This window comes from Miniopterus schreibersii (genome assembly GCF_964146895.1).
Source record: "Miniopterus schreibersii genome assembly, chromosome: X".
NCBI classification, from domain to species: Eukaryota; Metazoa; Chordata; class Mammalia; order Chiroptera; family Miniopteridae; genus Miniopterus; species Miniopterus schreibersii.
The window spans coordinates 77,186,725-77,258,813 of record NC_138104.1 but is presented as its reverse complement, the minus strand read 5'-3'; the positions used below and the strand labels follow the sequence as shown (position 1 = coordinate 77,258,813).

The following is a 72,089-nucleotide window of genomic DNA, read 5'->3' as shown; positions in this document are numbered from 1 at the left end:
CCCAGCCAGCCCTCTCATGCCTCCACACTTCCTACTAGTCTCTATGTGGTCTCCACTTTAGGTGCCTGGTTTTGAGGATGCTCTCTAGCTATTGTTCAGTTGATTATTCACATGCTTTTTCTATATTTTAGTTATAATTCCAGTTTGGTTCTGGAAGAGTATCAGTGTAGCTTGCTACCACCTTGGAATCCTCTTTTTTCTGTTTTTAAGCAATTTGATGATAATGTGTCTTGGTTTAACTTTCTTCATGTATTTTTGGCTTGGCATACTTTGATTTTCCTGAATCTGTGGAACTATAGTTTTCATCAAATTTGGAAAATTTTGGCCATTACTTCTTAAAATATTGCTTTTTGGGTTCTTGTTCAAGGACTTTAATTATGAGTATGTTAGACTGCTTGAAATTGTTCCATAGCTCACTGATCATCTGTTGTTGTTTTTTCAAGTCCTTTTTTTCTTTCTGGTTTACGTATTGGATTGTTTTTCTTGCTCTGGCTTTGATTTCACTAACCTTTACCTCCATGGTGTTTAATTTGCTCTTAATCCATTTAGTGTATTATTTACATCTCAGACACTGTAATATTTCTCTCTAGAAATTTTACTTGGATTTTCTTCCTGTCTTCTATGTCTCCTGCTTTCCTCTCCCTTCTTGAACATATAAATATAGTTTAATAACTCTTTTAATGTCCTTGTCTACTAATTTTATCATCTGTATCACTTCTAGGTTTATTTTGTTTGATTTTTATTGTAATTATGGTCATATTTTCGTGTTTCTTTGCATGCCTGATAGCTTTTTATTTAATGCTAGACAGTGTGAATTTTATCTTTTTGGGTTCTAGATATAGTTTTATTTCTATAAATATTCTTGGGCTTGCTCTGAGTTGCAGTTAAGTTACTTGGAAACACTTTAAACTTTTCAGGTCTCACTTTTAAGCTTTATTAAGTGAGACAAGAGCAGTGTTCAATCTAGTTCTAATTTTGTCCCACTACTGAGGCAGAAGCATTCAGTGTACTCTACCTGATGCCATGTGATTTATGATGTTTTTCCAATACAGTTGGTGGGAACAGGAACTATTATAGCCTAAGTTAGCTGCAGGTACTCTTCCTTCTAATCTTTTTGGGTTATTCTCCTCTCCCTTACTCCTTCTGGCCTCAAGTACTTTCTTTACATCCATGCTGATCCTTTCCGTTGAAGACTTAAAAGGAATCCTAGGTAAATCTCCAGAGATAATATTCTGTGTATTTCCATCTTCCGCAGTACTCTGGATTTTTAGCTATCTTGGTCTCCTTGAATTTTCAACACTGTTTCTTCAACTCAGGGAAAGCACTGGGCTCTGGGTTCCCTCTCTCTGGACTACAGCCTGAAAACTCTCTCCAAGAAGAAGCTGGGACAGTTGTAAGGATCACTTTAGTTGTTTCCCCTTTCTCAGCAATTACTGTCATTGATGCCTGGTGTCCAAGGTCTGAAACATTGCTTCATATATTTTGTCTAGTTATTTCCTTGTGTAAGGCAAGAGGGTAAATCCTGATACTCTGTGTTAGTTGGAAGCAGATGTCTCTGCCAGGGGTGGGAGGAAGACTTTTCTCAGTCTACCCTTTAGTTGTGTGCCTTTTGAGTTTTGTATTCTCAGTAGCCATACTGCTTCTATTAGCTAGGTTCTCAAGAGAAACAGAACCAATAGAAAATTTTATCTATGTCTATGTCATCTATATTTCTAATCTATATCTTTAACTATATCCATATAGAGAGATTCATTTTAAGGAACTGGTTCATGCGATTGCAGAGGCTTGGCAAATCCAAAATCTGCAAGGTAGATTGGCAGGTGTTGCATTTCAAGTCCAAAGACAGTTTGCTGACAGAATTCCTTCTTGCTTGGGGAGGTGAATCTTTGTTCTATTGAGACCTTCAACTGATTAGATAAGGTCCACAGACATTATGGAGAGTAATCTACTTAAAGTCCAACAATTTAAATGTTAATCTAACCTAAGTACACCTTTACAGAAAACATCCAGAATTATGTTTGATCAAATATCTGGGCACCATGGCCTAGTCAAATTGACACATAAAATTAACCATCACATTGCTTATTTTTAAAAATTAAATTATTTATTTAAAAAAATACATTTGAAGAATACTGATCAGGTATTTTATAGACTATCTTTCAATTTAGGTTTATCTGTTTTCTCACGATTGGACTTGAATTGTGGATGTTGAGGAAGAATAATACATAAGTAAAGTATTCTACTCACCACATCATATTGGGGGTCCATGATAATCACAAAACTTTATAACTGGTGATTTTGACCTTGACCATTTGGTTAAGGTGGTATCCATATGTTTCTTTTACTGTAAAGTTACTAGTCTCCGTTTCCATATTCAATTCTTTCTAGGTGAGACACTAAGTCTGGACCACACTGAAGAAGAGGGAATTAAGCTCCATCTTTTAGAGGGGATAGTATCAATGTGTATATTACTTGGAATTCTTCTGTAAGGAATATTTTTTCCTTTCCCCTCATTTATTTATTTATTCAATTATTTATATCAGCATTGACTCATGGTTATCTTAGTTTTGGAGTTATAACCCAATACTATTGTTTTTCATTTTGTTGCTCAAACTGTTCTAGCCTTGGCCATTGGGAGCTCTTTCATGTTGGTTCTTGTGTACTTTTGACAAGCTCCCTTGCATTTTTAAAAATCACTTCCAAATTTTCTGGTACCACAAAATGCTCTAGGTTCATCTTGTATTTCCTCTGCCCCATCCCTAACCTTCATCATTTCTCTTATTTTCCTGGTTCCTTTTTATTGAAGAATGGTATTAGAAACCAAGATCTGGATAGTGGGTGTGATCATTGCTATTGGGATGTCACTGCTTTGAGACCCTCTAAAAGGACAGAACTAGAAAATATATGTATTGTACTATCACATGTATACACTTATATCCATGTCTCTGTTTCTATCTTCATATTTATTAAAATAAACATGAGTTTACCCACATTTAAAAGGTACAAGGAAATTGATGCAAAAAATTAAAGTCATGCATTGCCTTTCCTATCTTCCAAAATTGTTTCATCTATAACAAAAATAAATGTGATGTAATTGCATACATACATAAACATCAGTTCATACATAAACATCAGTTCATACTGATATCTGTGACTTGAATCCAGCACCACAGGGTTCAGTCTCGCCTTCTGCCCTCCCCTTTGTTTATTTGTAACTATTTACTCTGGTGCCATGGCTCCTATTATCTACAATTTACTTACTTATTTGTTCAACCCTATAATATATTCATGTACAGTAGTTTCAGAATTACTATCTTGTTGCCCTGTGATTAAAAAAACTTTATAAACTAGAGTACAATATTTATACATTATTCTTTTCATCTTTAGTCTTTGAGTATCTAATTAAGACACTTTTCCAAAGTGACTTTGGTCAGCTTCTTTTATCCCCACCCACTTCAACAAGATTTTGCCATACATTTGTAATACAGTTACATTCATTTGTCATTCCATCCATCCTGGGCTCCCCTGACACCTTTGTTGATTTTAAAAAAAATTATATATATAAAAATTATATAAAAAAAATATTACTATATTATATATATAGTAAAGTTCACTCTGTATGGGTAGAGTCCTTTATCTACCACCCCAGGGCAGTTCAATCGCCCTAAAAATTTCCCTTTGTGTCCTTCACCTTCTCCCAACTCCTAGGGCCAGAGCCATTTTGAAGGTCTGGTTCCCAAGTCTGCAGAAACCTTAACACTGACCCACTGAAACGGCTGAGGTCAGAGACAATTGGGTTACAACAGAATAGAATGTGACATTTTTTCTGGCTGCCTTCTAAAGGCTGAATGAGAAGCCTGCAACAACTCTCAGAAGGAACAGAAAAGAAGATCCATAACCTTCAGTTGGATTTTCTCATATACTATGAGAAAATCTAAGTATCAAATGGTTGAGATTATATGTCTTCCTTATGGAGAACCAAAAAGAGGGAAAGCCTATTTACACAGTCTGTTGTGGAATAAATATCTTAATATTAATGACATTAATATTATGACCTAATCTTTAAGCAGCCCTGTGAGAGACCAGAGAAACCTACACTTTCTAATAGAGACCTTGCAATTGGCAATAAAGTAAGTGTAGCATTTTTTTATGCCAGTGAATTCAATTGAAAATATTTCATTTAGTATTTTTGCATCTCTAGTTATTAGGAAGATTGGTTTATAGTTTTCTCTTTCTTTTGCTATCTTTGGGCAGATTTTCACATAAGGATTTTGCTCCTTTTCAAAAATACATTGAAGTTTGAATTCTGTAAAGATGACAAACTGAATATGGTATCAGCCCAAATCTGGTCTGCTTCTGAAACTGATGGTTGGGGCAAGTGAGGCTGTGAGTCTCATGGGAGTCCTAGCAGGGAGAACATGGGTGGGGCTTTTTCTTGGGTAGACTGATCAAGCTTGGTAATCAGGGTGGGATAGCCCCAGGGAGAGGATTAGAATGAAGTGGCTACTAGGAAAAGCTCAGGCCACCAAGGCATGGATCTCAAGGTGTAAAGGAGAGAGACTGATATTGGATCCCCTCAGGTGGATTTGATTGTTTGGGCTTGCAAGAGACCAAAGGAAGCTAAAAGGTAAACTGTGTCTTCTGCAGGCCTGAATCTAGGGAGGCGGGAGGAGACCTGGGAGCAGAAAGGTTTTTTTTTCTGGGGCCTCCACGGAGTATTAGTAGCCTGCCTGTTGTGGTGGGGAGCTAACTCATTAAGGGGTGAGACCACTCTGTCTCCCACCACTTTGGGACCTATTGTCCCTGTACTTTAAAAACTGGCTTTCAGCCCCAAGTAGAACTAATTCATCTAAAGGATCACAGAGGCTAGAGAAAGAAGATTAGTCAAAACAAGGATAACACATGTCCAACAAAACTTGTTCAAGTTAACCACTTGAGTTAAAAAATATGAATACAGAAAGAGTCACGTGTAGTGCAAAATATTTTCTGAGTCAGCATGACTTTTCAACTGCTCAATTCAGTAGCTGATTAAAAGAAAAACATAGTCATTGTTGGTAAACAACATGGTAGCCTGCAAACTGAAGTGGACTACTTCAAAGCATAGAGAAAAATACAAAGACGTGAACCATGAGGAACTTGTCATGAGTTGGGGTAAGTAATGCTTGAGTTTCTTTAATATATACCTAACAGTAAAAGTACTAGGTCATAGGGTATGTGTATCTTTTATCAGTACATACTAAACCATTTTCTAAAGAGATGGTACCTGTTTGCATACCCATCAGCAGTTATGAGTTACTTCTGTTGCACATCTTTTCCAACATTTGGTATTATCAAACTTTTAAATGTTTGCCAATATGATATATGTATAGTGGAATATCTTCATGATAGTAATTTGTATTCCCTCTTTAACAGTAAGGTTAAATAGTTCTTTATATGTTTATTGGCTATTTAAGTTTACTCTTTTTTGAAATGACTATTTCAATGTTTTGCAAATTTTAATATTGAGTTGCCTTTCCCCTTCATTTATATGTAGGTATTCTTTATATATTCTGAATGTGAGTCATCTATCAATGAATGTGTTGCAAATATCTTCTACTCTGTGGATTGTCTTTTAATGGAGTCTTCTGATGAATAAAAATTGTTAATTTTAATGTAGTCAAATGTGTCAATATTTTGCTGTATGGTTACTAGTTTTTAAAAAAATCTTATTTAAGAAAGCTTTTCTTTATTTCATGAAGATATTCTTCCATATTATAGTCTAAAGGCTTCAAAGTTTTATCCACATTTAGCTTTATAATCCACCAGTGTGTATCTAATGCACGAAGTAGGGATCCAGGTTGCTAGTCTCTTTCAAGCTGCCAAATCTCCCCATATGAACAATGATCTTTTATTACATTCCCCTTGTTCTAATCCAGGACCTCAAATGAGCACTCTCTGGCACTTCTCCCCTCTCATGCATGCTCATTAAAATCAGCATAGTTCAGATCTTTCCTCTCACTTGGAATGGAGGTTTCTTTGCCTCACTCTAACACCCATCATATATCATACCACTGCTCATCTCTTCCTAAAAGTCTGAATTTATTACAGTATCTCTCTTACTGACCCTAATAATATTTCCCATGGCATTAAGGATATAATTTTAGCACATCAGTGTGTCATCAAAGCTCTTGTCAGGCTGTGCTCCTTCCACATTTCATGCCTTATCTTTCCCCCTGTCCCTTCACAAACTTTGACCTTTCTATTCTATTGAATGCCTTTGATTTTTATTTTGCCATATTCATCTTTGAATTCCTGGTGCTTGGCACTTAGTAGGTACTCAACAAATGTCTATTAAAATACAATTAAATCCAACCCACACAAAGCACATGTTTTGGTCAGTGGCACATTATAAGTGCCTAATAAGTGTTTGTTTGTTGGATGAACAAATGGCCATTTCTGCACTCTATTATCTATATTACTCATTTTGGTATCTAATATACCAAAGCAAACTGTATCATAGTAAAGCTACTATGATTTACATATCTCATGTAAGTATATGATCTACTCCTTGGAGAAATGAAACAATAAGTTAATGACAGTCATATATGATACAGCAAGATGTTTCAGAGAGATAATGAACAAGGAAGTGAACATGGAGCTGATTGTATAATCTGTATAATTAATATAAGAAATGCTTAATAAGAGAGACACTACTGAAGGATAGTGTCAACAGGAAAGGCCTCCAGGAGGAGGTAAGTTTCAGCTGGATTTTGAAGGATGATTAGGTCTAAAGAATCCCAAGTGAAGAAAGGGCAAATGCAAGGGTGGGGCTGGGCTTTTAGTCTGTTGGGATTTTGGTTTGGTGGTCACAGCCCCTACAATCTGACCTCATGGCCTGGCATACAGGATCTGCCTGGCTGAAACCCAAATTGAGGGTTGATGGTGGGATATGAGTGTGAGCAAAGGCCCTGGTGTCATCAAGCAATATAGCATGGTGGTTAAGCAATGGATTCTAGAGTCAGACCTGGGCTCAAATCCTATGTGCACTGCTTACTAATGTGTGTCCCTGGGCACTTTATGAGTATTCACATGTTGAAGCTCTCACCCATAATCTGTTGGTATTTGGAGATGGACCTCTGGGAGTGATTGGATTAGATGAGGGTGGAGCCATTATGATAGAATTAGTGCCCTTATAAAAAGAGACATCAGAGAACAATGTGAGAAGTAAATGCTAGCAAAAAACAAACAAGCAAGCAAACAGAAGTCAGAAAGGTTCCTAGCACAGAGTAAGCACTCAACAAATCTGCTATAGGAGGCAAAATAAACTTATTCTTAGGGACTGGAAATGGGGGCAGGGCAAACACCCAGCCATCGTTGCAACTGCAGAGAAACCTCTTAGCACCATAGATTCTGCGGTCTCTGTGGCATGGGGTGGAATCAGTAGCCTTTATTCCACAGCCATCACTGAGTGCCATAGGACAGCTAAGGCATGAAATGGATAAGACAGGGACATCCACTAAAAGGTTGGTTCAAACCCCACAGGTGGTGTCCAAGTTAGATTTCTCAAACCAGACATAAAATTTTAATTAAAAATAAAAACTTGAGCCCACTCACAGCTCCCATTGCTATTACATTTCATTGCCATCAGACACAGCTGCCTTTGGACTGTTAGAAGTATTGGACGGCTTCCTTGACTGGGCAAAATTGGCGTAGCTCCTTTGATGCTCTAAATCTATCAGTGAATTGGGCCTCTGGAGATGAGGCCATTGCTCTAATGTCCTGTTGCTCTCAATGAAGGCTTTGGACCCAGACTTAACTGCTTTGGTCTTCACTAGGAGAAATTGATTTTTCAGGAAAACAGGAGTTTGCATATGTCATACAAAGACATATGCAAGAATATTCATAGCAACTTTATTTATAATAGCTCCAAACTGGCAGCAACCCAATGTCCCTCAATGGAGAGTGAATAAAAAACATGATTGAATTTTACTCAGCAGTGGAAAGGAAGTACAGATACACATGACATGGATAAACCTCAAAAACATGTTGAGTGAAAGAAACCAGATGCAAAAGTACATACTGTGTGATTCCACTTATGTGAAGTTAAAGAACAAGCAAAACGAACCTATTGTAAGAAAATCTAGAATTATGGTTACTGTTGTTGCCAGTGGGAGGGGCACAGTAGTGGACGGGAAGTTGCACGGAAGACGTTTCTTGGGGAATAAAACCTTCTATACCTTCATGGTGCTCACATGGGTGTATATATCTGAGAACTGATCAAACTGTACACTGAAGATGCCTTTTTGGTGTCTAAGTTATACCTCAATTAAAAGAAGAAGAAAAGAAAGAATGGAGGTGGGAAGCAGGAAATGAAGTCATCAATAAACCAAAGCAAAGCACAAAAGGAGGCTAGTAGGCAATGCCATGTAGGCATGTCCTCTGTAGAGAGAAGGTAGACAGCTATGACAGCTGTGGCCTTGAAAGGAGCCAATGTTTTGGATTGCTTCCCAGGGGCGCCTCTTCAGAGTTGGCCCAAGGGGAAGGCTTGACTTGATCTTGGGGCAGGGATTGGCTCTATCGGACTGGGAGACCCTTAGCCTCTAGAAATGGTTATGGCTCAGTCTCTCTGAGAAGACATAATTTTGTAAAAATTACAGGAGCTTTTGCTAACTCCATTCAGCCTCTTAACCTTTAGGCAGCTGCTTCAAAGCATCACAAACCCAGCTGAGACAGTTCCGAGCGTGACAAAGTGAGCATTAATCTACGGATTTGCTGCCAAACAGGAAGAAAAATGGCAACTATTTAAAGGGCAAAGGAGTAGTAACTGGTGGCCAAGGCACTTGACTGAAGGGCCAGAGTGCCTCTCAAAGCCACAGCCAAGTTCTGTGCTGGACTGGACAGTTTTCTCACAGGGCTGCCTCTTCTGAATTTCTACACTATAGAGGAGGAAGAAATTATTGTGAACACAGCTCCCAGTCTTTCTCCCCTTCCCCTGCCTCCATCCCTCCACATTCCTAGCTCCCACCAACATTGTTGTGCTACATGCTTGTTTCATCTACACTGACTAAGCTGCATTCTCAATGAGCAGAGGTCAGTTGTCCCCTTTCACTCAACCTAGAGTCGCCCCTGCTTTCGTTTCTTTCCTCCTGTAGGTCCTAACTGTGATAGCAAGTTGCATTTCTCTCTCTTTCTCCATCTTTCCCTCCTTCTCTCTTATTTTGTGCATTCAACATATAATTTACATGCATCTATCATGAAAAGTTCTATTATGGACACTTGGCTAAACAACTCTTAATATAACAGTAGCCAAAAATTATTTATGTATAAGCATTACTCTCCTTTTCTGTGAGTACATGAAGGTGGTATAAACTATGATTCCCGCACAACTCATGATTCTAAGAAGCAGCACACAACTCAAATGGAAACGGAGAGAAAGCGGGCTGCAACCTACAACTGAAGCAAATAAAACAAAAAGAATGATAAATGTGAAAATTATTTGTTCTAACTTTCATTGTTAGTCACCCAGTTTATGAAACTGTGTTGATTTGTTTTTAAGTTCTTGACACATAACTTGAAAATAAACATCAAAACTGGTTCAGAGTTTTAAAAATAGGGTTTTAGCTCAGTTAAAAAAAAAAAGGTGATCTCGGTAACTCAGATGAAGTCTGTCTCAAAGTCAAGGACAAGACCCAGAAGCCTTGGTCAAGTCCCAGTCAGGAAGACCATACTATCATGGGCTTGGCTGTTCCCAGGCCCCTGGGCACACACAAGGGAGAAATCCTTACACCTTAAATATTATCTGCATTTTTTCATAATGAAAGCAATACATTTGATGACTTTTATTTTCTTCTGGGTTCATGTTAATATTTTAAATTTTTTATAACAAATATATTTAATATTATTAAAAATATTTTTTACAAGATCTCCCAAAATATTTGTTAAATACAAAAAAGTAGAAATGCTTTTTAAAGAATCTAAAGCCCCTTATCTAAATACAACCGCTGTTAGCATAGATCAGACTGACGAATGTCAGGATGGAGGAGGGTAGGTGGGTGGAGGGGGAGAGAGTAACCAAAGGATTTATATGCATATATGCACAGCCCAAGGACACGGACAATGGTGGGGAGACAGACTGGGGAGGGGGATGGGAAGGGGTGGAACGGTCATTGGGGAGAAAAAGGGACATCTGTAATATTTTAAACAAAAATAAAATTTAAAAATAAATTAAATACAACCGCTGTTAATATTTTATCTTTACTTCCAGTTTTATTTCTATGTAAAACTTTATTTATTAAAAAAACCCAAGAAACAAAACCAAAAAAACAAAATCAGAAAAAGCTCAACGCGTACAGAACATTTTGTGACACTTAACATTGGTCAATAGGCATTTTCTCATGACATTACAACTTCTCTGTAAATAGTATTTTAATTTAGTTCCATTTATAATTGTGTGGGTGTAAACCAAATTACTTAGCCATTTCTCCACTTTAGGGAATTTAAATTATATACAATGCTCTGCTAATTAAAATAATAGCATGATTATAACTTCAATGCATCAAATCTTCTGTTTCTTTTATTTAAATTTCTTTAGCGTTGCATTAAAATTACCCCCCCACTTCTTCCCCTCTATTTGCCTTGCCACATGCCAACAACATCTTTTAGATATTTTTTTTGTCTACTTACTACCACTTCACTAAACAATAAGTCTGAATGGAGACTTCTTGATTTTTCTGTTGTAGGTATTATCTATTGAATCTCCACTATGGAAGATGAAGATTTGTTTTGCTTTATTTTTCTTCTCCCTGGCCTTCTTCTCCCATGTACACTCTTCCCATACTCCCAATATAGATATATCATCATTCTGGTTAAATCAATATTTAGCGCTGTTAAAAGAAAAATTTCCAGACAATTTACTGATCTAGTAGACTTTTATCAGTGATTCATGAATTAGGCAGTATCCAATCTAGCAGATAGAAAGGGGTTCCAAATTGCTGTACAAGGTGAGAGATTTTTATAGACCAAAGAAAGCAGGAACAAAGAAGTTATACTAGGAATTTCCTGTTTGGTTATGTGACACAAAGGAAAGTCCTGGAGCAGGGTCTGGTACCTTGTGCTGAGTAGGCAAGCATTGATTGGTTTACTTAGGCCTTTTTTTGGGAGAGCCAAGCATAGAAATTTAAGTTTTGGTTTGCTGACGGGCTTAGCATAAGGAACTCCATCTTGAGCCTAATCTTGTTACTTTAACAGGGTTTTGATCACTATGTTTATGTAAATGCCCATTTTACTTTTCCTGTGTAACTTTTTGTTTTCTCTGAAGTTCTTAATTGTGTTGTTAACTCCTTTGCTTGGTTTTCTATGTCTTTATTGTTAATGCAAATACCAATTCTTTATGAATATTCTAAATCTTTTTTCAAAACATCAGACTCATCAGATTTGTATGAGTTGCATCTTCCTGAAGGAATGGCTCTTGACGCCTTCTGACCTGCTCCCTTGTGGATTGAGTGGCCCCATGCCTGGTACACAGCTGTCTCCTGGCACCACACTTTGCCATCACACAAGGACCCCTTTTGTCTTTCTCCTGTGCTGGATCCCTTGTTCCTATATCTCAGGTTTTCTTTATTTTGGTTTACTGCACCCTTTTGGTAGGACACTCCTTCAAAATCTTCCTAAGACAGGCTTCTTAAAAATAAAAACTTTTGAGAACTTGAATGAATAAAATTGCTATAGTTTGAATAAATATAGGACTGATTGATTGCTTGGGTAGAAAATTGAAGGTGGGAAATAATTTTCTTTCTGAATTTTGAAGTCATGTCTTCTGGCTTTTAGTTGTTAAGTATGAAGCTGTTCTGACTCCTGACTCTTTGTATGTGACCATCTGGCCCACCGTCCAGCCTCTAGTAACTTGTAGGGTCTTTTCTTTGTCCCTAGGGCTTTGAACATTCATTCATGGTAATGGGCACTCCAAAAGTCTTTTCCATGTAGACACTGATGGCCTTTCATTCTGGGAAATTTAATTTTCTTGTTGATGATTTCCTCCTGTGTGTGTGTCTGCTTCTGTGTGTTTTTGTTTGTGCATCTCTGTATAATTGTGTACATGTGTGTCTCTATGTTTGTGGCTGTATCTGTGTTCAGGTAAGTGTGTCTGTGTATCTGTATGTGCCATTGTGGGTGTGCCTATGTCACTATGTGGTGCCTGTGTTTATGTATGCATCTTCATCTGTGTGTCTGTCTGTGTTCACTCTCTTTGGAACTCCTATTATTGGATATTGAGACTCCTGGATTAATTCTGTAATTAAATTTTTTCTCTTATTTTTAGTCTGAATTTTTACTCTACCTCTTGGGAGTTTTTCCACTGGCCAAACCTGGGAAAATTTAGAACATCAAAATAAATGATAATAATAAATTATAACCCATTGAACAAAATAAGAATCCATGAGTTCATATTTATATAAATGTATTAAGTAAGGGGAAATAAAATTTCTTCTTTTTTACAATAAAATACCAATTAACAAATGTTAAAAGAATTTAAAAGATCACCATTTGACAACAATTGATTCAGGCAAGAATCACCAATGGATGCTAAAACAAATGGATGGAAGTTTGATAAATACAGGATATTTACAGCCTCAGAGTATTTCCTCTCCGATTACATATTAAATTTATAGTGGAGAAACCAAATTAATATAACCAATAATGGGATAAAGTGACCTCATGTGTCTTCTGGTAGGATGCAATGAAGGGAGTATAACATTCCTTTGGAGGCATTCCTAGCAAAAATGAAAAACCTAAACTGAATCCAAATTGAGGAAAATTCTATAAAATAACCAGCTTTCTTCTTCAAATATGCCAAGGTAATCACACACACACACACACACACACACACACACACACACACACACACCTGTTCCAGATTAAAGGAGACTAGAGAGACATGCCAACTAAATGCAATATATGATCCTGAATTGGATCCTGGGTCAGAAATTTTTTTCTATGAAGGACCTTATTGGAGAAATTGGCAAAAGTTTAATAAGTGCTATAGTTTACATAGTAGTGTTGTATCAATGTTAACCTCCTGATTTTGAGAATTGTACTGTGGTTATGTAAGCCTTTAATTTTTTTTATGAAATGAACACTGAAGTATTTGGGGGCACATCTGCAACTTACTCTAAAATGGCTCAGAAAAATAGCAGGGGGAAGGGAAAAAGAGAGAAGAGAAGAGACGAGGAGGGAGAGAGACAGACGAAGAGGGGGAATATCAAGCAAATGGGGAAAAAACAAACAATTAGGAATATGGATACAGGGTACATGGAAGTTATTTGTACTTTTCTTTCAACTTTTCTGAAAGTATGAAATTGTTTGAAAATAATATTAGAAAAGAAAGAAAAAGAGTGGGGAGTTAAAAAGATGACAGTCAGTGGGGTTTGCCAGCTGTGACTTTCACTGTAGAGACCTGACTGGGTGAGATGATTGAGGGGCTTCTGGTGTCAGGATCTTTTGGTCTCTTTCCTAGAGGTTTACTTGTCAGTTCTAGTTGCAGGGAGCAGGTTGCCAGTGCAGGGGAGGGTAGGAAGTGACAGCCACTGTGCGTGCATGCCCTCAATTCCCCAGTTTTTGGTGTGACCTGCTGTCCTAATCTTTGTGCTGTTTCTGAAGAACCCTTTGACTTTCTCCGAAGCCTCCAATATTTTGTTGGGTTTTGGAAGGCCATCACCTGGCTGTGAAGGGGGGAGGGGGCATCTTGGATCCAATTGCTTCTTAAAAGGACCTTTTAGGACTCATCTTTTATGTATGTGCACCATATAGACACTTAAGAAAGAGTTGCTGTATGACTCATAACACAACCACTCTAGTAGACAGAGTAAAATTTTAAGGATTTTCGTTGTGGAAAAAAACTGCTAGTAAACTATAAATTTATAAATGTTTGTAATAATCTTCCAAATAAATGTCTCTCTATAGGAATACATCACTGTAGGCTAAAATTTGCAGGAATAAATTTTTTAGTTTTGGTGGAGATGATTTTATCTTGACAATAAAGAGCTATCACATTAAAAAAAAAAAAAAAAAAAGACTCATCATTGAATAGAAGTGGTGAGAGCAAACATCCTTGTCTTATTCCTGATCTTAAGGGGGGAAAGGCATCAAATCTTTTAACATTAAGTATGATGTTAGTTGTGGAGTTTTTCATAGATGTCCTTTATCAGATTGATTTAGTTTCCTTCTATTTCTAGCTTTCTGAGTATCATGAATAGGTATTGGATTTTGTCAAATACTTTTCTTTATGAATTGAGATAATCATGTTTTCCCTCTTCATTCTATTAATATGATGTATTACATTCACTGATTTTTGTATATTAAACTACCTTGCATTCCTAAATAAATCCAACTTGCTAATGGTGTATAATTCTTTAACATGCTGCTTAATTTTGTTGGTTAGTATTTTGTTGAGAATGTTTTAAAATATTTATTTATTTATTTTTCTCTCACCACTTCTATTCAATACAGTACTAAATGTTCTAGCCAGGAAAATTTGGTAAGGAAAATAAATAAAAGACATCCAAATTGGAAAAGAGAAATTAAAATGATCTCTGTTCATAGATGACATGATCTTATGCATAGAAAATCCTGAAGAATCCACAAAAAATATCAATAAATTATTTTAGCAAAGTTGCAGAATACATGATCAACATATAAATATCAATTGTATTTGGATACTCTAGCAATGAAAAATTTGAAAATGAAATTAAGCAAACAATTCCATTTGCAAGAGCATAAAAAATAAAATACTTGGAAATAAATTTAATCAAGGTGAAAGGCTTGTACACCAAAAACTATAAAACATCCTTAAAAATTTTTTAAAAGACCTACATAAATTGAGATATCTTGTGTTTACCAATTTGAAGACTTAATATTTTTCAGATGGTAATACTCTTCAAATTGATCTACAGATTCAATGCAATCTCTATCAAAATTTCAACCTTTTTTTTTTTTTTTTTCAGAAATGGACAAACTAATTCTGAAATTCATATGGAATTGCAAGGGACCCAGAATAACCAAAGCAATCTTGAAAAAGAAAAACAAAATTGGAGGACTCCCATTTCCCAATTTCAGAACTTTGATCAAAACTACAATAATCTCCCTGGTCAGTGTGGCTCAGTTGGTTGGAGCATTGTCCTCTACACGGAAAGGTTTGATCCCTGGTTGGGGTGCATATGGGAGGCAACCAATTGATGTTTTTCCCTCACATTGATGTTTCTCTCCCTCTCTCTCTCTCTCTCTCTCTCTCTCTCTCTCTCTCTCCCTTCCTCGTTCTCTCAAATCAATTAAAAAACTACAGTAATCACAAAGCATATGGCACTGGTGTAAGGATAGACATATAGATCAGCACAATATAATTGAGATAAAATAAACCCATACATCTATGGTCAATTTATTTTTGAAAGGGTGCCAAGTTTATTCAATGGGAAACAGGTAGTCTTTTCACCAAATGGTGCTAGTAAAACTGGATAACCATATACAAAGGAATGCATTTAGACCCTTCCCTCATACCCTATACAAAAATTAACTCAAAATGGACAAAAATCCAAATGGTAGAGCTAAAATTCTTAAAAGAACGCATAGTGGTAAATCTTTATGACTTTAGATCTGGCAATGAATTCTTAGATATGACATCAAAATCATAGGGAACAGGAGATCCAAGATGGTCATAGAGTAGATGGAAGTTATACTCACCTCCTCCTAGGACCAAATAGGAATTAGAACTAATTATAGAACATCAAACTGAACAACGAACTGAAGACTAGCTGAACAAAAGTCTTATGATCAAGGATTTATGGAAGAAGCCACCTTGAGATGGAAAGGAAGGGAGGAGCCATGAAAAGGGCTGGCCCTGCTTCCAAGGGTGGTGGTTGAGGTTCTGCAGGGATATCACAGTTGCAAAGGTTCCCCTTGAGGAGTGCAGGGTCTCAACCCATCCTAGGCCCCCAGACTGGAGCACCAGAGCCTAGAAGAGGAGCTTACATTACATCTGCCTGTGAAAATCAGTGGGAATTCTGTCTGCAGGGTGAGACAGGATACTGCTAGAAACCTAAGAGCCTTTTTAAAGGGCCAGCACACAAAATCTCTTTCACGGCCACTCACCCTGGGCTCCAGAGGAGAGAGGGCAACTCAGAGTGAACTGGAGTTGCACAAAGACAGACAAGTTACCATCCCAAAGCCATCTGAGATAAGAAACTCACTAGTCAAGAAGATCCCCACCCTATCCAAGGTGCCCATTATCCAAAGGACCTGCCGGAAACCAATCTTCATTCTTCATCCCACTCAACCTTAAGTTCTGTCCTCCCTCACCTCATATTTTTTACTTTGGAATATTCACTTTGCTCCTTGAAATGCTTTACCCCAATTCATTCTGTTGAGCATAACACCATGCACTGATTACCAGTGACAGGAGAGAACTACATGGAAGATAGCAAAGACCATAACAATACCAATCATCAGGCATAGAAATCCAATGACTTCTGCCCACTGCATCTTGGTATCAGAGTCACAACACAGTCAAGCACTTGATAGAACAATGACTGCTTTTATTCACATAGAAAAGAGACAGAGCAAGTTCAGCTCCAACAGTGGATATCTGTCTCCCATGGCCAGTGAGTGCAATTGGCCTGCATGCACTCCTCTTGTGCCACAGCAGAAGGACCATGATCCCTTTCTCATGGAGTTTGAAAATGCTAAAATCTGGGCGTGTGCCTGAGGGCTATTGACACATACACTTAAGCAGAACAAAGGAATGTACATTGAGCCCGAAACAGGGGAAAGATATTCCCACACAAGGCAATAAGCCTTGCACAGGCTGTGTAGGCTTTTTATCTTTTGGTAAGGAAGTGTTCCAGGCCTGTTCTTAAGTGGCAAACAGAGGTTGAAAAACTGTACACATGAGACTGCTTTTCCCTACACATGCCATGAAGAATTTCCTGACTTCTGGGCTGTAAGTATTGTTGCTGTCTTTGTTTGTGCTTAAATACAGTTGTATTTTTTTTAGGGGGGAGGGGCGGGGGAGAAAGGACTTATCCTGATTTCAGTCACCTCTTCTCTCTCACTTCCTGAGGGACCTAGTGCCACAAATTCCTCAAACTTTTTAGAGATTTTGTGGTGTAAATCGGGACGGTTTCCAGCATACTTTGCTGCCAGCTTAGGATTCAGTTCTTGTGGTCCTGGTGTTATTTGCTTTCCAGCTTTCAAAATTTGATTCTATTTTTCTCCTCTCTCATTTCCCCCTGTGTGGCAGTTTAAGCCTATTAAAAATTCCACTGACTCTCTTTTCAGTAGAGGTTACAAGTGTTCAATCCATGTTTTTTAACAGTCTATGAATAAATTTCTCTGCATTCTTGATTACTTCCTTTGGATAGAATCCCAGAAGTGAAATTATTGGGTAGAGTGTGCAATCCTTTTTGAGGCTCTTGATAAACTTTGCCAATTTTTTTCAATCGGATTATGTTCTCATCAAGTTTCTATGACTTGCCTCTTTTGCTTTTCCTTCCTCCCTCCCTCCCTCCCTCCCTCCCTCCCTCCCTCCCTCCCTCCCTCTCTCTCTCTCTCTCTCTCTCTCTCTCTCTCTTTCTTTCTTTCTTTTTTTTCTTTTTTTTTTTTAATATATCTTTATTGATTTCAGAGAGAGGAAGTGAGAGGGAGGGAGAGAGACAGAAACATCAATGATGAGAGAGTCATTGATCGGCTGCAGCCTGCAACCCGGGCATGTACCCTGACCGGGAATCAACCCGGATCTTCTGGATCCTAGGTCGATGCTCAACCGCTGAGCCACGCCCGGCTGGGCTCTTCCTCCCTCCCTCCCTCCCTCCCTCCCTCCCTCCCTCCCTCCCTCCCTCCCTCCCTCCCTCCCTCCCTCCCTCCCTCCCTCCCTTCCTTCCTTCCTTCCTTCCTTCCTTCCTTCCTTCCTTCCTTCCTTCCTTCCTTCCTTCTCTCTCTCTCTCTCTCTCTCTCTCCCCGCCCCCTCCTTCCTTTCTTCTTTCTTTCCTGCCTTGGGTGGGATCATTTAAAAAATAAAATACTAAAATATGTGTTATTTTGACAAGGGGAATATTAACTCACTTTTGGCACAATTCCTCCTAAATAATTATTTTTTTCAGAGAGAAGCTCCACATAAGGGCATAGGGCAGAAAGGAGGATTCAGCGGGGGTGTGGGAGTGTAAAGGGGTTTTCAACTTGCGCTAGATGCTCTTTCTTTTTTTTTTTTTTTCTTAAAAATATATCTTTATTGATTTCAGAGAGAGGAAAGGAGAGGGAGAGAGAGAGATAGAAACATCAATGATGACAGAGTCATTGATCGAGCTCACAACCCAGGCATGTGCCCTGACCGGGAATCGAACCCCAACCGCCTGGATCCTAGGTAGATGCTCAACGGTTGAGCCACGCCCAGCCGGGTGCTAGATGTTCTTTCTACAAGAGGCACTATGGTTTGTGTGTAGAAAGGAAGGAATCAGAAATGAGTGTGTGAGCCCCAGGTGTTTACTGCTTTCCAGAATGGTAGGAACTGCCCTGGTTCTAGTACAGGTACATTCACTTGGGCAAATTGAATAGAGAGAAGGAGGAAAAAAAGAGCAGTAATCATCAAAATGGTACACTGGTGCTTCTACTCAATGACCATCACCCTAGAGTATGCTCCAAATGAGAGACCTAAATCTTCCTTTTAATCCAACTCAGTTACACATGTTTCTCGTAGTAGGAACCATTTTGTCACACAGGTAATGCTCTCACGTTTTGAGATATGTCTTTTTTATATATAGCACAACCCCAATATTCAAGCCAGCTCCTTCACCTGGTGCAGAACCAATTTCTGCTTCATGCATTGAGTTGCCTTGTTAAAAAAATATGTTTGTGGATTTTTTAAATTGATTTCAGAGAGAGGAAGGCAGAGGGAGAGAGAGACAGAAATATCAATGATGAAAGTCATTGATCAGCTGTTTCCTGCAAGCCCTGTACTGGGGTGGAGCCCGAAATCCTGGCATGTGCCCGACTGGGAATTGAACAGTGACCTCCTTGTTCATAGGTCAATGCTCAACCACTGACCATGCCAGCCATGCCTGAGTTGCCTTTTTAACTTTTTATTTTGGAATAATTTTAGACTTATAAAAAGTTCCAAAATAGTATACAGAGTTCTTCACCCAACTTCCCCTAATGTTAACATCTTACATAAACATAGTACAATTATTGAAATTAAGAAATTAGCATTGATAAAATACTATATACTAATCTAATAGACCTTATTGGAGTTTCAATTGTCCCACTGAGAAAGAAAAAAGCTGCCCATGGTAGCTGCTATTGCTCAGATCTGGCCAGGCCCTCACAGATGGGCCTTCATGTTCTTCTTGAATACAAACAATTTCTCAGATCACTAACATCAAATTGATGCCAGAGAAATAAATGGGCCAGACTTCTCAGACATGAGTGGGAATGAGACTCTTGGGGTGCTGCTGAAAGAAGCATTTTCAGAAGCTCCCACGGGAGGATGGGATGTGGAAACAGACTTTATTTGCATGGAGTTACATTTCTCCAGTTCCAAAGTCTCCTTCCCTTTAAGCTAGTCCTGGAAAAGGTGCAGCTTGGAGTTCAGCAAAGCCAGAAGTAAGGCCAGTGTCCAGAGCTTTCCTTTCCATGTTGCAGCTGGGTGTGGTTCAATATTCAGGCCAGACTAAAGTCCATTAGTCCATGTGTGGAGCCCAACATGGCAGTGCACCATGTGCTCAGGAGAGTGCAGCCCCTTGCAGCAGGAGTCCCAAGAGGGCCTGGCACCCAGGAGCCAAGAGAGAGTGGCTCCTTTGTCTAGAAGTTTATATATTTAGATTTTGAAATATTACCGTGGCCATGCCCATCCGGGCCAATTACTTGTTTCCTGATGTGACTGACCCGGCAAGCATTTTCCCATGTCACTCAGACCTTACTGGGCATGCATCTAAACTGCCTTTTTCCAGTCCCTTCCCCCATTGATCAGTGGGGAATAAACTTGGAGAATGTTAAATGCAGCTTTTTGGCAAAGCTGTGTAAATGGCATACCTCTTCCCTTTCCTCCTTTTCTGTTAAATAATAACCAGGTTATTATAACAGTATCAAAATGAGGCCACACATGGCCACAATGAATCAAGACAAAACAAGGCCACCCCATATTTATGTCTAAATACAATAACAACATGAACATGGTTTAAACAAAAATGACCAAACATCCCCCTATGCTGACTAATATGAGTGACTGTTGCTTTGCTATTTACGGTGTTAGCTGGCTTCATCACTCCTGCCCTATAGGTAAGACTCATTGAGATGTGTAATCATGGATTTACTACCACTTCCTGAAGATATCTAATTGCGAGCAAAGCCCTGTTTCCTTGAACTCTTCCCTAAATCACGTAATGAACCCCAATCCTCTAAGAAGTCCTTTCTAACCCCCTCTTACTGAGACCCCTCATGTTGCTCCATAGTGTGCTTTATCCCTTCTTGCGATGAGCAATAAACTCAACTTGTTCAACTATAGGTGTGTTCCTGGTGGCTTTGACTGGTGAATACTGACACCACTAATGTCCTTTTTCTGGTCCAAGATCCAATTAAGGACCTCACATTGCATGTAGTTCTTTTGTCTTCTTAGTCTTCTCCAATTTGTGATGATATCTTAGTCTTTCTTTGTTTTTCATGGCCAGTTGTAAGATGTCCCTCAATTTATCTGATGTTATCTCATGATTCAGTTGAGGTTCTGCATTTTCAGCAAGAATAACACAGAAGATGCTGTACCCTTCTGAGTGCTGATATGATATCAGGGGGTATGCAATGTCTATGACTTATTACTGGTGATGTTGACCTTGATCACTTGGTTAAGCTCTTGTCTGCCAGGCTTTTCCCCCATAAAGTTACTATTTTCCCTTTTGTGATTAATAAGTATATTGTGGCAAGATAACTTTGAGACTATGCAAACATCCTGTTTCTCATACTTTCATCTATTTGTTTTAACTCCCACTGATGATTCTTGCCTGCAACAGTTATTACTGCGGTGTTTGTTAAGTGGTGATTTTTCACTTTGATCATTCCATCTATATTTATTTATTGGAATTCTACTGTAGGAAAGAGCTCTTGATTTCCCCATTTATTTATTTATTCATTCAGTATTTATTTAAGTCAGCATGATCTCATAAGAATTTATTCTATTTTATGGGTTATAATCCATTACTATCATTATTTATTTTGTAGTTCAAATTGTCCCACATTTGGCTTTGGGGTGTCTCTTCAAGTTGGCTCCCATGTCCTTTTGACATGCTCCCAAAGTTTTTTGAGCAGTTCCTTTTTTTCTTGAAACAAGATTATTCCAGGCTCGTCTTGTACTTTCTCTGTCCTAGTCTTGGAGTCAGCTATTTTCCCAAAAAGTTCTGGTTTCTTTTATCGAAGAAACCAAGAACTGGGCACTAGGTATTGAAGTGTCACTGCTTGCAGACTCTCTTAGAGACAGAGATAAGAAATATATCTCTATACACTCATATCTATTTCTATATCATCTATCTATCTATCTATATCTATCTATCTATCTATCATCTATCTATCTATCTATCTATCATCTATCTATCTATCTATCTATCTATCTATCTATCTATCTATCTATCATCTATCTATCATCTATCATCATCTATCATCTATCTATCTATCATCTATCTCTATCTATCTATCTATCTATCTATCTATCTATCTATCTATCTATCTATCTATCATCTATCTATCTATCTATATCATCATCTATCTATCTATATCTATCTATCATCTATCTATCTATCTATCTATCTATCTATCTATCTATCTATCTATCATCTATCTATCTATCTATCTATCTATCTATCTATCTATCTATCTATCATCTATCTATCATCTATCTATATCTATCTATCATCTATCTCTATCTATCATCTATCTATCTATCTATCTATCTATCTATCTATCTATCTATCTATCTATCTATCTATCATCTATCTATCTATCTATCATCTATCTATCTATCTATCATCTATCTATCATCTATCTATCTATCTATCTATCTATCTATCTATCTATCTATCTATCATCTATCATCTATCTATCTATCTATCTATCATCTATCTATCTATCTATCATCTATCTATCTATCATCTATCTATCATCTATCTATCTATCTATCTATCTATCTATCTATCTATCTATCTATCTATCTATCTATCTATCTATCATCTATCTATCTATCATCTATCTATCTATCTATCTATCATCTATCTATCTATCTATCTATCTATCTATCTATCTATCTATCATCTATCTATCATCTATCTCTATCATCTATCTATCTATCTATCTATCTATCTATCTATCTATCTATCATCTATCATCATCTATCTATCATCTATCTATCTATCTATCTATCTATCTATCTATCTATCTATCTATCTATCTATCTATCTATCATCTATCTATCTATCTATCTATCTATCTATCTATCTATCTATCTATCTCTATCTATCTATCTATCTATCTATCTATCTATCTATCTATCTATCTATCTATCATCTATCTATCTATCTATCATCTATCTATCTATCATCATCTATCTATCATCTATCTATCTAATCATCTATCTATCTATCATCTAACCTATCATCATCATCATCTATCTATCTATCTAAAATCCTAAGTGCAGAGTGATACCTCCAATACAGGGTTCAATTTTGCCTTCCCTCTTTCCTTACTTGTAACTTCTTTCTCCAAGAGTGAGAAGCCCATCTCTCATTCTCCACAATATATTTACTTACTTGCTCAACACTTAAAGTAGTTTTGGAATTGCTAACCAAGATCCCCAAGGGAAAAATACTAACTAGAACACAATTTTTGTCTATAGTTCTTTTTTAATTGAGGTAAAATTTATATAACACAAAATTATCCATTTTAAAGTGTGTATACAGTTCATTTTCTCTTTAGCCTAATACTATATAGTCAAAATGCTTCCTTTCCAAGTTACTTCAGTTAGTTCTTCAGTGTAGTTATCTTATTCATTTGTAATCCAATTAGATCCATTTGTTATTGTTTGTATTTCATTTTAGTTTGACCCATAACCTGGTTGATATTAATTATTTATTTGTGGCTATGTGAGACATTCCCATTGTTCTAAGAGTCAGATTTATACTAAAGGTATACTCAAGCAAGTGTCACTCCTCATCCTTACTACCCCATTCCCATTTCTTCCTTTTTCCACCCATTCTTACACACCCCATATAGGTAATCAATCTAATTCACTTCTTGCTTATTCTTTCTCTCTATCTCTCTCCCTTCCTCTCTCTGAAGTCAATAAAAACATATTTTAAAAAGTTTTCTTATATTGCTTTCTTTCTTACATGAAAGGTGGTATCTTATAAATACCCTTGTGTGCTTTGCTCTTTTTTTTCTCACTTAGTAGTATATTCCACAAATCATTCCATGTCAGTTCATAGAAATCTTCCTCATTCATTTGTAAAGTTGCATAGCACTCTATTGTATGAATGTACCACAGTTTATTCAGCCACTCTCCCATGTATGGGCATTTAAGTTGTTTCCAGTATTCACAATTGCAAACAATGCTATGATGAACAAACTTTGATGCACTGGCCTTTGTGAGAGGGACTAGCATAGGATATGAAGGCAGATGTGTCTGATTCCACAACCACTGCTCCCTCTGCACTGCCACACTGCCTCTACAGTTACAGCACAGGCCTGAGACAATGCCCTGGTCATTCTTACCTACTTCCACAAAGAACTCCAATGGGCAGGCTGCTTGAACTGGGAAAGCAAGAGACCTAAAAATTGTTGCTTTGAGATAACTACTTGAACCAGATTCCTCATTTGAAAAGAAGGACTTACCCATAGAGCTGTGGTTATGCCTACCTGGTACCTGCAGTTGATGGGGCCTATTCTCATAAGTCAACTTCTTGGCCATGGCACTTGTTAAATATTTCATATATCACATCTGGTCCCACACCTACAGCCCTTAGTTGTGGACATCAAGTGAGACCTCGGTAAACTCCAAGAACACTCTACGCTGAGGTTAAGGAGAATTAGTATTCTCAGGCACCCAGGGCCAGCTTTGTGGTCATGCTACGTATACAGTCCTACAGGTCCTGTGCTTAATTTAATGCTCTGTTGACCCTGTCTTGCAATTCTTTTTTTTTTTTTTTTTTTTAATATATCTTTATTGATTTCAGAGAGAGGAAGGGAGAGAGAGAGAGTTGAAACATCAATGATGAGGGAGTCATCATTGATTGGCTGCCTCCTGCAAGCCCCCGACTGGGGATGGAGCCTGCAATCTGGGCATGTGCCCTGACAAGGAATTGAACCGAGATTTCCTGGATCCTAGGTGGATGCTCAACGGTGGAGCCATGCCCAGCTGGGCTGTCTTGCAATTCTTAACAGGTTACCCAATATTTTCATGTTGCATTGGACCCGACAAATTATGTAGCCAGTCCTGAGTGTAAAAAGGCAGTGGCTGACAAAACATAAAAAGAAATTCTTTTAAAAAAAATCATATGTGGAATCTAAGGAACAGCATAGATTGACGAACAAGATAGGACCACAGACATGGAAGCATGAAATAGACCTACGTCTCAGAGGGGAAGCGGGAAGGAGGGCAGAAAGAGATTAACCAAAGAACTCATAAGCATATAGGAACACCCCCCGGACACAGACAATGGACAGACAGGGGTCTGGGGAAAGGTGGGAGATGGATGGAGGGGGTAAGGGGGGGAAATGGGGGACATCTGTAATAGTCTCAACAATAAAAAAATGCCAGAAGAAAGGAAAAAATTTATCTTTATTGCTGAAAGTATTACAGATGTCCCCCTTTTTCCCCATTAGCCCCCTCCACCCCACCTCCACTCCCCCCATGCCTTCCCCTCACTATTGTCTGTCCATCCATGGACTATGCATATATGCATATAGGTTCTTTGGTTAATATCTTCCTGACCTCCCCCCCCCCCCCACACACACACCTTTCCTCTGAGAATCGACAGCCTGTTCCATGCTTCAATATCTCTGGATCTTTTTTGTCGGTCAGTTTTTGTTCATTAGATTCCACATAATAGTGAAATCATGTGATACTTATCTTTCTATGACTGGATAATTTTGCTTAGCATAATGCTTTCCAGGTCCCTCCATGCTGTCTCAAAGGGTAAGAGATCCTTCTTTTTTACAGCTGCAGAGTATTCCATGGTGTAAATGTCCCACAGCTTTTTAATCTATTCATCTACTGATGGGCCCTTGGGCTGATTCCAGATCTTGGCCATTGTAAATTGCACTGTTATGAACATGGGGATGCATAAATTCTTTCTGATTGGCGTTTCTGGTTTCTTAGGATATATTCCTAGAAGTGGGATCACTGGGTCAAATGGCAGTTCAATATTTAATTTTTTATATGAGGAACCTCCATAGTGGTTGCACCAGTCTGCATTTCCACCAGCAGTGTATTAGGGTTCCCTTTTCTCCATACCCACGGCAGCACTTGTCATTTGTTGATTTATTAAGGATAGGCATTCTGGCAGGTGTGAAGTAGGACTTCATTGTTTTAATTTGCATCTATCTCTCTGATGATTAGAGACGTTGAGCGTTTTTTCATATGTCTCTTGGCCATTTGTATGTCCTCTTTGGAGAAGTGTCCATTAAGGTCTTCTGCTCATTTTTTAATTGGGATTGTTTGTCTTCCTTTTGTTGAGTTGTAAGAGTACTTTATATATATTGGAAATTAGCCCCTTATCAGATGTATTGTTGGCAAATATGTTCTCCCATACAGTGAATTCCCTTTTCATTTTGATGCTGGTTTCTTTCACTGTGCAGAAGCTTTTTTATTTTGATGTAGTCCCATTTGTTTATTTTTTCCTTTGTTTTTCTTTCCCTAGGTGATGTATCAGTGAAAATTCTGCTCCTGAAATGTCCTATATTTTGCTGCCTACATTTTTTTCTAGGGTTTTAATAGTTTCATGTCTTATATTTAAGTCTTTTATGCATTTTGAGTTTTTGTGTATGTTGTAATTTGGTGATCTAGTTTAATTTTTTTGCATGTTACCTGTCCAACTTTCCCAACACCATTTATTGAAGAGACTATCTTTACTCCATTGTATGCTCTTGCCTCCTCTGTGAAATATTAATTGAGTGTGTAATAGCTTGGGTTGATTTCTGTGTTCTCTGTTCTGTTCCATTGATCTATACCCCTGTTCTTGTGCCAGTACCAGGCTGTTTTGATTACAGTGGCTTTGTAGTATAACTTGATATCTGATATTGTGATCCCTTCAACTTTGTTCTTCTTTCTCAAGATTGTTGCAGCTATTCGGAGTCTTTTTTGGTTCCAAATGGAAAAATATTCTAATGTGTCCAGTCATTTCAGAGGACTAATAATATACCAAGATAATTTTGTTCTGGATGAAGTCCCTTGAGTTTTGACTCACCTCTCTCCTGACTGTTGAGAGGAAAGAGTAGTTCTTGCAGAAGTGGCTGTGCCCTGTACAGGGTGGGGCAAAAGTAGGTTTACAGTTGTTTGTATAGAAGATAATAAAATAATTAATAAATAATAATACAAAAATAAACTCTGTGTTTCATGTACTCACAATTGTAAGGCTATGTTTGCCCCACCCTGTATATGATCAGCATAGTATCTTAGTCTGTTGGGGCTGCTATAACAAAATACCATAGGTTGGGTGGCTTATAAGAAACACACATTTATTTCTCACAGTTTTGGAGGTTGAAAGTCCAAGATCAATGCACTGGCAGATTCAGAGCCTTGTGAAGATCCACTTCCTGGTTCATAGCCTGTACCTTCTCAATGTGTCTTCACAGGGAAGAAGGGGCCAGGGAGCTTTCTAGGGTTTTTATTATAAGATCACGAATCCCATTCTTGAGGGCTTACCCTCAGGATAATCACCTCCCAAAGACTTCACCTCCTAATACCTTCACCTTAAGGGTTAGGATTTCAATACAAGAATTTCAGAGAGACACAAACATTCAGTTTATAGCACATGGTGTATGAAAAACAGCAAGCAAAAATGTCTGAAAAACACAGACATTGTCCTTAGAAAGAACAGTTTCCCAGCACCTGTTCTGTGGCCAACCCTGTGCAGGTTGCTATAGGAACTCAGAGCCCTCCACCCCTCACTGCCATCCTCAGGGATCTCCCAGCTTGTTGGGAAGGTGGGACACAGATTTCTCTGGAATACCCCTTGGATCAGAAGTACAAAGATGGGATTCAGAAAGGCTTAGCAAGAGCTTGCACTGTCAGGAAAAGCTTCTGATAAAGGTAGGACCTCAGACAGAGTCTTAAATGATGCAGTGGAAGAATGGAACCATCCAAGCCTCAGCCCTGGGTACAGACACTACATACTCCCTCATGTAGGGTCTGGCTTTTAAATTCATCACAACAGCCTGGAGTTGGGGGGCACTGCAAGTTGGGTTCTCTGGAAGCAGATACTAAGATGGAGTTCAGGGTGTGTGTTCATTTTTTGAGGCTGCTATAACAAATTACTACAAAGTGGGTGGCAATAGGCATTTATCCTCTCACAGTTCTGAAGGCCAGAAGTCTAAGATAAGCTTCACTGGGCTGAAAGCAAGGTGTTGGGAAAGGTAGTGAATCCTCATCCTCCAGACCAGGTCAAAAAGCAACTGTCTGAGGCTCTCAGGCAGCCTGAGTCTGCCCTTCCAGAAGCTCGGTCTGTCATCCTCACTGTCATGGCTGCCCCCAGAGATAGGGCTTGAAGCAGTAAAAAAGCAAACTCCACAGGCAACTTAGTGTGCCATAAAATAGGACTTTTCTTGGCCCAGCTTTAAATGTGAGTGAAGGGACCAGAGTTGTGTAGGTCAGGGTGAGAGTCAGAGGCTGAAGGGGAATGCAAGAAGAGCATAGAATGGTAACAGGGGTTCTGGAACTATCCCAGCAAGTCATTCTTCCTCCCTGAGGCTCAGTTTCTCTGTCAGCACTGTGAAGCCTGTTAAGCCAGGCATTCTAACCTAAAGTCGGTGATTCAGAAGTAAAAAAGAGAGGCTAACTGAGAGGTCCCTAGGAGTAGAGGGCTGACAGGGAAACTGGGCAAAGATCCAAAGAGCTCCCCACTAATGAGAGGCCGGGGCAAGAATATACATGGGGGCCCACATACCATGGAGATAATACTTAAAAGGTATAAAGCAAACTAACAAACATTTGATAAAATATGTTTTGTTGGCTGACCTTGAAAAAAAATTTAGGTGAAGTTTGAATGAAAATTCTCAGACTTCTTAGAGTCCTACATTAGAGGCCTCAGTGTGTAGAGAGCTGGCCCGGATCCAGCTGTGGCTACAATGAGAATGTTCTACTCACAGACCTCTTGCTCCAGGGAGTGGAACTGGCTAGATGCCCTGCGCAGAGCTTTAAAATCCATGTTAGCGGTTGGGCCAAGGCCACATCCTCTGTGGGTTGTTTCCTATAGCAGGGGTATAGCCGCCCATTCTTGGAGACTTGAGGCTCATCTGATGGCTAGCTTTGGCTCAAGGACACCGTGACAACCTTGCCAAAGCATCTTCCCATTGTGTAAAAGAGAGCCTAGGATACTTCCACCGAACCTTTGGACTCAGACTTGTAGCTGGGCCTGCTGGTTCTCTCAGCTGACTCTGGTTCACTCCTTTCCTCATACACAGGCATCTTTCTTAATATGATCCTTCATTGTTTTATCTTGTCTTGACACTTGTTTCTCAGAGGATCTGGTTGAACATATTAGCCTCCAGCCCATTCCTCCCTTCTTACCTTTGGCTCCTTTCCACACCATGTGGTGCTTCACTCGAACCTGTATGGGACCCCAGGTACCCAGGGCATGGTCTTATCCATGTGCACCCTTGGCCTGCAGTTTTCTTACCCTGAGGTGGTGTGGGGAGTGTGACTGGAGGACTAGCTCAGGAGCACAGGGAGCAGGAAGAGGGTCCTTTTGTCTGAGTCTAGCCTAACATGCTACTGGCCAGAGATCTCACTCTTCTTGCCATCCTCCTAACCTCCACTATTCTGTCTCATTCACCATGCCTGTGTATACTTCTGAACACACTTTATAGCCAGTAGGAAGCATATTACCCTGGCTCTTCACATCTCTGTCTTCTTTCATTAACTCGAGAGTCTGGTGGAGAACAGAGGAAACAGAGGCTCAGAGGTTGAATGGGTGCCCACACCTGGATCATCTGTTGCCCATTCCTGGCTCTTTTGTGATGTTCCAGCCAGCAAGTGCAATGACACTGTGTTGCACAACTGCCCTCTGGTCATTGGAATGTTCATTAGTCCTTGGGAAATAAATGTGCATTTCTCGTAATGTCTGAAACAGCTGTTTCTTTCAAACTTGCAACAACCCATCTGGGAAGTGGAGAACCAAGGATGTTGTCCCTGGGGGCCAGCCAGGTTCCAACCCCTCAGAACTTATCGTTATACTTGCAGTCTGGGTAGCGGTAAGCAAATCTGGGGTCACAGGTTCTCAGGGATCTCAAGATATCTTTCAGCTGGCTGGCAACCCCAAGGACTTCGGGGTCTGGGCTGGTGCCCTCCCCACACTTGGCCAGGAGGACATCTATCTGCTCCTGCACTGGAGAGGGGAACTTCCCCTGGAGTAGTTGAGGCAGCACCTGCCGACACACCAGCACCAGGCTCTGCTTCTCAGGGATGGTGTCACAGGAGGGCAGCTCGGCCTGGCAGCCAGTAACCAGGCAGCTAAAGATGTCTTTATTCTCTCCTGCCCTGGAGGCTGCTTGGCTGCCTAGAAGAGAAACATGAAATGTTACACATCCTACAACTTGCTCTCTTTGGGGGAGATGTCACTAATTAGAATTGCTGGGAAAAGTGGTTTAGTCTCCTAGCATATCCTGTCACCAGGAGATTTAGGGCTCAGGAACAGAATGGCCCCTGATAAGAACAATGTGGGAAGAACTCTCTCTGCTACAATAGGTTGAGGCCAGACATGGAAAACACCCTTATCCCTACTAGAAGTTGGGCTTATAACTGTAGGACTCACCTCCATATTACCATTCTCCCATTCTTACTACCGGATTAGGGAACTCAGGAAATTACTATGACCCATTTTATTTGTCCTTTTTAAATACAAAGTCAGGAGAAAGAACAGGTAATCCAGAATATGCATTCAATGGGTTATTGTGGGACTGACATTCAGTGGTTTACATATCCTGAATATTCTGAAATCAACCTCACTTCTAATAAAAGCAAACCAGGAAATGATTTAGTGTGATTTAATTGATCTATCTTTGTAGGCCTTCTCATATAAAAAAATCCTCTGTCCTGTCATTGGGCTCATAACATTTGGTTACCGTTAGAGATTGGGATGCTCAAAGGGCTCCAAAACCCCTGGTGAGTCTGTGCACATAGTGAAAAACATGATTCACTTAGATACCTCATGTAGTGCCATGCTTTTTAATTGGAAACTTTATAAAAAGCAAAGGTGCCAAAATGGACTGCAAAATACACGAGTTAATCAGCCAGATAATTAAGTTTCAGATAAAGGCTGAAAGCATCTGATGAGAAAGGCTCTGAGAGGGAGATGGATCCAGAAGTGGTGTGTGTATGAAGAAGGGCAGGGGTCCCTGGGCCACACAGATTGAATTGGACAAAAGCATTGCCCTTGAGGCCATGCCATGATGCAAAATGCCCCCCATGGACAAGGTCAAGGCCAGTTCCCCTTTGGAGTTGGAGTTGAAGCAAGGATTCTAAAGCGGGAGAGGGACATCTGGCATGAACTTGGGCTGCTCTCACTATGACATACAGAGTCTGGAAAGGCCCAATGGCACTACTCCCGGGCACCCCTCCAAGCTCCTGTCACTCTGACTTCCTCTCTGACAGTTGGTCAGCCAGGCCCATGCTGAGTACCTTCCTGCTTGTCGATGACACCCAGGGCACTGGCATCCCGGATGAACAGATGCCCGTTGTTAAAAATGCCAAACATGGTGGCATCCACATGGGTGAAGTAGAGGAAGTAGTTCAAATCGTTGTTTCTCAGAGACTCCAGGATCCTGAGGAGCTGGTAGGCCAGGTCAGCAGCCTGATCTGGGGGTGCACCATAGAATTCCTGCAGCAGGCTGGTGCTGGTGCTGACCAGGAATCGGCCACAGGAGCCCAGGTACTTGGGCAATGGCCATCCTTCGGCTCCAGGGAAGATCTGCCAGGCCAAGAGGAGGAGGAAGCATTAGAGAAAAAGTTCACAGAGAAAGCGTTCTCCCTCCCTCCCTCCCTCCCTCCCTCCCTCCCTCCCTCCCTCCCTCCCTCCCTCCCTCCCTCCCTCCCTCTCTCTCTCTCCCCCCCCCCCCCCTCAGTCTCTTGGAGCAAGGCAACACCTCCACCTCATCCTTCCTCCCTTTTTGTTCTTGTTTTAGATGAATAGATTTGGAAAAGGAAGCTCTTATTTCCATGCAGTGGATTGTATTTTCACAGTGTTCTCAAGTGAGAGTGAGGTATGAGAATGCTAAGGCACTTGCCAGGATTTTAGATGGTATTCAGATTAAGGGGAATATGTTAATTTTAAGAGATATATAGTTGAAGCAATGACTGCTATTTGAGATTTCAGAGATATCACTGCTTAGGAAGAGGCCATGGGGGAAAAAAAAGAGTCAATTTAAGGATGATTTAGAGAAAAATATTTTAAAAAATAACAGTACAGGCACCAGGCTCTGTGATAAGCCAAACATCATGAAGGTTCTTGGGTGACACATTTTGGGAACCACTGCACTGGCCCAGAGTGTCTTTCCACCCCCCTGTCTTGTCGACCAGTGTATCCTCAGGCTCTAGTGCTCCTTATTTATTTCATCATTCACCTATGAATAGACATTTAGATTACCTCAATTCTTTTCTCCTTTCCAGCTGTAGCTGCAGGGCACTTCTGGGGGTCATTCTTTGGCTATTTCCCCACCCCCTGGGCTTGCTCAAATCTTACTGGTATTTGAGGCACTGGTCAGAGCTTCCCTCCTTCATAGAACCCTTCGGTGCTACCTCAGGAAGTGAAGGTGGATGTTGTTTCTCCACCTACCCCAGCTCCCACACCTCTTAACAGCAATCTCAGCACTCCTCCTCTCCCAGCTCTCCTGGAAGCCAAAGGGGATATTTACTGAATGCCACAAAGGTACTAACATGGGTTGGTTGCCCTGAGGCATGCAGTAAAAGGGGGAGAGAGCTCAGCTCAGGGTTGCCCTCCTCTGAGTCCGAGGTGAACCCCATTCCTGGAGCAGCTTTCAGGGGTCACTGCATACCTGTAGGAGAATGGGATGCGTGTTGACAGCTAACGTGTAGAGCAGGCGCAGCTTGTCGCGGTCCGTGAAGTGGTCCATGAAGATGCTGCCGGCATCAGCCACTTCAGCATAGCGCCGAACCACTCGGTCCAGGAGTCGCTGTGATGGGCATCGCAAGAGGGGGCTGGGCAAGCCCTGTAGGGAGGTGGGTGAGAGAGACCCCGAAGGATGCTGAACGCTCGCAGGGGCCCTGGCAGGTCAGAGCATTGCAGGTCCTGCTGGTGGGAGACACCTTGGAGCTGAGGGGCCAAATGGGCCCTGGGAGGGGACAGACCCTAAGAAGGGAGAGGGAGGCGAGGAGCAGCTGAATGCTACTGGGGAGGTGGGGCAGGAAGGGGAGGAAAAGACCCTTGGGGTGGGGAGCTAGGGCAGAGCACCTTCAGTGGTAGAGCAAGAGGGGGCTGAGCAGGCTACACTGGAGGGGGTGGCAGGGAGGCCTGGTAGCTGAGGAGAAGGGCCAGAGTGTTCCTGGGGTCAGGGAAGGAGGGCACTGAGTAAATGGGGCAGCCCCAGCAGGCACTTGGAGCCTTGGAGCTCCTGTCTGCATCCCCACCCACCGTGGTGCCACACCCTGCACTTCCAAGGAGAGTTGATCTCAGGTTGAATTAATTGAATCAGCCCTCTGCCATTGGTCTTTAAAATTCCCTCCACCATTTCACTAGGGTGCCACCACAGTTATGCTACACACTGACATCTTATTTGTGCCCCTTTGTTCTTCTAGGGATAAAATTGGGAGATGCAGACCTAGGCTTATTTCCCATGACCTTCTAACCCTCTCCTATACCTTTCTCCTCAGGCTGAACAAACACAATGAACCTACTAATAAATGCAAAGAAACATATTTAAGAACAAGGCCCTGGGGCCCAGTGTGCCAGAATTTAACCCCAGCTTCACATGTAGCAGCTAGTTATGCGACCTTGGACAAATTACTTAGTCTCTCTGTACTTCTGGTTCCATTTTAAGTGAGGGTGCAAGTAATAACACCTTAAGAAGCATGAGGATCAAATAAATTAATAGATATAAAATACTGGAACAGTGTCTGGTGAGTAGTAAGCACTCAATAAATGCTATCTGCTCTTATTAAATTAAAATGTTTAAACTCCCAGCACAGAGAATAGTGACGATAGCCAATGATAGCAATGACAGCAAAAGTCAGACTTTGTGAGTGAGAACAGGATTTTCAAGTTCTAAGAGCTTGGCTTTGTAGATCACAAAGCAAGCCTGAAAATCCCAGGGCAGAACATATGTCCACAGTTTTCTGTAGACAGTGTTTGCAGCTGGCCTGCTTAGAGGAAGCTCTGGCTGAGTGAGCCCTGAGCACCCTAGCATGAGGCAGGACAGAAACCTGGAGCCCTTGACCTACCCAGGGGGAACCCAGGAGGATGGAAAGACCTCTGGGAGCCTTGAGGTTGGAGCGTGGAATTTGTAGAAGCTTGGGCAGGTCAACAGGGGAGGTTGTTCAAACATTTCGTTTGCTTGGGACTGAAGGTTTCCTGAGACACGGAGTTTTCAGTGCTAAACTTGGGAAACTGAGATGTTTGGTCACACTACCACAGGGCCACAGCTGGACCATGGTCTTGGGCAGTGTATGCTCTTGCCCCCAGATGAGGACCAGAATAGACTGGCAGAGGCCAGTGTGGATGCTTGCTGACCTACCACAACCTGGGTACTTAATAGAGGCCTTCTGTGCAGGATGGTACTGAGAGTGATTGTCACACTCAGAGCCTAACAGTCTGTAAAACAGTCAATACAATTTAGTGGGTATGACGCTATATGGTCAGTTTTATGTGTCAATTTGGTTAGGCTATAGTACCCAGTTCAATCAAACACTAATCTAGATGTTGCTGTGAAGGTATTTTGTAGATGTAGTTAACATTTCCAGTCAGTTGACTTTATTATTATTTTTTTAATTTTTAGTTTTTAAAAATATATCTTTATTGAATTCAGAGAGAGGAAGGGAAAGGGAAAGAGAGAGATAGAAACATCAATGATGAGAGAGTCATTGATTGACTGCCTCCTGCACACCCCTTACTGGTGATCAACCAGGCAACCCGGGCATATGCCATGACCGGGAATCAAACAGCAATGGCCTGGATCATACGTTGCTGCTCAACCGCAGTGCCACACCAGCCAGGCTCAGTTGAATTTAAGTAAAGGAGATGCTCTTTGATAATGTGGGTGGGCCTGTCCCAATTAGTTGAAAGGCTTTAAGAGCAAAATTAAGGTTTCCCTGAGGAGTAAGAAATTCCACCTGTGAACTATAGTGTCAGCTCTTGCCCAAAGGTCTCAAGCCTGCTGGGTTTTGGACTTGCCCACCCCTAAAATCACATAAGCCAACTTCTTAAAATAAACCTGCTTTATATATATATAAAATGATACATTATATAATATGCTTATTTTATTTATAAATTTTATATTAATTATATTAATTAACACATTAATCATATGGATTAATAATGTTTTATATTTATGTTATAATTATATGTTATATACAATATCTCTCTATATAATACACACACAGATTATACACTGGCTAAGGATAAAGCACTTGTTCATTGTGGAAACGACAGCAACTGAGACGAAAATCTAGACTTGCTTTCATTTTTGAAGCTTCTAGTGAAATCTGAGTACACAAGACTTAACTTCCTCAATGAGTTGTTTGACCTTCAGTTGGCTTTTACCCACACTTTATTGTGTGTGTTTATTCAAAACACATCACCAGCAATAAGCAGTGTCCTTATTTAAAGGGTTCTTCCCAGAATGAAAGCATAAAAGTTAAATTGTCTAAACAAATAATTTTGTGACTCTGATGGAGGTACTTAGAAAGTAAAAAAGCTATGCTTATTGTTCCTTTCTAGAAGCTAGAGTTAAAACGTTCATCTAATGGTCAAGCAAAAAGGGGATTTCCCTCCCAGCAGACAACAACTTAAAAGTTAGGTAGATCGTCAGTATTCTTGCCAGAATTTCCCTGGCTTCTTCTCAAGTTCTATCTCATGGGTGAGATCTGCCCAGCCTGAAGGTCCCATCAGAAGTGGAAGATGGCAGCACGGGGACCACAACTTGGTTGGTGTTGGCTGAGTGATGGCCCTGTCTAGGGGGCCACAAAGTGTGCTGGAAAGGGTCTGGGCTTTGGAGCTGACCGTCTGTCATTGGAGAATATTGTTCACACATTGCCTATCCTGGGTGATCCTGTGTGTTGGTGAATTCTGGGGTGGGGGTGGGGGGTGTAATTGGAGCTGTGTGTAGAGGGCTGATGCAGAAACCTCTGTAATGATTACTATTTGAAAACATGGTAGGCAAGACACAGTTGAGGAAAGGAGGCTCACACTTTCTGGAAGTTCTAAGTGTCAGGCCCCACAGCAAGTCTTTTCACAGACATTATCTCCCCACTCACAGGGACTTTGAGCCTTTAGTTCGCTCTTGCCCTGGTGACTCTCCTGGAAAATTCAAGTGATTCATTAAAGAGAGCTTTTGAAATTTGTGGAAAACACAGTGATATTAATTTTCACAGCGCATACTGGCAAATGCAAATAGTAGACTGCATTGTCAGGTGATCCAGTAAATGGTCTTATTTTCCAGATGAGAATACTAAAGTAAAGACCAGGAAAGGGAAATGGCTTATTGAAGATCATGCTGCTTCTATTTACAATGGCTAAGATCTGGAAACAGCCCAAGTACCCATCAGTAGATGAGGGGATAAAAAAGCTGTGGGACATTTACACCATGGAATACTATGTAGCTGTAAAGAAGAAAGATCTCTCCTTCCCCACCCCCCCCATTTTCAAAATATGTTTTTATTGATTTCAGAGAGAGGAAAAGAGAGGGAGAGAGAGATAGAAACATCAATGATGAGATAGAGTTATTGATCGGCTGCCTCCTGCATGCCCCTGCTGGGGATTGAGCCCACAATCCAGACATGTGCACTGATAGGGAATTGAACTGTTACCTCCTGGTTCACAGGTTGATGCTCAACCACTGAGCCACTCCAGGTCAGGCAAGAAGAAGGATCTCTTACCCTTTGGGACAGCATGGATGGACCTGGAGTATGTTATGCTAAGTGAAATAAGTCAGGCAGAGAAAGACAAATATCACATGATCTCACTTATATGTGGAATCTAAAGAACAAAATAAACTGATGAAAAAAATAGATCCAGTGACATAGAAGCATGGAAGAGACAGAGGAATGTCAGAGGGAAGGCGGGGGTGGGTGGGTGGGGAGAGATTAACCAAGAATTTATATGCATATATGCATAACTCATGGACACAGACAATAGAGTAGTGAAAGCTTGGGGAAGGGGGTGGGTGTAGGGTAGAAGGGGTCAAGGGGGAAAAAAAGGGGGACATCTGTAATACTTTCAACAATAAAGGTAATTCTTTTTTAAAAAGATCATGCTGCTTGTTGGTGCTCAAGTGTACTTCTATGCCCAAGTCTCAGTAGGGCATTAGAACTTATATGCATAACCCATGGACACAGACAATAGTGCGGTGAAGGCCTGGGGAGGGCATGGGAGTAGGGAAGAGGGGGCAATGGGGGAGAAATGGGGACATCTGTAATACTTTCAACAATAAAGATAAATTTAAAAAATGATTTAATGGGGAAAAAGCAGGGAAAAAAAGAAATTGGTGATTTCAGAATAGCGTGTCCCAAATTTGACTGACAATCAAAACCTTTAGAGTGCTATAAAGGTATAGATCCCTAGACTTCACCTAGAAATTCTGAATGGGTAGGTCCAGTGAAGGCCTAGGACTCTGCATTTTTGACACGTGTCTTGCAGCACTCTTTTTATTAAGCAAGTCTGAGAAATGGTGGTGGGGAGTGTGGAAGAGGAGGGGGTGAGATGTGATTCAGCATTTCTATTTAGGAGCTTTGGAAGATGTCCTGGGCAGACTTCTTCCTTTATTTTGGACACAAATACAAGCAATTGTGCATTCTTGATGGCAGAGTGTGGATATCTGGTAGAGAAGCCCTTCCCCATCTTTTCTTAGCTGGCATTTTTCCTCAGAAGGCTTTGGTTGCTAAAAGCCCAAAGTGTTACCTTTCAGAAGGGGCTATGCAAACTGTCCTAAGGGTGCTCCTGAAACCCAAACAACCTTCAAAACACAACCAAATGAATCTCTCAGGAGGGGACCACAGATGCCTGGAGAAGAGATGGGTTTCTGACTCCTCCAATCCCATCACAGAGCCTGCTTTGCTTTTTGGAAGGTTTGAACCTCTCCCAGAGAGTCAGGTGAGCTCACGTTGAAGGAGGAATCTAGAGGGCCAAGATGAAGCTGGAACAGCATTGGTTGCCCAAGGGCCACATATTGTCTCAGTTTGGCCATTAACCTCACACAGCATCTCAAGGTGACATGAACAAAAAGAGAGCTGAACTCCAGATACCTCCATTTTTATACTTCCTATGTTGGGTCAGGGATGGGTGAAGGCACTAGGATTGTCCCTTTAGTCATTTTGGCCAGGAAAAGGTGCCAGAAGTCATGAGGCCAAATAGTCCACTTTCACATGGTGGAAAGACTGGAGCAGTTGTTCATATTCTGCACCATGGCCTGTCTTGCTAGCTTTTTGGGAATTGAACACAAAGCCAAAGAGCATGCATGCTAAAGGTCTGGTGTGGTGAGAAGCATGTGTTTTGCACTTAGTAAATGGTACACATTATTATCACTATCATTGTCATCAGCATCACCACTAGCATCATCACTACCACATTATAAACACACCTTCTAATCAGCTGTGTTACTCTCCATGTCCTATGTCCCCTTCTAGTTGAAGCTAGAAGAGGATGAGGCCATCTTTGATGGGATGGAGGTGCCTGGTGTGAAAGGCTCTGCCTAATGGAGTGTGTTGGTGAAGATTAAGCCAATTATTCTGTCTCTCTTTTGGGATTTAGACTGAGAAAATGGGGACAGGAGGGAGCTATGGAAAGAGGCAGGGATGCCATGAACCAGAGTGCCTGGGGGTCCATGAGAGACACTAGATGCATAGTTGCTGGTCCTCAGAGCTGCCTCAGGTCCTGAAAACTTCCAGGCCCCATTCTGGGCTGGAGATGACCTTACCATAAACTCTTTTTCCAGAGAGTGGGTTCATTGAGTCTTTGCTCCTTGCTCCCAGGAGAGTCAAGCAGCTCACCAACACAGAGAAAAGTGGCTTCATTGAAGCCCGAGGGAAGGGCAGTGGGCTAGGATTGGAATCTTGGCCCAACTGTGACTCAGCTTCTGCCTCTGTAAGAGGGGATGATGGAATGGCAGGAGGACTTAGGAAGACAGTGTGTGCCAATCTGTTTAAAGTACTCAATGTCTCAGGCCCTTGTAGAGCCATATCATCCTCAAGCTCACTTCCCATATTAACCATCCCTCTTAGCTCTGGATGACTTTTGCCTGGTTCCACAAATCAAGTATTATTCAAAAGACAATGATTTACCATCACTGAACATATTTAGATACTTTCTCCAGTGGAAATAAATGTGTAGAAGAAAGAACACTAACTGCTCTTAGAAAATCTAAGACAAGAAGTGTGCCTTTCCCTTCAAGATCAGAAGTCAGCAGTTTGAGGTCACAATGCTAGCTGAAGGCACAGTCTAATTCAGGACTCTGCCTTTTCTTTCCAAGGATATATCCAACTGACCAATGAAGAGCTTCATGTTGAAATGAGAATTAGTTTTCATTTCTCAGACAGAATCTGCTCTTTTGTTCTAAGGCTTTAGAACATAACTATAAGGCCAATAAAAATTTTTTCATGTTTGCAAATTATGGCACACATGCTAAAGACAGCACATATACTAACTCGAGTCACTCTATTCCCTTCCTTACCCTTTCCAATGGCCACCACTGTCTTCCCCATCAGTGGATCAGGCCACAGATGGTTCACATGCTGTCTATATAGAATGGTTAGCCAGTAAATTTTTTTCCCCACTCACTGGGAGAAGAGAGGTTTTTAAAGTTGGCCATCCTGTGCATGTTCATTGTGAGACATTGAAAGAATATGGAATTGTATAGTGCAAAAGTAAAAAAATCAGAGGCAGCAGATGCGAGCCCGGTGCAGCCTAGTTCAGGGTGTTGCCTTCCCCAGGGGTGTGTCAAGGCCCACCCATGCCCTGCCCACACTCCTACCAGGTCCCTGCAGAGCCATTGAGAAATTCCAAGATGGCGGCAGATTAAGTGGAAACTACATTGACACTATCCCAGGACCAAACTGGAATTACAACTAAAATATAGAAAACCATACTGAAAAATCAACTGAAGACTAGCTGGAGAACACCCTTATAACCAAGGACTTAAAGTGGAGACTGCATAGAGGAGGAGTGGGGAACATCAGGCCTGAGGGCCATATACAGTGTGTGAAATCATTTGGTCTGGCCCTGCCAAAGCCTCTCCAAAGAGAAGCAGTTCCAGCCATCACATTAGGGGTGAGTTAATTAAATGTTTGACGAAATATAGCAGGCTAATTTTTTAAAATGTTTTAATTTATCTTTATTGTTGAAAGTATTACAAATGTCCCCCTTTCCCCTGCATTGATCCCCTCCACCCTGTATCCCTCCCCCAAGGCATTAACCACACTTTGACTGTGTCCATGGGTTATGCATAGATGCATATAAGTTCTTAGATTAATAACTCCCCACCCACCCATCCACCCTTGCCTTCTCTCCAATATTCATCAGTTTGTTCCATGCTTCTATGTTTCTGGATCTGTTTCGTTCATCGGTATATTTTGCTCATTAGATTCCACATATGAGTAAGATCATGTGATACTCATCTTTCTCTGACTGGCTTATTTAGCTTAGCATAATACTCTCCAGGTCCCACCATGCTGTCTCAAAGGGTAAGGGATCCTTTTTTTACAGCTGCGTAGTATTTTAGGCGTAAATGTCAGAGAAAATGCTTTATATTTCAATTTTCTTGAACTTGTAGAGACTAGATTTGTGTTCTAAGATGTGGTCTATTTTTGAGAATGTCCCATGTTCACATGAGAAGAATATATATTCTGCAGCTTTATGTTGAAATTTTCTGTAAATGTCAATTAAATCCATCTGATCTAGTATGTAATTTAGATTTTTTGTCTGAAAGATCTATCCAGTAAAGTCAGTGAGGTGTGAAAGTTCCCTACTATGACTGTATTGCTGTCGATCTCTCCCTTAAAGACCTCCAGAAAGTGTTTTTTTTTTGCCTGTGTGAGTCTTTTGTTCTGAGGTGGGTCTCTTGTAGACGGCATATATTTGAGTCTTGTTTTCTTATCCATTCAACAGTCCTATGCCTTTTTTTCCTTTAACTTATCTCTATTGTTGAAAGCACTACAGGTGTCCCATTTTTCCCCCTAATTGACCCCCTCCACTTCACTCCCACGCCCTCCCCAGGCGTTCACCCTGTCATCGTCCATGTCCATGGGTTATGCACATATGTATACAATTTCTTTGGTCAATCTCCTCCCACCTTCCATTCCCTCTTCCCTCTTCCCTCTGAAATATGATTGTCTGTTGCATGCGTCAGTGTCTCTGGATCCACTTAGTTTGTTCGATTCTTCTGTTCATTAGCTTCTTCTTAAAGAAGACTCTTCATCTTTTCAAGTGGTACTGGTCTGGTGGTGATGAACTCCTTTAGCTTTTTCTTATCTGTGAAGCTCTTTATCTGACCTTCAATTCTAAATGATAGCTTTGCTGGGTGGAATAATCTTGGTTGTAGGTTATTGCTTTTAATCACTTTGAATATTTCTTGTCACTCCCTTCAGGCCTGCAAGGTTTCTGTTGAGAAATCAGCTGACAGTCGTATGGTAGTTACCCTTGTAGGTAACTAATTGCTTTTCTCTTGCTGCTTTTAAGATTTTCTGTTTGTCTTTAACCTTTGGCACTTTAATTATAATATGTCTTGCTGTGGGCCTCTTTGGGTTCCTCTTATTTGGGACCCTCTGTGCTTCCTGGACTTGAAAGTCTATTTCTTTCCCAGGTAGGGGAAGTTTTCTGTAATTATTTTTTCAAATAGGTTTTCAATTTCTTGCTCTCTTTCTTCTCCTTCTAGTACACCATGATGAGAATGTTGGGCTGCTTGAAGTAGTCCCAGAGGCTCCTTACACTATCTTCATATTTCTGAATTCTTTTTTCTTTTTGCTCTTCTGGTTGGGTGCTTTTTGTTTTCTCATATTTCAAGTTGCTGATTTGATTCTCAGTGTCCTCTACTCTACTGTTGATTCCTTGTAAATTATTCTTCATTTCATTTCTAGTAGCCTTCATTTCTGACAGGTATTTTATTAGGTCATTGATGGTTTCACTTGTTTTTGTAATAGTCTTACTAATATCCTTGAGCATCCTTATAACCAAAATTCTGAACTCTGTATCTGTTAGCTTGCTTGGTTCTATTTCATTTAGTTCCTTTTCTGGAGATTTCTTCTGTTCTTTCCTTTGTGACATGTTTCTTTGCCTCCACAATTTGGCTGCTTCCTAGAGTTTGTTTCTATGTATTAGGTAGAGCTGCTATGTCTCCTGGAATAGGTAGATTGACCTTGTGTAGTAGGTGTCCTGTAGGGTCCAGTGGCTCAGCCTCTCCGGTGACTTCAGCTGGGCCTTTTAGGTGCTCCCCTGTGTGGGCTGTGTGTATTGTCCTGATGTAGTTGAGCTTTGGTTGCTGTTGGCATCACTGGGAAGAATTTACCTCCAGGCCAATTGACTGTGAGGACTAGCTGCAACTACAGCCAAAGAGCTGCTGTGCTGGAGACACCCTTATGGAGCAGGATTTACTTCAGTGGAACTTTGGTGTTCACCAAGTGCACCCCTTGAGTGTGTCACTCATGGATGTGGTAGGGTTGTAATCCAGTGTGGTCGAGTCTAACCACCAGGTGCACTGTCTCTGGGGCCTCCCGGGAGGTGTAAAGTCAGCTTCTGCCAGTGCCTTGCCCAGGGCCACCCAGCATGAGCTACACAGCAAACTGTAGTTGGCTGCTACTTGTGCTGGACTTGGAGGTGTCTAGGAGAGGCCAAGCAATGAACCAGTGCAGGGTGCAGCTAGTGCCAAGCCTGGGGCCACTTATCAAGCCTTATGGAGCATGCTGCTGCTTGTTTTAGAGATTTTAGGGAAGTCTTAAGCATGAGGCTCGAGAGGCTACTTGCATAGAAAAGCCACTGGAAATGGCTTGGATGAGCTTGCAGGTGGGGAGGGGCGGGGTCTCTGGGAATCACCAGGGCAGGGTGAAAGGTGTGAGTCAGATACTGGAGATTTAAATATTGTGCCTGCCTGCCTGCTCTGTGGGGGAAGGGCTCACCAAAGGAGCAATGGCCTCTGCCAGCTCCTCTGTCTGGGAGAAAGCTGCCCCTCCAGCTCTCTCCCCAATTTCAAGCAAGTTAGTTCCTCCCCAAATGTCCCAGGTTCCTTTCAAGCTACTTCCCAGCGCTGGAACTCAGAGGGAGTGCATCTCAGTGAGTCTGTCCATGGGTCTTTAAGAGGAAAGCCTGGGGCTCCTGCACCTTCTGTGACCCTCAGGGACAGTCCCCACTGGTTTTTACTGCCTGAAGTTGTGGGGACTTCTCTTTCCTGCCCTGTAGCCCAGGGCTGGGGCCCGATGAGGGGCTGGGACCCCTCACTCCTCCAGGAAACCTCCACTGCCGAGATATCCCTCCTGGGTTTAAATTGAAGCACTGGGTGTGGCCCGCAGCTGATTCTCTGGGATTCAGCCCTGATCCACCCAAGTCTCTGCCTCTCTTATCGGTCTAGATACTTCTTCAGTTCTCTGGTTGTAGAGCTTCTGTTTAGCTAGATTTCAGGAGGTTCTGAGCAAGGGTTGTTTTGTATTTTAGTAGTAATTTTGATGTGGTTGTGGGAGGTGGCAGGTACAGCTGTTACCTATGTTGCCATCTTGTTTTTCTCTACCTGCTTCCTTTTTATTGAAGCATTTAATCCATTTATATTTAAGGTTATTAGTGATAGGTACATATCTATTGCCATTTGATTTCTTTTTAAAAAAATATATCTTGGTTCTCTGGTAGAGTGATTTTTTCTACCCTGTTTGCCAGTTCTCTGATCCAATACTCAACTATCCCTAATCTGCAGTTTTTTCCTTCCAATGTATTTTTTATTTCTACCGTCATTCTTAATTTCCTTTAAAGTTGCCATATCTTTTCTCATGCTTTTGAGTATCCTTATGATCACTATTCTGAGCTCTATATCTGATAGATTGCTTATCTCTATTTCACTTATAGCAGGCTAATTTTTAAGTTGATAATTTGGTTTGGCCCTCAAATGATGTTATAAATACCAAAATGGTTCTTGGCACAAAAAAATCTTCCCCACTTCTGGCATAGGAAGTGTCAAGGCACGAGAGAGCTAGAGAGTATCCCATAGGCAGCAGCTGAAGTTATGGAGGGATATCTCAGCTGAAGGGGGTTCCCAGGGAGAACTCTGGGGTGAACCCCAAGTTGGGCTCCCCAGCACAAGGCACCAGAACTGAGAAAGGTGCCCACATAACATCTGGCTGTGAAAAGCAGCATGGTTTCTGTCTTCCAGGGAGAGATGGCAGGAAATGCAGGCACCCTCTTAAAAGTCCAACACACAAAATTCTGTGTGCAGCCACTCACTTGGGGCTCTGGCAGAGGGAGGATCGAGTGGACGAGAGCTGCGTTAGGAGAATACAGGGTTGCTGGCTCTGGATACAGACCTCAGAGGGTGGCCATCTGATTCTTGTGCTGAGTCATTTCCCCATATTGCAGAGGATATCTTTTTCAGTCAGACCTTTGACAGCCAGGAAACTTTTGCCTGAGGAAGAAGGAACTGCCCCACTCATTGGAAAATCTCTGGCCCCACCCAAGTTTATGCCTTGCTAGGGTCTACACCTGAGGCTCATTAAAAGACTCAGATTAATCAGCTTCAGGCAAAGGTAGATCACTGAATGCTTTGAGTCTTTGCCTGATCTGCTTCTGAGCCCAGGAGTTTGAAAAGCAGACCTTGATGCACATCTTGGTCCTTTCCAAACAAACCTAGCCACAGCAGAGGGAGCCACAAGCTGCAGATTGCTAACAGCTACACACAGGGTATTCAAGACCAGTCACAAACAGCGTATGACATTGGCCTGCACCAGACCACCCAAAAAGACTGGGAGTCCTAGCAGATCTACCTAATACACAGAAAAACCCCCAAATAGGTAGCCAAAATGGAAAGACAGAAAAACAAGCTCCAAATGAAAGAACAAAACAATTCTCCAGAAGAAGAGCTAAATGAAATGGAGATAAGCAACCTATCAGATATAGAGTCCAGAATACTGATTATAAGGATGCTCAAGAGCATGAAAAAAGATACAGAAACTATGAAGGAAATTAAGAATGACATAGCAGAAATAAAGAATACATTGGAAGGAATAAACAGCAGATTAGTGGAAGCTGAGGATAAGATCAGTGAATTAGAAGATAGAGTAGAAAAAATCAATCAGGGATCCAAATAGAAAAAACAATTAAAAAACAAGAGGACATTTTAAAGGAGCCATGGGACAAGAAACATAACAATATTCACATCATAGGAATTCCAGAAGGGGAATAGAACAAACAAGGGATAGAGAACCTGTTAGAAGAAATAGTCTCATAAAACTTCCCTAACCTGGTCAAGGAAAAATTCACACAAGTTCAGGAGGCACAGAAAGTCTCAAGTAAGAAGAACCCAAAGAGATCCATGCTCAGACACATCATTAAAATGCCAAAAATTCAAGACAAAGAGAGAATCTTAAAGGCATCAAGAGAAAAGCAATCTGTTAACTACAAAGGAACTCCCACAGAAATACAAAGGATTGTAAGAAAATACTATGAACACCTGTATGCCAACAAGCTGCCATATTTGATAAAAAGTCTCAGCAAAGTGGGAATAGAGGAATCATACCTCAACATAATAAAGGCCATATATGACAAACTTACAGGCAACATCATACTCAATGGTCAAAAACTAAAACCAATTCCCTTAAAAACAGGAACAAGACAGGGATGTCCACTTTCACCACTCTTATTCAACATAGTACTGGAAGTCCTAGCCATAGCCATCAGAGAGGAAGAAAACATAAAAGGTATCCAAATTGGAAAGGAGGAAGTAAAACTGTCATTATTCTTGGATGACATGATATTGTACATAGAAAATCATAAAAATTCCACCAAAAAACTAGTAGATTTAATAAATGAATTTGGCAAGGTAGCAGGAAACAAAATTAACAGCCAGGAATCAATGGCATTTTTATGCACCAACAATGAACTCTCAGAAAGAGAAACTAAAACAACAATCCCATTTACCATTGCAAAAACAAAAAAATTAAGATACTTAGGAATAAAGTTAACCAAAGAGATAAAAGACTTTTACTCGGAAAACTACAAGACCTTGCAAAAAGAGATAGAGGAAGATATAAACAAGTGGATGAATATACTGTGTTCATGGATTGGAAGAATTAACATCATTGAAATGACCATGCTACTCAAAGCAATCTATAAATTCAATGCAATCCCTATTAAAATACGAGTGGCATATTTCACAGATCTAGAACAAGGAGTTCAAAAACTTATATGGAACCAAAAAAGACTCCGAATAGCTGCAGCAATCTTGAGAAAGAAGAACAAAGTTGAAGGAATCACAATACCAGATAACAAGTTATACTACAAAGCCACTGTAATCAGAACAGCCTGCTACTGGCACAAGAACAGGGATATAGATTGGTGGAACAGAACAAAGATCTCAGAAATCGACTCAAGCCATTATGTTCAATTAATATTTGACAAAAGAGGCAAGAGCATACAATGGAGTAAAGACAGTCTCTTCAATAAACGGTGTTGGGAAAGTTGGACAGGTACATGCAAAAAAATGAAACTAGACCACCAACTTACACCACACATAAGAATAAACACAAAATGGATAAAAGACTTAAATGTAAGCAGTGAAACCATAAAAATCCTAGAAGAAAACATAGGCAGCAAAGTTTCAGACATCTCTTGTAGCAATATGTTTGTCAATACATCTCCTAGGCAAGGGAAACAGGAGAAAATGGGACTACATCAAACTAAAAAGCTTCTGTACAGCGTAAGAAACCATCAACTAAATGAAAAGGGAGCCCACTGTATGGTAGAACATATTTGCCAATGATACATCTGATAAAGGGTCAGGGCTACCTCCTCCTACCTACTTGTACCCTTTGGTGGCAATCATGGTCCCCTCTTCCATGCAGTAGTCAAGATCTTGGATTGTCCTGCTGGTGGGAGTGATAGCTAGTTATTCCCTCCTACTGGAGTCTCTCTCCCCCCACCTTGTCCCTCCATTTCCATCCATTCCAGGCCTCTTAAGGCTTTGCTACTGAAGCATTTGTGGGCTGCACCAAAATTTTCACTGTGGCAGGTGAAATAATCATTTTGGCAGACAGTTCAGCTGATAACTGGGACTGGCAGGACAGCTGACACAGAGTAAAATACATTATTTCATCGTCTGTCATTTTGATTCAGTTATGCCGAGGCTGGTCAAAATTCTTCACTGGGTCATTTCATTTTATCAGCCTCCCTTCCTTCCTTCCTTCCTTCCTTCCTTCCTTCCTTCCTTCCTTCCTTCCTTCCTTCCTTCCTTCCTTCCTTCCTTCCTTCCTTCCTTCCTTCCTTCCTTCCTTCCTTCCTTTCCTTCTTCCTTCTTCTCAACATACAGGAAGCCAAGTGCTTCTGACAACTCATTTGTGCATGTAAGCTTGCAGAAACTTCCATAGGAGCTCAGTGGCTTCTGCTGTGCAAAGGTCCTGTGGTCCAGGAAGTTCAGACAGAATTCTGATTCTCAGGAAAACCTTCCAACCAGCCTTGCATTTTTCTGGGGGGAGTGGCTGCCAGGTTTTTTCCTTTCCCCAGTCCCTCTGTTGAGGTTGTACTACTTGCATCAGTCAGGTTTCAATCAGAGAAGCAGAATCACTATATATTTTTTAATAGGGATCTGACCTTACACAGTTGTAGGAGCAGGTTAAGCAGTTTCTGTAAGGCTGCTGTTCTTCCATCTGATGCTAGAGCTTGGAGTCCATGGGCAGACAGTAGAGAAGGGAAAATGGATGCAAAGTGGGGCAAGGTCAAGGACAAGACTGAATCCACAAGCACAAACTGGAGCTCACAAGGACAAATAAAAGGCTATGTTTTTGAAAAGGAAAATTTAGTTGTAGAAGGGGTTTTAGTAGACACGATGCTTAATATGCAACAATATGAGGGGAATGACCAAGATGTGAAAACGAACTGGGAATGTTTAGAATTGGAAGCCAGGATTTAGGAGGTGAATGAATGGAAGGGGAGAATGTCATGTGTAACTCCAAGGAGTAGAAATAATTTAATAATTTAAATGAGTGAAAGCTAGAAGAAGATAGATTTGAGATGAACTTTCTAATGACCTGCTCTGTTCAAAGGAGGAATATGCTCTTTCTGAAGGTAGCGAGTTTCCTGTTATTGTATGGTAGTACAAAGGATGCAATATTTTGAGAGTTTGAATTGGTGAATTTTCAAGGTTCTTTCAACACCAAAAGGCTATGATGTTTATATAGTTAAGTGGGTAGAAATCCATTTTGATATTTAACAAATTGATATATTGTTCTGTGATCTGCTGTCTTATATATAGACTAGGGATAAGTATACTTATTTCTTACTTAATTCACCAAAAAGATTTAGAAATTAAATCTTCCATAGAACCCTTGGTAATTCTCAGAGGGAAAGTCTAAAAAAATAATAAAATAAAAAAAACTGGGAAAATTTTTATTGTTATAAGTGGCCCTGAGTTAGGACCAGGTTGACATGAAATTCCCCATTTTTATATCTTTTTGTATTATTCCTCCACATTAATGACTATATTTGTATTGTCAGCTGCTTAATACACCACCATATTGATTTCCAATTTTTCTCTGAGCAGTGATTTGACAAAAGTTAAATTTTAGATTGGGGATATATAGACTTTTAATCATTGTTATTTTCTTGACATGATTACAATTTCAATGATTTGCTCTGTGGTACAAAAGATAATGTTTTTAAATTTCAGGTTTGGTCGATTTTTGTTTTCACCTTTTTATTATTGTTAATGTCTGATATTATTGCTTCTTAATCAGAAAAAAATGGTCTTTGGTATTTCTACTTTTTAAAATTTATTGAGAGGTGAACTAAGGATATAAAGAAAAAGCCACGTTGAGACTATAATTTAAAAATTTTTTTTTAATTGAGAGGTTTTGTGGTTTAATAAACAGTTTTTAGAACATAATCAATATAGCTATTAGCTCTATCATTAATTCTTTCAAGTGAATGTCTTTATAGATATGTATTATATACTATATAGCTTAACCTCTATGTACTTTGTATTATGTAGGCACACATAAAGGCACAACCAATCACCAGGCCTCTGAGCCAAGTCAAGCTACAGCAGAGTATAGAAACAAGGATAGTGAGATAGTAAAGGAAGAGATCATAGCAAAAACAAAGAATGGTTTAATTTATTTAGGAAGGGGCTCGGTTGGCTAACATGTAAGTTCAGGGAAAGCTGAGAGTCTTGCGAAGGCGAAGCCTGATTTGGATGGTTCATCTTGGTGACTGTCCAGGCTTCAGTTACCCTTTGCTGGGGGCTGCTTCTATTCTGCATTTGAGACTCATTGGAAAGGAACCACTGGTGAATCATTACATATCTACTTTCCTGAGTCTTTTCTTGCCTCTTTTTCTTTCCCATCTTGCCTATGTCAAGGCTGGGGAAACTTTCACTGTCTCCTTTTCACTCATGAGAATCATAAAGAGTAATTTAGGAGTCATTTAAGTAGACAGGCTGTGTGATCTATTAGTCCCTTTTCTGTGAGCCTATGGTATGATAAAGACCTGGTTAGTAGTTTAGTAGGTTAGTTTCTGTCCCATTCCAAATAACCTCTTAGCCACAAATGCTGAGGTCACAGGGTCTCAGTGGTTTTAAGTCTAAACAAATCCCATGATTCAAAGCTTAGTTGTTTCAACTCTCTACAATTCCATGATTGGAAGTGGGCTGTGGGGGCCTGGCCATAATCTTTCTCTAGTAGTCGCCTAAAACTCCCATGGGCAGCAAATGAAGCACCATGACTACTTCCCAAGGGTCATGGGGGAACAAAGTCTCATGATCTCATGGTCACAGTGTGTCTCTGAAGAGGTTCTGCTATCCAAAAGACCACTCTACCGGAGTGTGTGTGTTGATGTCCTGGGCATATTGCCCTATGTGAGAGGGGTAAGGCATTTTTACTTGCTTAAATTTCCTTTTCCATTAATTGTCATTTCATCTTTAACTTCTGTGTTAGATCAGTATGAAAATGGTACAGCCACCAGTCAGCTGTCTTTCTTTTTCTTGATCAACATAGCCATGTTCTTTTTAAAAAACAAATGCAACTTTTAGTCCTTGACCTGCTAACCTGTGGGAAATGAAAATATTTACAGTATGAAAACTAACTGTGACTCCAACAAAAAATTCCCACTGTCATTTGAACACTTTATCATAACCTGTCTTGTATGAGAACGAGTTGAATATGGCCTGTTTCTCCCATTAGGGTGTCATCTCCCAGGATGCAGGACCTTGTCTTGACAACTTTATACCTTCCTGGGGCCTGTAAACACACCTTAAATATTTTTGAATTAAATTTATACAAAAGTGAATTTTATTTGTTTAGTATTTACCTCTAAACCCATATTCTGATTAAATTGTTAATATGTACTATGGTTAATTTGCTTATTTCCCTTATTCTATATAAACAAATAATTGTAATGAAGGAAATAAAATTGTCAGCCATTCTTGTTTAAACAAAGCTGCCTGAACACTCTATACCACCATGTAGTGGGAGCAAAGACTCCACTTCAGTCAAGTCCATTCCCACTTGAGGAAGAAACAGGGTTTATGTTTAGAATAATGTTGGAAGTCACTGGTAGTGGAGGGGCTGGGAGGGGGACACAATGGAGAATATGTGTTTTTCTCTGATTAGCCATGTGCTACTGAGGATAGTTGCCTCTCCTCTTGGCATAATAGCAGAGGAAGCCTTATTTGTGGTGGTTTTTTGAACAAGCACATCATGATAAACTGGGCAGTGTTCTTGGCTGTGGTTCTGTTTGTGGACTAGTAATTTAGGTTGTGAAATATTCCCATCTGAACAATGCAGCTTTTAGATAATAAAAGTCACGGTTTTATTAGCATAAGTGCTATGCGCGCGCACACACACACACACGGACATATAGACACATACACATACATTGTATTGTTTCACCCTCTTGCTGATTCCTGGTCTTGATTCCTTGGCAGCCCCTTGCTGCAGTGTACTGCCTGTGGCTCAAGAGAGTGTCCTTAATATAAAGCTGCACTTGGCCCTGCAGGAGGGGAACCACAGACTCCCTGGTGCATCCTCTGATGGTGACAACTGGGGCTTTTTACCCAAGTTGACTTATTTATTCATAAGCAGAACTGACAGTCAATGCTCTGAGGTTCCTCCATCAACCAGATCTGTCCTGCCTTCAATTTTCTTTTGTTTCTCTTCTCTTTCTCTCCCTTTCTACTTCTATGAGCAAAACCTGTGAGTTTCTTCACCCAAACACACACCAACACACATGCATATATGCATACTTGAGGGCTCTGGCTTAGATCTGTGTTGGAAAGTAGCTTTTGAGGAAATTGAGAACACATTTTAAGTCATGCTGAGAGAGTCCCTGGGGCTGGCCCTACTGATAGGCACTGGGACATTTGGTATGATTTGAAAGATGAAGCAAGTCTCCCTATTGTCCATCCTACAATATCTCTCCAGTTGGCTCCTGAAACTCCCATATAAATAGAGTAATATCATAATTTTCAAACCAGAAGTTAGGATTCTTGTTTAGCCAAATTTGAAATGAATGGTAACTTAGAAACACAAGGTGTTGCAAAAAAATGTATACACACTTTAAGAGCTGATAGCTCAATTTTGAAAATGAAATATATTTTAATAAACACTGCCTTTATAATTATTCAAAGTATGTGTCTACATTTTTGGGGAACACCTTATAGATTTAGACTCATATTCCATCTGAGGTCATGGCAGAAGCTGCTTGTTTGGAACATTATTAGGAAGGATCCTGGGACCACATCTGGATTTAGTGGGAGGAAGAATGCAAGGATAGCCTGGCTGGTGTGACTCAGTGGTTGAACATTGACTCATGCACCAAGATGTTGTTGGTTCGATTCCCAATCAGGGCACATGCCCAGGTTGTGGGCTTGATCCCTGGTGGGGTGTGGGGGGCAGGAGGCAGCCAATCGATGAAGATTCTTTTTCATTGATGTTTCTCTCTCTCTTTCCCTCTACCTTCTTCTCTCTCTAAAGTCAATAAAGAACATATTATAAAAAGAATGCAAGGATGTATTAGGAAGGTTGAGATAGTCATGGAATGGGCTAGTGGGAGCATTATAATATTGGCTTTATAGGCAAATGCTTTCTTGGAGGGCTAACAGTGAAATGCTATTAGCTGTTAACATCCCGACATGAATTAAATTATTAGATTAGCTGCCCATCACCTTTCAGGGCTTTAAGAGAAAATAATCACAGGATTGACTTATTCTTCCCTTTTTAAAATTGAGGTACAATTCACATAATATAAAATTCACCATTTTAACTATTTTAAAGTGTACAATTCAGTGGCTTTTAGTACTCACAGGGCTGTTCAACTATCACCTCTCTCTAACTCCAGAATTTGTTCATCATCACAAAAATAAACTCTGTACCTGTTAAGTAGTTGCTCCCAAGTCTTCCTTCCCCTCAGCCCCTGGCAACCACTAACCTGATTTTCATCTCTATGGATTTTCCTGTTTTGGATATTTCTAAAAAATGGAATCATACAATATTTGTCCTTTTGTCCCTGGCTCCTTTTATTAGCATGTTTTTTTTTTTTCAAGGTTCATCCATATTGTAATATGTATCAGTACTTCATTCTTTTCTTTGACTGTATAGTATTCCATGGTATGGATATAACATATTTTGTTTATCCATTTATTAGTTGATGGACAATTGGGTTGTTTCTACCTTTTGGCTATTGTGAACAGTGCTGCTATAAATATTTATGTATGTATAAGTGTTTGCTTGAACACTGTTTTCAACTCTCTTGGGTAGATAAGTGAGTTTTTCTCTCCACCTTTGTTGATGATGGATCTATTTGAAACCATCTGATAGGTGAGTTTTGTTAAGAAGAACAGAGCAGGAGTTTGGATGCTTTCTGGATGAAGCCTAGGAAAAAAAGAGTGAAGAACATCTTGGTCATGCTGTGGAATCCTAAGAGCCAAGGGTCTCTGGAAAGAAGAACAGGAGAAGGAGGAGATGGTGCTAAAATGGGATGGCAATGACCTTGAGCTTGGTGGATGGAATAGGAATGGGGTTTGTCCAGAATTTATAAAATGGCTATTGATATTTTTCTGTTTTTAATAAGGAAAGGAAAAAAATCTCTGGTGGGGATGAAAAGATGGCTAGGACAGGGCCAAAGAAAAGTGAAAATGCTTATGGCTTTGACTGTGTTTTAACAAAGTGTTGTTAATGGATGCATTTTTGGCAGAAATAAGGAAAGTTTGTTTAGCTGCTGTTAACACAAGATGAAAAAATTGGTAGAGCAACTTTTAGCACAACAAACTGAAGAATGGGACCCCCTTATTACAATAACACTGTGCTGTGCATTTCTATGGTGATGGACTTTTTGTAAAGCATCTTCATATCTATAAACTCATTAGGATGAATGAATCAGGTAGAGCAGGCACTTCCATTTGAGAAACAAGAAATCCAAGCACCCAACACTGAGCCCAGTGATAGTAGGCATCTAGTCAGGATTTGTTAAAGAAGTGAAGCAGAGTCATATCAAGTCAAAGAACGTCAAAGCTGGGAGAGCATCCAGAAGCCCTCCCCACAACTCATTCTTAGAGGAGGGATGTTGGGACAGATTAGGGAAATCCTGAGCTTAAATGCAAGGTCAATTGGTCAGTCAGTGGATGAAGGACCCAAGTCAATAGCTTGTCCTTTGTGTCCATACAGAGTGCCATCATAACACCCACCACATTGCTTTCTGTTGGCTTGTGTTCTTGTTTGTCTTCATCACTGGACCATATACTCCTAGGGGTTGAATTTGTGTCTGATTCATCTTGTAGGATGTAGCAGTTATTAACACTTGTTGAACAGATGAACAGGATCTGAAAACTCTCTCCTCTTCCCGGGTCTTTGTTCCTTTTCTTTCTGCCACAGCTTTTGATGGTAAAGTCAGGACTCAACCATAGTTTCCAGGCTCCAGGGATCTTTTGCCTATACCACAATGTCTACACTCATCAGGATAGGTGACACTAGATGTCCCCAGTAGGTTGTTTTGGACTTATCTCAGGACCCTGGGATAATCTCTGTATTATTAAGGAAGTGTCTAGAAGGTGAGGGAAAGAGGGGGTTTTCTTTAGTTTAAAGCCTCAGACCAGTCTATACACCATCTGTGGAATTTCAAGTATATCTTGCACACCAGGAAGTTCTGTCTTTTGCTATGTTGTCCATGTCCCAGGTGGGGGTGTTTTGGAATCAGTGCCTGGGAGAACTGTGCCCTTCAGCACTGGGACTTGACAAGAATGGGGACAGAAAGAAGTGATGGGATTTTCAAGGGGGTTCTGAAACAATTCCTTGTGTATCTTGTTTTTCTCTCCCTGAGGACTTCCATTTGTTCCTGAACACATATTTGAGGCAAAGCAGAGGAGGTCCCATATTTGTCCTTCTTATGCTTCCATAATAGTGTAGCCAGCCTGTGAATGAGAGATGGTGTATACCCAGACCAGTGCATGGGAGGTTTGTCTACAGGAGCAGAAAGAGAGGCACGTGAGGATTACACCTAGGGTGTGAACTATGGTTTAGACTCTGGTGTCTGTCCTCTGTCCTCTGGTTCTGCCCCTTGTTGGGCAGACCCCCATGGGGTCCTTCCCACCTGAGCTTCCACTCTGTCTCCCACGCCAACTCCAAGATCCTATGTTGGATCCTGGCACCTCTCCAGCCTGGGAACAGCTTGGCTTTCTCTGGCTCATTCTCTCCCACTCCATGCCAGTGAGATTCACAGAGTACAGAGTGCAGAAGGACTGCATTGGAAAGCTCAGTGTCATAGGATGGCCAGGTAACCAGCAATTCTACTCTTCCTGATTTCAAAGCAGTTCACACAACCTAAGAACAAAGCCAGATGGTCTTGTCACCTGAATGAAATATCCAGGCATTGGTGGCTCTTCTTTGCTCTGTGTCCCTCATCTCAAAGAGGCCAAAGGAAGGTCTGAATGCTAAGAAGTCACCCGGGTAGCCTTAGGTGCCCATGTGAAGGGGCTAGTGGCCTGGAGAGTGTGAGAAGCAGCCTTGGAATCCCAGTAAGGGGGCCAGTTCAAGTCCTCCAGCCTCATTATGGCAGGGTGGTTGGGTGAGATTCTTCCTTCCCATTTTTGCTGAAGGTGAGTCTCCTCAGTCCTCTGAGGTGGTATCTACTGCTCCATGGGGGCACTATGGAATGTCTGTGAAGGTACAAGGTTGTGTTGGTCTGGATGAAGAAGATGACACTGCAGACTATAGTGCAGGAAGCGACCAGTGCAGTATATGATGACAACGGCAACGTGCTGAAGTTCTGAGGGTAACCTACTCGTCGGAGTGGGTGGGAGCTCTCAGGTGGGTGGAGGGAGCTGTATTATCAGAGTCTGCTTCTGTAATAACTGAGGCTTGATTCTTCTTTACTGTGGGAGATCAACGAGTAAGCTGATTTTCAAAGTGGGCTCTCTGGATGGTGAAAGAGGATGTACATGGGAGTTTCCAAGAGAGGGCACACCTGGGGGTTGGCAAGGGCCCCCTGAGAGGTTGTAGGTGAGCTAAGCCTTGTCAGGGCAGAGGGGATTGGTGAGAGTCATCTTATCAGATCTTCAGACTAGAGGTGGCAGCTAGGAACTTTTCCCCAAATAGTTGCTAATGGTCACATCAGAGAGAATGGAGGATGACAATGGGAAATGTTCCTATAACTAAATCTTGTTTAGTTCCTTTCTTGTCATAAGCCACTCTGTTTCATAGCATTCTTTTGTCCCACTTTAGACAGACCACAAATCTTTTTCCTCAGTCAGAGATGTGAGATGAGAATAGATACCTTCCCCATCTCCCTCCCTTGTCTCCAGCACATGACCAGCACACTTACCTGCACCAGGTCTGGTGTGAGGCGTTTGGCCTGCAACCATTTCTGGAACCTTCCTGTTTTCCTCAAGACACGCTCAATGCTGCAGGTCTTTGGGGCTGCTGCAGAAGCACAGATTTTCCTGTCTGAGATTTCATTCTGGTGTTTGCTGACCAGCCTCGATATCTCCACAGGGCGCCAGGTTTTGGAATCATCTGAGTAGTTTGCAGGGTAAGAAGGCAAGTAGTCCAGAGGCAGTTCAAGGTGGGAGGCCAGCCAATTGTCTAACCTGGAAGAAGAGCCCTTTTAGGATCCACCTGGGAGATGAAGCAAGGGCCAAGCAGGGACTAGTCACAACACTGCCAGAGCCAGAGGCCAGTAAAGCCCAGGGAACAACGAGACAGGGGACAACATCGGGTGGGATCCATTTCTCATTTTTAGACTGAAGTGCTCCAAACTCTTTCTATGAGAAGACTACTTTTGTTTCCTCAAACTTAGGGAAGTGTATATATGATGTCAGAATAGGTGAGGGAAGTGCATACCAGACACAAACTTTATCCTCTTCACACAACTAGCACAGAAGGACCAGCCATGGCTCTCTGAACTTCTACTCCATGTAAAGACAGTAGCTTTACACATGCTGGTACCTTTGATTCTTCTTACACACCACTTTACAGATGCGGAAACTGAGGCTTATAGAGCTTAAATACCTTGCCCAAGGTCAGACAATATGTGGCCAAATGGGTGCAAAACCAGGACCCTCTGTCAACAAAATCCATGATCTTTTGCCTTTCCTACAGTGGTTGCAGAAACAGCCCAACCTCTGACCAATAGCTGGGTCTTGGAACCATAGTTCTTAAAGATGTTTGCATTGAGGAGACCACTGACTCTCCATATCCAACCCCAAGCAACCCCATCAATTTTGCTTTCAGTCCAAAGATTTAAGTCATCAGTACCAAACAAGTCATAGGGAACAGTGGCTGCTAAATGGTCACCAAATTCAAAGCTATCTGGGATCCAGGAGATGTGTAATTCCACACACTTGGTCAGTCTTTAATACTCCCTAGAGGAGAGGGACTGGCCTATTACCACCTATTACCATCCTAAACATTACCTTGACCCTTTTCTCCAGTCATTTCTCCAACTATGTGAAAACATTTCCGTTAAGAAAGAATGTTAAATCTTTTTCTGATTTATGCATGAAAAATTCCTAGGGTAACATTTACCTTCATTATTATTAATAATTGATGGTCATACTGAAAATGAAAATTAGGCTTATAAGATACATTATATATTTAATTTAAATAAGCATTTTAAAATTCTTATTATTGGGTATTATTGGGCAACCTCATGATAATAAGCTTTAGAAGAATTAGCACTTTGATTAGCCCTAAACCCTAGATTGTTTTGTTTCCTCACTTATATGACACAGCTTCACACTAAGAGACTGCAAGCTTTTCAAAGAAGGTGCTCTAGTGGAAATAGTTGATAAGCACCTTCTGCAATTCGGGACTATTCAAATTGCCATGGAAGTAGGCACAAAGAATTCTGTACAAGAACATTGCCACAGATCTAGTTAAAAAGATGAAACACTGTGAACTTGCAATGAGTCAGTTTTACTGGAATTTTTAGGACAACCGTGGGAAATTATTCTTTCTTCTGGAAGGATAAGGGATGGCCTAGGTCTCCAAGGCAGGACTGTCTGTCTGTTTCCTGCAGCTTTTCCTGCTCATGGAGGTGCAACCCTCCCCCCTCCACTCCTCCCCACACAAAGAACCTGTGATTAAGGATTTACAATTAGGTGGCTCTCTTAGATAATGATTATAGCACTACACTATTTGTGAAACACATGTGCCAGTCATTTTGCTAAATGCTTTATGTGTATTAATTCAATTAAACCTTACTGAGTACTATTATTAATCATACAGGTGAGGAAACTGAGGCACATAGAAGTTAAGTAATTTGCCCAAAGTCACATGACCAGGAATTGAAAGAATCAACATTCAAGGCTCCAGACCTTGCAACCATAATCATTTTGCCATTGCTTAGTCCTCTATCATCTATTTTATGAATTAGCTCTTGGGAACAGATTGGTGACATTATTAGGGATTATAGCCAGCAAGCCCTTAAAGATTATTTTGTCCCTTCCCCATCATATTTTGAGGATGGAAAAACTGAAGGCTACTTATCTGAAAAGTCATAAACAATTAGTGGCAGAGGGAGACAGATTTCAGGGCTCCTTGTTTTCCAGTTAGTGGGGGTGGTGTAAGGAGGGACTTCCTGCCTTGTGGGACAAGATAATTGTCCTTTTTTTTCTGTCCGCATCTCCTGAGGAGGCTCTGCTGAGAGGACAACCCTGACTTGGTAGGTGACTGCAATGGATGCCTGGTACATGTTTAGCAGTGGCTCAAGGCATCCCATAAAGACCAACCACAAACAAGTTTACAAGCCACATATCTCCCTCATTCAAAATGGTAAGTTTATGGCATTAAATGGGAAAAATATATATTCTTAAAACTTTGATTACCTACTTTATTGAATAAAAGAATGTCAGTGAGAAAATGGGCCCTGCTTTTTATTCACTGGACTATATTCATTTTTAGTCATTTATGAACTTTTGTTCATTTTTATTTGATTCCAGGATATGTTAACATCCTGGAATTTGGAAAACCACAAAACAGAGGCAGCATTCTAATCTTTCTTCTGAACTGAGATCATGGGCATGTTTGAAGTGAGGCTGGCCAAGTCCTCATTGGGCTGAAATATGGACAAACAAGATCATAGTCTCCCAGAGCTGGAAGGAAGTATAAGGGTTGTGTGGTCCAACTGCCCCCTTACCCAAGCCCCTCAATATGGAAGGCAGGGTGGGAGGGTGGGGGAGAGTGACAGTACTGAATAAGAATAAAACGCCCTCTTCTCTAGTATATGTCTCATGCTTGCATCCAGTCAAAGACTAAGTCTGTAGACGTGCCTTCCTAAATATTTCTTGCCTCTCTTCCCTCTTTGCCACCTTTCAGCTCTGCACAGAACCCTTAAAACACCCAGATTCTTTCATACTTCTTAGAGCAGTTCATAATGTTTGTTCTAGGCCCATCTCCTGCTACTCCCCTTACAAGTTTGCTTTGGTCTCACCAAACCACTGACCATATTTGATTAAGCCACATCATGTTGAACCTCTGAGCTTCCACTCAACTTGTCATGTACTGATCCCTTTGTCTAAGACACTTTCTTCCTCCCTCTTGCCTGGATAATTACTAGCCAACCCTTTTAAAATGAGACAGGTATCATCTCTTCTGATCCTCACTCCTTCATCTCCTAGTTGAGATAAGAGTCTCCTCTCACATGCTCTCATGACATCCTGTGCATTTTCTATAGTCCTCAGACTCTACTTTTATCATTTGTTTATTTATGTCTGTCTTTCCAATAGAAAATAACCTCTTAGTGCCTAGTGGAGTGTTTAGCGCCAAATTAGTGCTGAATACATTTTAGCTGGGCTGATGGATGGGTGGATGAATGGGTATTTGGATGTATAGATGGATAAGTGAGTAGATGGATACATGGAGGGCTAGATGGATAGGGTGCACAGAGTGATGGTTGGGTGGAAGAATGCATTGAAGGATGCCTGGGTGAGTGACTGTATGGATTAATGGGTGCATGTATGGATGATTGAATGTGTAAATGGATCCTTTTGCCATAAGCTCTGGGCTCTGCAGCCAATGCCTTGAATTGATTTGGGGAAGTGAGTTAGAACAATAATTACTATCATCCTCTGAGGTGAAGGAGACAGACAAAGGCAAAGGAGAGGGGAAGGCAAAATCAAGCCTAATGATATACTTATTTTAATGTGAGTCCTCTACCACTCAGAAGAATTTAGACATTTTTTAAGAATTTGAGAGTGAGGATGAGGATGTAAGGCCAAGTGGATATAATAAGAAAGGTAAGGTAAGGCATCCATCCTAGTAAGAGCCCAGGAATCTTAGGAATGATTCTGATCAGAAATATTGCCACTAAGTATTCCTCCCCCAACTCCCATCTTTTACCTGCACATGTACAAATACTGATCAGTCATATCCTGGTAGATCTTGCCAGTTGGTGTGATCACTTAGGGTTTCACTTAGGTATGTTTCAGTAGGAAAAATATGTCAATCAGTTTTACTAATTTTTCTAGCTTTCCTTAACTTTTTCATTCAGGATTTGAAAGTCAACATGGAATGCATGGGAAAATTGATACTAAAAACATTCAAATGTTCAAAGGTCAATGGTTGAGTATGGGAAGCATCAGATTCATTATTAACATTCTTACCAAAGAAAAGATAAGGAGAAGAAGGAAAAGTGACATTCATCTACCAATAGGGTGTCTTCAGCCTACCCAGCCAGCCTGGGAAACTCATTCTCTATTTGTTGCTAAACAAGCACTATCTAATCCTTAGTGAAGACCAGGCATAGAGTACTAATGCTTGCCTGATTATAGTATTTCAGCCAAATGTATGAGAATTTTGGATGGGCTTTCTCCTAAGGTATCATCATAATCATTTTTAAAAGTAGAAAAAAGTTTATAGATAAACAAGAACAAGATGAACAAACACAGGATTAGAAAGAGAAGAGAGAACTTGTAGACAATTTAGCAAAGGAGAAACACACATGGCCGCCCACCTGGGAGTGACTCAGCAGTTGAGCATCGACCTAGGATCCAGGTGATTGGGGTTCGATTCCCGGTCAGGGCACATGCCCTAGCTGCGGGCTCAATCAATGACTCTCTCATCATTGATGTTTCTATCTCTCTCCCTCTGCCTCCTTTCCTCTCTCTTAAATCAATAAAGATATATTAAAAAAAGGAAAAAAAGAAATACACATGACCAATAAGTGTGAAAAGAAAAAGAGGACTCAACTCAAAAAATACAGACAAAAATAGTAATAATATTAAAGATTTGTGAGTGTGCAAGAAGTGATCTCTATAAGTGAAGTCTCCATTTGGATATCTATCTATCATATATATACAGAATTTCAGGGTCAAAAATACAGGATTTTTATACATCCTTATAAATCCAAAAAACCCTGCATTTTTTGACCCAGAAATTCCACCTTTAGAAGTTTGTCATAGGAACTAATCACTGACATGTACAAAAGCCTAGCCCTAGGGATGGTCAACATAGCACTGTTTATAATACTGAAAAGTGAAAAAAAACCTTGTTGTCTCACAATAGTGGATTAGTTAAATTTTGGTTGATTGTTGCAGTCGAATATCATTAATTCACCAAATATCAAATTGTGGAGAAGAATAGTTAGTAATGCTATATTGTTAGATAAAAGTTTACAAAAGAGTATTCTTAGTATGATCACATTTTGTTGAAAAAAATTTAATTCATACTTAGGAAAAAGGTGACAAGGATTCAAGTAAGTTGAATCCCTTAATTTCCTTCCCTCTAAAATATTAACAAATGAATAATCTCTTGGTGGAGGAATTATATATGATTTTTATTATGTGCTTTCTTTAATCAATATTTCCTAAAAATTCTAAAATAAACAGATATTACTTTCAAAATAAGGAAAAAGTTATTTACAATGTAGAGAAAAGGACTACAAACAAGTTCATGTCCCCAGACCCACTCACTGTCTCTCTCTGCTTTTTCTGTGATGATGAACGTACAGTCTCAACATGGAGAACTCTAAACCCCAACCTGCCCTGCCTGCTGGTTTCCTGCTTACATCTGCACACTTCCCTTTCAGGCACACATGGAAAATTAATTCTGAGGGAGTTTAAGTAATATCCTGAACTTGAATGGCCCACAAACCTATCTGGGGAAATGCTTCCTGAATTTGGCCAATATCTGCTTGGTGAGAAAAACTTTATTTATTACCACTTGGTGAAGAGTCAACTATAAAACTAATATACTCTTTGTTTACTTATCTGGAGGAGGATGTGAACCTGGAGCTCTTCCTTAGTTGAATCCCTTAATTTCCTTCCCTTTTATCTTAAAATTTGTTCATATTTTCACTGCTTGTTTCTCCAAGGAATCAGCCCTACTTTACCTGTGTTCTTGGTCCTCTCCATTCCATTTCTTAGGTGGGAAATCTTGACCACTTTTGACAATTCCATCTTTACTTCCTCTCACATTGATACAGTTTGTCAACAAAATGAGTCTCTAGCTGAACTTACTAGCATCCTTCCTGTCCTACTTTGTTACAATGACCTTTCTTTTCCACGAAGAGAACTGATCTGACAGCCCCTGCCAGCATCACTGGTTTACACTGCACACTTCTTTCCATAAGGTGTTTTTCAAAACACAGGTGTAATCTTTTCCCTACCCCACTTAACTCCCTCACCATTGCCTGCAATAGAGCTTCCCCAATTGTGTGCGTGGGTTCAAATTTCAAAATCCCTTAAAAAAAGGCCTAATAGGGAAAGTCTACACCAACTCTATACAATATCTACCATCTTGCAAGAGAAATTCAACACTTTTTTTTTTAATCCTCACCCAAGGATATTTTTTTCATTGCTTTTCCGAGAGAGTGGAAGGGAGAGAGAAAGAAATAGAAACATCAATGTGAAAGAGACATATCGATTGGTTGACCCCGCAAGCACCCCAACCAGGGCTAGGTATAGAGCCTACAACCCAGGTACATGTCCTTGACTGGGAATCGAACCTGGGACCCTTCAGTCTGCAGGCTGACGTTCTAACCACTGAGCAAACCTGGCTAGGGCAGAAGTTTAACACTTGCGATTAATATTTTTTACTTGTTATTTCTGTTTAGTAACTTAGCTGAATAATCAAATATGCTTTTGGTTAATACTGACAGGAAATAAAATTATTGTAAATTAATGCCTTTTGTTTAGTCACCAAATCTTACACTAATAATCTTACACTGAGGGTCCTTAGGGTTGGGTAGAGAAGAGGCCTATTACAAAAGGTCTTTGGTATTGTAAAGGCTGAGAATTACTGGTCCACAGGTTAAGGTCCCAATTCCTGGGCACAGCATTCAAGGTTCCCTGTACCATCTGACTCTTCCAAACCTCCTCCTTCTGTCATGCCTCCACATACACCCCATGCTCCAGTCACTAAGTGCTTTTCACTTCTTCCCACACCTCTGGGTCTTTGCTTAAGCTGGTCCTTCTACCTTAATCCCTTCTCTTCCCTTCCCATTAAAGTTAAGGCCTTGCTTAGAATATCTTTCCCTGGAGAAGGCTTTCCTCAGTCCTCATTTGGAATTAATATCCCCTTCCTTGATCTCCCAGAGGTCCTTTACACTTCACTTCTGGCTTGCATCAGACCAGGCCTTATTATTGTTATTGGTAACATGGCTCCCTCCTCCTAAACCCCTGGAGGGCAATGACCAGAGTTATAGCCCTGTTGCTACAGCACCTGCTGGGTCTTGGCTGTGATAAAGTCTCATTGACTGTGTGTTGACAGGCTTGAATTCCAGAATGTGATCCTGTTCTTTGGTGAGAGCCATGTATATTACAATTTACTAAACTTGGGTTTTCCTCTGACCAAGGCAACATCTCACAACAGAAAACTGGTTCAGAAACTTTGGAGCAAACCGCCTTGGCTTGAATCCCAGATCTGCCACTTTTTAGGTGGTGACCTTGGGCAAGTCACTTAATCTTGATATGTCTCAGTTTACTATCTGAATAAAGAGTGAAAAACACTAACTCCAAGGATGGTTGTGAGGAGTAAGTAAACAAAAATAGCTTAAAAATGTCTGTCACATAATAGATTTTCTATACATTTTATTTTCCTCTCTCTATGAGAAATGAACTTGGTTAATGCCATAATCTTAGACTACTCCATTCACAGAAAAGTTTAAGCTCTCACTTCAAAAGTACACTTTGGGTTTAGCATTTAGGGCTGGAATTTGACTTCACATCTTATCCCTCTTTCCACCCCAACTTCAACCCATCACTTCTATGATTAAATAGCTTTGCTTCAGCTCCCACCCATAAATTACATCCTGTCTTATTTTCAACAAACTCCTGGACATCTTTACATGATGGGAAGAGAATTTTGCCCCTCAGAATTATCTGATTGAGATTCTGACCTTATTTCTTCTTTAAAAAACTTCTTGCAAATAGATGTTCCAATGCAGGCATTGCATTTATCAAGGCCGAGGAAAGTTCTTCCAAAACTGTAGCTGGTTCTGACTCGGGGCACCAGAGAAGGAGAAGGAGGAGCCGGCGAAGAGACAGAACAGCTCAGGGCTGAGACCCAAAGTAGCAGGGCCGGCCAGCACAGGCGGAGGGCAGGAGCCTCAGGCCCCAGCCAGGGCTCCATCGGGGCCCAGGACTCCAGCTGCAGCCTCTTGCTGTCCATTCAGGGCTGTGCAGAGGCAGGTCTTGGCAAAAGAAAGGGGGCTGGCTTCAGGACATTGACCCCATCCCAGCCTCCCAGATTTGTGTTTGAGGATGCTAAGGAGCTTGGGGCTAACGAGGTGAGGCCCCAAGAGGAGATGAGGAAGTCCATGGAGAATGCTGATAACACCGTTTCCAGAGTTACTCTTCCTCTGCCTGTGGTGGCTGCCGCAGGCTGGGAGGGGCTGACTGACAGATTTTGGGAAGGACAATGGTCAGGGCTTCCCTGTGCATTCCTTTTGACAAACACAGGATATCCTGGCTGGGCAGGAAAGCTCCGTGCAGGATGTACATCCGACCTGGGTTCCACCTTGGAGTTTCAAAGGATACCGGGGGCCTCTGCCCTCCACTGTTTTAATTCTGGGTCTATGTGTCCCTATGAATCACACACACACACACACACACATACACACACACACAATTTCCCCTCCACTCTGCCGTGGATAATTTGGTCTGCCCCTTAACCAGACATTCCTCTTCCACTTTGACCATATTTTGGATGTGAAATAACCAGAGGTCACTTTGCTGGCCATTAAGTGAAACATTTAAGACTGATTTGAACAGCAAAGGCTTTGGTGCTTAGGGAATAGAAAAACTCAAGTTCATCCATGCTTGCTGATCTGAGATGAAGAGAGGGGAAACAACTTGGTGACTTCTGGTTTGATGAAGGGAACACCAAAAAGATTCCTCTGCCTGAACTCAGCTGTGTTCAACCCATTCTCCCACCCCTCCCCATGCCTGAAAATCCCTCTTCCTTTTACCACCCTGCCTCACTTCTCAGTGGCTGGCTTGACTTGGTGAGATTCAACAGCCCCATGATTCCTTCCTCCTGACACCAAGATAAGGTCCACATCATGGAGTACATGGGAGTGCTAATTTTGGAATAGATAGAGCCTATGAGGACCAAATCAGGGAAGTCAGGTTTAGATTGGGAGAAGGAAAAAGGGAGGTAAGGTGGTGGGGGGTGGGGGAGCAAGAATGGCCTCAGGAGAATTGGGGAGTTTTGCTAAAGATTAGTGGAAAGAGCAGGGTAATGGTTGTTCTTTGATGGTTAAGCATGTGCTTATTAGCCAACTGTATATACTCCTCAATCAAATGTCTGGTGGTGTTTGTTTTTTATTGTTGAATTGTGAGAATTCTTTGTACATTCCAGATACTAGTCCTTTGTTGGATATGTGGTTTGCAAATATTTTCTCCCAGGTAATAACTTGTCTTTCATCTTCTTAATAAGGTCTTTCTCAGAGTAAAAGTTTTTATTTTGATGAAGTCCAATTTGTCAATTTTTCCTTTTATGGATTATGCTTTTAGTATTAATTGTAAGAACTTTTTGCCTAACTCTAAGTCCCAAAGACTTTCTCTTATTGTTTCTTATGCTGTAAACATTTTACAGTTTTATATTTTAAATTTAAGTTTATGATCCATTTTGAGTTAATTTTTGTATAAGATGTCATTAGGTCAAGGTTCATATTTTTGTCGATGGAAGTCCAATTACTCCAGCACTGCTTGTTGAAAAGACTACCTTCCATTGAATTGGTTTCGCATCTTTTAAAAAAATTAGTTGTCTGTACTTGTACATGGCTATGTTTGGGTTCTCTATTCTGTTCCACTGATTTATGTGCTTATTCCTCTGTCAATAACACATTCTTACTTATTATAGTTGTAGAATAAGTCTTGAAATTAGGTAGAATGATTTCTTCCACTTTCTTCTTCAAAATTATTTTAGTAATTCTAGTTCATTTGCCTCTCAATAAAAATTTTAGAATACTCTTGTCTATATCTATGAAAAATCTTGGTGGAATTTTGATAGGAATGGAGTTAAATTTGTATATAAATTTGGTTAAATTTATTTCCAAGTATCTTATTGTTTTTGATGCTATTGTGGATGGGATTCTTTTTTTCCAGATATTTTATTGTTAATGTATAGAAATGTAGCTGATTTCTGTATGTTGATTTTGTATTCTGCAACTCTATCAAATTTGTTGATTAGTTATAACAGTTTTTTGGTGGAGTCTTTAAGATTTTCTATACGTAGGATCGTATCTGCAAACAAAGACATTTTTACTTCTTCCTTTCTGATTAGAATGCCTTTTATTTCTTTTTCTTGCCTGATTGCTCTGGTTAAGACTTTCAGTATTATGTTGAATAGGAGCAGTTTTGATCTTAGACAAAATGTGCACTGTTTGATCTTTCAAATGTGCACTGTTGAACATGATGTTAGCTCTAAGGTTGTCATATATGGTCTTTATTGCATTGAGGTACATTTCTTCTATCCAAATTTGTTGAGATTTTTATTTTTAATCATGAAAGGTTGTTTTACTTTATCAAATGCATTTTCTGCATCTATCAAGATGATAATATGATTTTTATCTTTCACACTTTTAAATTTTCCTATGTTGAATCATTCTTGCATCCCAGGGATAAATATCACTTGATGATGATATATGATCATGTTAATGTGCTGTTGAATTCAACTTGCTAATGTTTTGCTGAGAAATTTTGCATCTATATTTATCATGGATATTGGCCTGTAGTTTACTTTTCTTGTAGTCCTCTTACTGACTTTGGTATCAGGCTAATGATAGCTTTATAAAATAAGTTTGGGAGTGTTCCCTCCTTTTCAATTTTTTGGAATATTTTGAGTAGGATTGGCATTAGGTCTTTAAATGTTTAGTAGAATTCACTAGAGAAACATCTGATCCCGGGCTTTTCTTTGTTGGCAGGTTTTGACTACTGATTCAATCTCCTTACTATTGTTCTGTTCAGATTTACTATTTCTTCATGATTCAGACTTGAGGGGTTGTATGTATCTAGGAATTTATCCATTTCTTCCAGGTTATTTAATTTGTTGGTATATAACTGTTTAAAGTAGTCTCTTATGATCTTTTGCATCAATTTGTGTGGTATCAGTTTAATGTCTCTTTTATTTCTGATTTTATTTATTTGGGTCTTCTTTTCTTTCTTACTTTAGCTAAAGATTTGTCAATTTTGTTTATCTTTTCAAAAGCCAGCTCTGAGTTTCTTTGATCTTTTCTGTGTTTTTTTTGTTTTGTTTTGTTTTTGTTTTCTGGTCTCTATTTCATTTATTTCTACTCTAATCTTTATTTTCTCTCTTCTCTTTACTTTGGGCTTAGTTTGTTCTTCCTTTTCTAGTTCCTTTAGGTGTAAATTTAGGTTGTTTGAGATCTTTCTTTTTTCTTAACGTTAGCATTTATTGCTATAAACTTATCTCTTAGAATTGTTTTTGCTGCATTACTTAGTTATTGGTATGTTTTGTTTCCAGTTTCATTTGTCTCAAGATATTGTTTTATTTTCTTTTTTCTCTTTTCTTTGACCCTTTGGTTGTTCAGGAGTTGTTGTTTTATTTCCATACATTTGTGATTTTTCCAGTTTTCTTCCTGTTATTGATTTCTAGTTTCATACTATTGTGGTCAGAGAAGATACTCGGTATTAAGTCAGTCTTTTTAAATTTGCTCATACTTTTTATAACCTATTCTGGAGAATTTTCTGTGTGTGCTGGAAAAAAATGTGTTCTGGTGCTGTTGAATGAAATGTTCTGTAAATGTCTATTAGGTCCATTTGGTTTAGTGTATGGTTAAAGTCCAATGTTTCCTTGTTGATTTTCTGTCTGAATTATCTGTCCATTGTTGAAAGTGAGGTATTTAATCCCTGGTATTACTGTATTATTGTCTATTTTACCCTTCAGATCTGTTAGTATTTGCTTAATATATTTAGATGTCTACAATACTGGGTGCATATATATTTACAATTGTAATACCTTCTTGATGAGTTGACCTCTTTTACATTATATAATGACTGTTTTTGTCTTTTGTCACCATTTTTGGCTCAAAGTCTGTTTTGTCTAATATAAGTACAGCTACACTTGTTCTCTTTTGGTTTCCACTTGCATGTAATTTCTTTTTTTAAAAAAATTTATCTATTGTTGAAAGCATTACAGATGTCCCCTTTTTTGCCCCATTGATTCCTCCTCTCTACACCCCTTCCCCAGGACCTTCACCACACCATTGTCTGTGTCAATGGGTTATGCATATATGCATATAAGTTCTTAGGTTAATCTCTCCCCAGCCACCCACCCACCCCTGCCTTCCCTCTGAGGTTCGTCAGCCTGTCCCATGCTTCTATGTCCCTGGATCTATTTTATTCACCAGTTTATTTTATTCATTAGATTCCACGTATGAGTAAGATCATGTGACACTTGTCTTTCTCTGACTGCCTTATTTTGCTTAGCATATTACTCTACAGGTCCTATCATGCTGTCTCATAGGGTAAGTGACCCTTCTTTTTACAACTGTATAGTATTCCATGGTATAAATGTCTGAGAAGATGCTTGATATGATTTCAATCTTCTTGAACTTGTAGAGACTTGTTTTGTGTCCTAACATGTGACCTAGCTTTGAGAATGTCCCATGTGCACTTGAGGAGAATGCATATTCTGCAGCTTTGGAGTGGAGTGGTCTGTAAATGCCAATTAAATCCATCTGATCTAGTGTGTTATTTAGAGTCACTGTTTTCTTGTTGATTTTTTGTCTAGGAGATCTATCTAGTAAAGTCAATGGGTTGTTAATATTCCCTACTATAACTGTATTTCTGATGATCTCTCTTTTAAAGTCCTCCAGAAGGTTTTCCTTTTTCCCCAGCCTATGTGAGCCTTTTGTTCTCAGGTGAGTCTCTTGTAGACAATATATATTTGGCTCTTATTTTCTTATCCATTCAGCTACCCTATAAATTTTTAAATAAATTTCTCTTTATTGTTGAAAGTATTACAGATGTCCTTTTCCCCCCCCATTGACCCTTGCACGTCTGTGTCCATGGGTTATGCATATCTTCATATAAATTCTTTGGATTACCTCTCCCCACCCACCCACCCACCCACCGACCTCCGCCTTCCTTCTGAGATGCGACAGTCTGTTCCATGCTTCTATGTCACTGGATCAATTTTGTTCATTGGTCTGTTTTGTTCTTTAGATTCCACATATAAGTGAGATCATGTGTTATTTGTCTTTCTCTGTCTAGCTTATTTCATTTAGCATAATATTTTCCAGGTCCATCCATACAGTCCAAAAGGGAAAGAGATCATTCTTCTTTACAGCTGTATAGTATTCCATGGTGTAAATATCCCACAGCATTTTATTCATTCATCTACTGATAGGCACTTGGGCTGTTTCCAGATCTTAGCTATTGTAAATTGTGCTGCTATGTACACAAGAGTGCATATATTCTTTCTGATTAGTGTTTCAGGATTCTTAGGATATATTCTTAGAAGTCGGATTGCAGGGTCAAAACGCAGCTCCATTTTTAATTTTGTGAGGAACCTCCATAATGTTGTCCATAATGGCTGCACCAGTCTGTATTCCCACCAGCAGTGTACCAGGGTTCCCCTTTCACCACATCCTCATCAGCATGTGTCATTTGTTGATTTGTTGATGGTAGCCATTCTGACAGGTGTGAAGTGATACCTCATTGTGGTTTCAATTTGCATCTCTGATGATTATTGACGTTGAGCATTTTCTCATATGTCTCTTGGCCATCTGTACGTACTTTTTGGAGAAGTGTCTGTTCAGGTCTTTTGCCCATTTTTAAATTGGATTGTTTGTCTTCTTTTTGTTGAGTTGTATGAACTCTTTGTTCACTTTGGAAATTAGCCCCCTATGAGATGTATCCTTGGCAAATATATGCTCCCATATGGTGGGGTTCCTTTGTATTTTGAGGATGATCTTTTTTGATGTGCAGAAGCTTTTTAATTTGATATAGTCCCATCTGTTTATTTTTTCCTTTGTTTCTCTTGCCTTAGGAGATGTAGTGGTTAAAATTCCACTATGTGAGATGTCTGTGACTTCACTGCCTATGTTTTCTTCCATGATTTTTATGGTTTTGTGACTTACATTTAAGTCTTTTATCCATTTTAAGTTTATTTTTGTGTATGGAATAAGTTGGTGATGTAGTTATTATTATTATTTTTTGCATGTACCTGTCCAATTTTCCCAACACCATTTATTGAAGATACTGTTTTTACTTCACTGTATGCTCTTGCCTTCTTTGTCATATATTAATTGACCATAATGGCATGTGTCTATTTCTGGCATGTCTGTTCTGTTCCATTGATCTATATGTCTGCTGTTGTATCGATACCAGGCTGTTTTGATTACAATGACTTTGTAGTATAGTTTGATATCTGGTAAAGTGATCTCTCCAACTCTGTTCTTCTTTCTCAAGATTACTGCAGCTATTCGGGGTCCTTTTTGGTTTCATATAAATTTTTGGAATACTTGTTCTATCTCTGTGAAATATGCTGTTGATATTTTAATAGAAATTGAATAGAATCTATAGATTTCTTTGGGTAGTATGGACATTTTAATGATATTAATTCTTCCAGTCCATGAACAGGGTATATTCTCCTACTTGCTTGTATCTTCCTCTATTTCTTTTTGAGTGTCACGTAGTTTTCCGAGTACAGGTCTTTTGCATCCTTGGTTAAGTTTATTCCTAGGTATCTTATTTTTTCGTTGTAATGGGAAATGATATTTTTTTTTATACCATTCTCTGAGAGTTCATTATTGGTGTATAAAAATGCCGTCAGTTTTCTGATGTTAATTTTGTATCCAGCTACGTTGCTCAATTCGTTTATCAAATATAGTAGTACTTTGGTGGAGTCTTTAGGGTTTTCTATGAACAATATCATGTCATCTGCAAATAATGACTTTTACTTCCTCCTTTCCAATTTGGATACATTTTATGTTTTCTTCTTGTCTGATGGCTATGGCAAGTACTTCCAGTACTATGTTGAATAAAAGTGGTGAAAGTGGACAACCCAGTCTTGTTCCTGTTTTTGAGGGAAATGGTTTTAGTTTTTGATCATTGAGAATGATGTTGGCTATAGGTTTGTCCTATATAGCCTTTATTATGTTGAGGTATGATCCCTCTATTCTCACTTTGCTGAGAGTTTTTATCAGAAATGGGTGCTGGATTTTGTCAAATGCTTTTTCTGCGTCTATTGATATGATCATATGATTTTTGTCCTTCATTTTGTTTATGTGATGCATCACATTTATTGATTTGCTGATACTATACCAGCCTTGCTTCCCCGGAATATATCCCACTTGGTCATGGTGTAAGATCTTTTTAATGTATTGCTGGATCCAATTTGCTAATATTTTGTTGAGGAATTTAGCATCTATGTTCACCAGGGATATTGGCTTGTGATTTTCTTTCTTTGTAGTGTCTTTATCTGGTTTTGGGATTAGTATAATGCTGGCCTCATAAAAAGAATTTGGGAGTCTTCCCTCCTCTTGAATTTTCTGGCATAGTTTGAGGAGGATAGGTGTTAATTCTTCTTTGAATGTTTGGTAAAACTCGCCTGTAAATCCATCTGGTCCAGGACTTTTGTTTGCTGTAAGTTTTTTGATTACTGCTTCAATTTCCTTAGTTGTTATTGGCCTATTCAGGTTTTCTGATTCTTCCTGACACAGCTTCAGAAGGTTGTATGTTTCTTGGAATTTGTCCATTCACCCTGGTTGTCCAGGTTGTTGACATATAGTTGCTCACAGTATTTTCTTACAATCTTTTGTATTTCTGTTGGGTTAATTGTTGTATCTCCTGTTTCATTTCTGATTTTATTTATTTGAGTCCTCTTTGTTTGTTTCCTGATGAGTCTCGCTAAATTTTCATCTATTTTATTTATCTTTTCAAAGAACCAGCTCTTGGCTTCACTGATTTTTTCTATTGTTTTTTAGTCTCTATGTCATTAATTTCTGCTCTGATTTTTATTATTTCCTTCGTTCTACTTACTTGGGGCTTGTCTTGCAGTTCTTTTTCTAATTCTTACATTTGTAGTGTTAGATTATTTATGAGAGCTTTTTCCTGTTTCTCGAAGTACTTCTGTAATGCCATAAATTTTCCTCTCAGGACTGCTTTTGCAGTGTCCCATAGATTTTAGGTGGTTGTTTGTTCATTTTCATTTTTCTCCAGGAAATTTTTTATTTCTTCCTTCATCTCATTGGTAGCCCATTCATTGTTTAATTACATGCTATTTAGCCTCTATGTTTTTGAATATTTTTAGTTTTTTTATAGTGGTTGATTTCTAGTTTCATGCCATTGCGATCCTAGAAGATGCTTGATATGATTTCAATCTTCTTGAACCTGTAGAGACTTATTTCGTGTCCTAACATGTGGCCTATCTTTGGGAAGGTTCCATGTGTGCTTTAGAAGAATGTATATTCTTCTGCTTTAGGATGAAATTTTCTATAAATGTAAAAAAATCCATTAGCTCTAGTGTGTCATTTAAGTTCTCGGTTTCCTTGTTGATTTTTTGTCTTGATGATCTATCCAAT

At 40.1% G+C, this 72,089-nt stretch overlaps 1 protein-coding gene across 1 annotated transcript; it reads right to left on the bottom strand.

Annotated features, from left to right (window-relative positions):
• Positions 1–26,657: 26,657 nt before the first annotated feature.
• On the bottom strand, positions 26,658–63,693 carry DIPK2B (divergent protein kinase domain 2B). Its single transcript, XM_081125731.1, has 5 exons — positions 63,435–63,693; positions 55,422–55,686; positions 32,260–32,433; positions 30,887–31,175; positions 26,658–29,765 (listed from the first exon to the last, which is right to left on the bottom strand). The coding sequence occupies exons 1-5, from the start codon at positions 63,665–63,667 to the stop codon at positions 29,425–29,427; spliced, it is 1,302 nt and encodes a 433-aa protein (XP_080981857.1). The 5' UTR covers positions 63,668–63,693; the 3' UTR covers positions 26,658–29,424.
• Between the last annotated feature and the right edge of the window lie 8,396 nt (positions 63,694–72,089).

Coding starts and splice junctions, on each gene's coding strand:
- DIPK2B (XM_081125731.1), bottom strand. CDS start 63,667: ATGGAGCCCTGGCTGGGGCCTGAGGCTCCTGCCCTCCGCCTGTGCTGG. Junction 31,176..32,259: donor CGCATCCCATTCTCCTACAG/GTATGCAGTGAC, acceptor TTGGCCTGGCAG/ATCTTCCCTGGAGCCGAAGG. Junction 29,766..30,886: donor TGTCATCGACAAGCAGGAAG/GTACTCAGCATG, acceptor TTTCTCTTCTAG/GCAGCCAAGCAGCCTCCAGG.